General features: G+C 39.3%; 1 protein-coding gene across 3 annotated transcripts; it reads left to right on the forward strand.

Annotated features, from left to right (window-relative positions):
* Positions 1-8,027: 8,027 nt before the first annotated feature.
* zbtb18 (zinc finger and BTB domain containing 18) lies at positions 8,028-23,806 on the forward strand. 3 transcript variants are annotated; one of them, XM_057848825.1, is made up of 2 exons: positions 8,028-8,434; positions 21,222-23,806. In XM_057848825.1, exon 2 carries the CDS (start codon positions 21,239-21,241, stop codon positions 22,814-22,816), a length of 1,578 nt encoding a protein of 525 aa, XP_057704808.1. In that variant the 5' UTR covers positions 8,028-8,434; positions 21,222-21,238; the 3' UTR covers positions 22,817-23,806. The 3 variants fall into 3 exon arrangements, with proteins under 3 accessions (XP_057704808.1, XP_057704807.1, XP_057704806.1); XM_057848824.1 differs by lacking the exon at positions 8,028-8,434 and adding an exon at positions 16,886-17,125; XM_057848823.1 differs by lacking the exon at positions 8,028-8,434 and adding an exon at positions 19,512-19,671.
* Positions 23,807-61,279: the final 37,473 nt, after the last annotated feature.

A 61,279-nucleotide genomic window follows, 5' to 3' on the forward strand; every position in this document is an offset into this window, starting at 1 on the left:
CTTCACAGTGGGTATGGTGTTCTTTGGATGCAATTCAGTATTCTTTCCCCTCCAAACACAAGAACCTGTGTTTCTACCAAAAAGTTCTATTTGGTTTCATCTGACCATAACACATTCTCCCAGTCCTCTTCTGGATCATCCAAATGCTCTCTAGCGAACCGTGGACGGGCTTGGACGTGTACTGGCTTCAGCAGGGGGACACGTCTGGCAGTGCAGGATTTGAGTCCCTGGCGGCACATTGTGTTACTGATAGTAGCCTTTGTTACTGTGGTCCCAGCTCTCTGTAGGTCATTCACTAGGTCCCCCCGTGTGGTTCTAGGATTTTTGCTCACCGTTCTTGTTATCATTTTGACGCCACGGGATGAGCTCTTGCATGAAGCCCCTCGCCGAGAGAGATTATCAGTGGTCTTGTATGTCTTCCATTTTCTAATAATTGCTCCCACAGTTGATTTCTTTACACCAAGCGTTTTACCTATTGCAGATTCAGTATTTCCAGCCTGGTGCAGGTCTACAATTTTGTCTCTGGTGTCCTTCGACAGCTCTTTGGTCTTGGCCATAGTGGAGTTTGGAGTGTGACTGACTGATATTGTGGACAGGTTTCTTTTATACCAATAATGAGTTAAAACAGGTGCCATTAATACAGGTAACAAGTGGAGCCTCGTTAGACCTCGTTAGAAGAAGTTAGACCTCTTTGACAGCTAGAAATCTTGCTTGTTTGTAGGTGACCAAATACTTATTTTCCACTCTAATTTGGAAATAAATTCTTTAAAAATCAAACAATGTTATTTTCTGTTTTTTCCCCCACATTCTGTCTCTCGTGGTTGAGGTTTACCCATGTTGACAAATACAGGCCTCTCTAATCTTTTCAAGTAGGAGAACTTGCACAATTGGTGGCTGACTAAATGCTTATTTGCCCCACTGTATACGCAAATGCACTCATGTTCACAAACATGAACACACAGCTCTTAAGTTGGCAGAACCCTGTTTAAAAGCTCAACCTATAAACTTTGTGCAGCTTAATTTAAAAAAGATAACTTTTCAAGAAGGTCAATGAAAAACAAACTTAACTGGGGATGTGGCTGTGTTAAAAATGAATTACCAGTAAACATTAAAACATGTAATGTCGGCTGAAAAGTTTTGTGCTAATACTAACTGCTATTAGAAAGTGCTCATTACGTTAAAATAAAGCTGTTTTGGAACGCGTTGCAGCCACAAAATGTGACTCTTTTCTTAAAAAAAAAAAGAAAGTTTATCAGAGTTAATATTAAATTCTATGTTTCAATATAGATTGATCATTGCCCAGTCAAAATGGTTTGGACTTCTAGCGCCTTCATGGCATCAAATGAGTTAAATGAGTGCCCTATAACGGGTTAATTGATGACAATTTTTGTGAAGGGATTTTTACATTTTGTTTTTCTTTTACAGTATATCACAAAAACCTGAAATTTAAACAAGGGTGTGTAGACTTATAAATCCAATCTACATTCACGCATGTGCACACACACGCTCAACCATACACACAGAGTGGTGAAATGGCCAGATGCTGCACCTCTAGAGGCTCTGTGAGCATGAACATCTGTTCCCCAGCCAGTCAGATGGGCCGCCATTGATAGTTCATGAATATTTTATGCCCAGAAATAAAATGGCCGCCTTCCAGACCGCCTACAAATGCTGCGGTACGAGCACGTCCTCCCACTGTTTGCTAGAATAACAAGCACTTTTACAATTTTACTTTTCACCAAAAAATGGTTATTTGGAAGGCAGTTTGACAGATAATAAACAATCAACTACTTTTTTGTCATAGGGAACAATGGAAAATGTGTCTAATTATTGACACACAAATCAGTTTCTCCACTTTGTCAGTATGCAATAAGCATATTTGTTTTGGAATTGAAAATAAGGACATTTTCCAGCACTCGCTGTGACCTGACACACCGCCCCAACCAAGCTCCAGTATCCCTTATATTTTTGGAAGTACAAGATAAAGTATCTACTCATTAAAAGCTTACTAATTAGTTGGGTGATCATAATCTGATAGGCCTACCTTTCTTGATGTTAAATGTTGTGAACATCACTGTGCCCCATCCTGCTCCTCTTTCGGAAAGTAAATTTGTGGTCCCATTTTCAGGAATGCCTTCTCCCTCTTTACATCCATTCCTCCTGTGTTGTTTCAGGTTTGTTCCCGCTGTTGGCACTAACCTTGTGACAATTGCCACCCAGGCTACAGCAAGTGGCATTTCTTACGTGGCCAGTGACAGTTGTTACCTCTGCTCGTTTTGGGCAACGGTATCTTCAACTCGGTACCGTTGTGGGGAATGGACCGTCTTTCTTCATGGCTCGTTTGCTCGGTAGCGCTTAGTCAAATTCTCTCCCCAAGTTAATGGCGAAGTGCAGACTGACTCTTGATGTTGCCATTCCTAGGACACTTTTTTTGAAGGCTCCAAAGACAGGTGGATGAAGCCACCCAACAAATTATCTTTTTCTGAACATCAGGTAACCTGCCTTCCCTTTCTTTGCTCGCTCTCCCTTCTTCTTCTATGCTCATTATTTCTGGAACGCCGATCCTACTTTAAAATCAATAAGCAGTTAAGAGCAGAGGCATGTTTTTTTTTTTTTTTTTTTTTTTTAAATTACAGGAAAATAGTCATATAGGAGGATGGCGGGAAAGAGTCATAAAATACGGTAGTGTCCGGCCAAAACGGTGAGACTTGACAGCTATGAATAAGTAGTTCATAGCGGCATGATAGGATACAAGGAGGTAGAGCTGGATGTAATGCAGTCTTTTCATTGGTGTACACATAATGAGCACTTCCTGAATGAGGGAGAGAAAAATAAAAATTAATGTTTAAGTTGTTACAGTGGGGACAGATGGTCCGATTGCCATTTTTTCCTCTGCATTTTTGTTTTCCTTGTCTTCAGCCCACTTTCTTCTCTAAATCTTTTCATATACAGTGGTATGAAAAAGTATCTGAACCTTTTGGAATTACTCCCATTTCTGCATAAAATAACTATCAAATGTGATCTGATCTTTGTCAAAATCACACAGATGAAAACACAGTGTCTGCTTTAACTAAAACCACCCAAACATTTATAGGTTTTCATATTTTAATGAGGATACCATGCAAACAATGACATAGGGGGAAAACAAGTAAGTGAACTAAGGAGACTTAAAGAGCAATTGAAACCAATTTTTACCAAAAACTTTGAGTCAGCTGTGGGCCCAATCACTGATGAATGGTTTAAAGCTGCCCTGCCTACTATTAAAACAAACACCTGTTAGGAAATGTCTTGATGAAAAGCATTGTCTGATGTGCATCATGGCTCGGTCAGAAGAGCTGTCTGAAGACCTGCGATCAAGGATTGTTGATTTGCATCAAGCTGGGAAAGGATGCAAAACCATCTTTAAAAGTCTGGCTGGTCATTAATCGACAGTCAGAGAAATTGTCTACAAATGTAAAGAGTTTAGCACTGTTGCTTCTCTCACAAGGAGTGGCTGTATACCAAAGATGACGCTAAGAGTTCAGCCCAGAGTACTCAGAGAGGTAAAAAAGAACTCAAGAGTGTCTGCTAAGTTCTAAAGACTTACAGAAATCACTGGAACAGTCCAGTATCTCTGTGCACACATCAACTATATGTAAAACTATGGCCAAGAATGGTGTCCATGGGAGGACTCTACGGAGGAAGCCACAGCTGTCTAAAAAAAACATTGTTGCTTGTTTAATCTTCGCACTTGGACACTCCACAGAAGTTTTGGCAAAATATTTTGTGGAATGATGACACCAAAGTTGAATTGTTTGGGAATAACACACAAGCTCCTGTCTGGAGGAAAAATGGAGCAGCTCACCAACAGCAACACCTCATCCCCACCGTGAAGCATGCCGTAGGGAGCATCATGATTTGAGGCTGTTTTGCTACCTCAGGGCCTGGACAACTTGCAATCATTAATGGAAGAATGAATTCAAAAGTTTGTCAGGATGTTTTGCAGAAAAACCTGAGGCCGTCTGTCAGACAGTTCAAGCTAAAAAGAGGATGGATGCTGCATCAAGACAACGATCCAAAACACAGAGGTAAATCAACTTCAGAATGATTTCAGAAGAACATAATACACGTTTTTGGAGTGGCCAAGTCAAAGTCCAGATTTAAACCCCATTGAGATGCTGTGGCATGACCTAAAGACAGCGATTCATGCCAGACATCCCAGAAATCTGACTGAACTACAGCAGTTTTGTAGAGAAGGATGGGTCAAGATTAGTCCTGATCGATGTGTCAGACTGATTTGCAGCTACAGGAAGTGTCTGGTTGAAGTTATTGCTGCCAAAGGGGGGGGGGCACAAAATATTAAATGTGATGCTTCACTCACTTATTTTTTTCTCCTTCTGTCATTGTTTGGATACTATCCTCATTAAAATATGAAAACCTTTCAATGTTTCGGTGGTTTTAGTTAAAGTAGACACTGTTTTTTGATCTGTGTGATTTTGACAAAGATCAGATCTTATTTGATGGTGATTTTATGCAGAAATGTGGGAAATTCCAAAAGGTTCAGATACTTTTACATCCCACTGCATAGGCAGTCAACATCTAGCTGTGTGTGGTGACGATAGTATTATGTTAATCCATTATTGACATAATGAACTTACTGTAATCGAACACTACAGTTTGAAATGACAAATGTACAGATGCATTCAGTACGGAATTTCTTCAGGACAAAAGTAGTTCTAGTTGGGGGTGAAAAACATTGCTAAAATGACAAAGTTGTTCTACTAGTATCCTGAACTATCCTAATCGCAGGGACAAAAAACGTACCACTTCTTGCCCCTTAGGTTAGCTATCTTTAATATTGAATAGATAAGCTGTACGGAAATAAGTGAATGAATAATTGCTCCTTTGACTCAAACGGCCTATCATAAAGTATTTGACTGAGCTACATGGATTCTACAACGACCTCCAGAGGTAAAGAGGTGTACTGTCGGTCAAAGTAAACCCACATTCTGAATCTTGTGATGGAGTCAAGAGAAACAGCCTACTGCTTTATATGAAGATTGTCTTTCAAAGTCTAGGCTAAAATAGATACAAACAGAAAAATATGCAGCGTGAAATGCTTTGGGAAGTTCCCACTTGTTCCATGTGCATTCCCCTCCCTGCATGTGTGTGTGTGTATGCCTGAGTGCACATCCACACACACAAGGGCCTCATTGTCCCACCACGCTGCTAAAGTGGAGGCCCGGAAAATTGACAGGCAACAACAGGGTCGTCATTCATTTGCATTTTAACAAGTACCACGGCTATGACACCGCATCATGTCAATTCATTAGCCGCCTATTAGTGACGCCAATTAGTTTACTAGGACGCCTTTAGCCCACGCAGGACGTGGGACGTGTCCGTCTCCCCGCTGGACAGACGTTCCACCAAGGTGCCTGTCCCAGTGACCCATAAAACAGACCTCTTTTGAAGGGGAAAAAAATCTCTTTAATATTAATTGCTGTTTTTGCTAGTGTCTGCCTGATGCTCAAGGTCACCACCACGTTTTTAGCACCTGACAGGAAATCTGAACTTTTTTGGAAGTGAAATACTTGTGAAGTCTTGTATTGTTAACAAGCTTTCATGATTGTGTACCTTGTATCATACAAACAATCATACACAGGATAGCTACTGTGTTGCTCTTTTCAAGGAAAGGGGCAGTTTTTGGTACTTCACTTTCATGGCTGCAATGTATAACTGTGATTTCTTCTGGTTATTTTTGGCTAATTACTTAAAAAGTAGAGTGGGCTAACACCATTTGTGTCATCTGGCATGAGAGTGATTTAAATTTTCATGCATGGCTGCCACCAAGATAATATTCATTATTGCTGTAAAATTCTGTTGGAATGTGCAGGTGTACCATAAGATTTGAAGATATTTTAAGATTAAGATTAAGTTTATTATGACTGATCCCTTGAGGGAGATCAAATTCAAATTTGCTTTCATTGAAGCGGTCGACATTTTTTTTTTCCAGTTCATATTGTATTTATGTACTTTGGTTTAAATCTATTTTCATCACTATGGGTAGGCAGTCGCGCTCTTTCCATTTATTTTCCATTTTTTCAAGGAATTTTTTAAAAATATAATCATCATAATCAATTATATTTACGTAGTCATTACTAGCATTGCTAAATCTTTGTTTTGATCGGGTTATCTTATATGGCTTTAATAATTTGTTAAATAACAGAAAATACTTAAATATTAAAACAATCACAATTATTAATGAACTTGCTTTGTGAATTATTAATATAAATTAATAATTATCTGTTTTCAAGTGATTTTGGCCTGTGTTATTGATACAAAGAACATCTTTTGGTGTTTGTTGGTGTGTTTGGTGCTTTTAAGGTGGTGCACCTGCTCCACTGTCACTCCAGATAAGACTACACAAGCCATGAACTACCCATGATGCATTGGGTAGCTATACCACTTCCTGTACGCAGCCCCCTCGGAAAGTTAAATATTTGATTTATGTTTAAAACTAATTGATTACAAATAATATAGGAGTCACTACAATATCAAATCAGGGTATCTTCATGACAAGAATTATTATTACTCGTTCATGTTTTTTTAACTTCATTTAAAAAAAAAAAAACTATTTAACTCATTGGCCGCCATTGACGTTGCTGGATGTCCAATCTATTTGGACTGGGAGGGTTGACAGTGTTCATTCGCCAGATGTTACAGTCAGTCATACTAGTTTAAATGAATTGGATTTCAATTGATCTCTGTATACTGTCTGTAATACCATATATCCTACTACTACTGAAAGGAAAAAAAAAAATCATCATCACAATTACGTTTATACGGAATCCCCCTGGTGCAAGGTAGAAAAACATTTTTCATATCGGTAAACTGTGGTTACATATGGAGCCCCCCGGGTGCCAGGGTAGAAAAAAAATTGTAGCTAATCTGTACCCACAGTTTACTTTGCCTGACACGGCCAGACTGTTCTGTGTTTTTCAAACACTGAGAGAATAGTCTGGGACCCAGCCCATTAACGGCCTCTCGAGCAGGTACAAAATCAATCGACAAATCAGATTTGTTTATTTGCGTGACGTGTTCTTAACGAGCAACGTCACTCTTCCGCGTCGGAAGTCGTCTCCACAACAACACAGATGGCGAACAGGAGAGCCGAGAATATGTTCCAATCCACGGTAAAATCAGTTTTAAATGACCAAAAACACATAGACACAAGTCATTGACAACAGTCTGTCTCGCGCTAGCCATGTTGAATAAACTCCACTCTCCTCGTATGTTTACTTCTGCGCGCAAGTCCCTCGTCCCGCCTGTCGCTGATTGGTCCACTCCGCTGTCTGTTTGCTGTGGCTTGCTCCGCCCTGGAAATTTTATCCGCTTAATGGTGGCCAGACTCAATAGCTGGAACAGCTGTGAGTCTGGAGTACCAGGCTACAGTTTACTAATATGTGGGTACAATTTAGTAATCTGTACCCACAGTTTACAAATCTGTGCCCACAGTTTACAAATCTGTGGGTACAGATTACTAAACTGTGGGTACAGTTTAGTAAACTGGGGGTACACATTAGTAAACTGTACCCAGAGATTACTAAACTGTGGGTACACGTTAGCTATGATTTTTTTTCCCACCCTGGCACCCCCGTAGTTACAGATTATGAAAATGTGGGTACAGATTATTAATCCGCCCCCCCCACACACACACACACTTTAGGGATCTCTGCCTACAGTTTCGTAATCTGTGTGGATACAGTTTACTGATCTGTATCTACAGGTTAGTAATCTGTGATTACACTTTATTATACTGTGGGTACTGTTTAGCAATGTGTACCCAGAAAACTGTTGCTAGAGATTATGATTTTTTTTTCCACTTGGCACCACGGGGATATACAGTACACGTGTAACCAATCATGTATCATGAATATGTGGTGTTTATTATTTTGCCCATGGTGCGGTGTAAAGGCAGTGCACCTGCTCGCTCGAACCGGACTACACTACCCATGATGCACTGTGCGGGCACCCCAACTCTCTCTCCCTCTCTCCAGTCTGCACTAGCTGTCCTCCTCTCACACAGTCGCCCAACCAGTCGGTTCAGCCGAGCCGCTTGGCTTTCCCTGCCCCTCTCGATATGTGCTCCTTGCTGCCTGGCCGTTGTCAACGTCCGCCGACCGACGAAGAACGAAGGCGAAGAAGACATATTACCACGCTCTACTCGGGCTTCTTGTCGACCCTCCACCATTGGCTCCCAGCCTTGCCAGTCAAGTCCCAGCCCGAGTTGTGAGCTGTTGTGTGGGGAGAAAACAGCAGGCAGGGAGGCAGCAACAGCTCGGAAACATCTGGCCGCCGCAGAGTCCTGTAATGGAAAGGAACACAAAGTCGGCATAAGGGGGAAGAGGGCAAAAGACGAGGAGGATTCCGCGGGGGACGTCGGAGCGTGCTGCCTGTAAGTGGTGCTTCTCATACGGCGAGTGTAGAGGGCTTGGGGGAGCGAGTAAAAAGTAGCTTCCTTATCCTTAGCATGACTGTGTTGTGTTAGCTCGCCTTTTTAGCAGCTGTTGTCATAGCAGCGAGGCCTAAAGGAAGGAAGGAAAGTCCTATGGAGGACATAGCTTCAGACACATGTTTTCTTTCGACGCTCGCCTGCACTTTTAGCCCCTCGTAGCTAGCTTTTCTGCTGACCCGACGTGCCTCCTTCGACCTGGCTGTCTTCTTTATATGTTCTCCACAGTCCTAAAAAACTATAAACGTAACCGAGAACTTGTTAAAAATGCATTGATCACCATTACACATGCGCTAGTTTTTACACTGCCAATTTATTCCTCTGACTTTAAAGCTGGCCACCTGCAGTGTTAATTAAAGTGAAACATTTGAATCTAAAAAGTTTATCAAGTGTATCAAACGGGGGTGATTTCATTTTCACACTTCATCAATCCATCCGTTTTCTTACATGATTGATTAGGGGTGTGACAAAATATCGAAATGGTGATATATTAGGAGTGGGAACCTCTTGGTACCTCACGGTACGATACGATTTGCGATACAAAGCTCACGATAACTATCTGACGATATGGCGATACAACGATTATTGATACATTTGTAGAATATCCTAGAATGATTTTCTGACCAACAACTAATAAACAGAAAAACAAGCTTCTGCTGTGAATTGGAATGAGTTTATCACTAGTAGACGTCCAATCCATTTGAAATGGGAGGGTGGCAGGCTCCCATCCCTCCCACTTCAAACGGATTTCAACGTCTATGGCCGTCAGTGGCAGCCAATGCCAGGCAATGAGGTCATTTTGGGCCATTTAAGGTCATTTACCTGTTCATCTTCAGTTACTTCCTGTTGATTTTGGGGTATTTTATGGGTCACTTCCTGTTGATTTTGAGTTACAGAACAGGAAGTGACCTGGGAATCACCCAAGTGAATAGGCAGAGACTCAAACTCAACAGGAAATGACCTATAAATGCCCTAAAATGAACCGCAAGTGACCTGTAAATGCCCTGAAAACCCCCAGTCTAAAAGGATTGGGCGTCGTGCACCGTCAATGCAGCCTTAGAGTTAAATTAGACACTATTATGGTGGAAGATTTTGGTAGCAACTTGTTGGTTCCTTTTTATTTTTTTATTTATTTAGACATTGACACCTTTTTAAAACGATATCTCAATTTTTGGCAATTTTTATCACCATTTTGATATTTTGTCACACCCCTATGATATATCGTGATACTTTGTATCCCAAAAGGTTATTGATATGCTCCTGCTAAGAATCGAGATATCGTTTTGAAAAGGTGTCAATGTCTAAAATAAATAAAAAGGAACTAACAAGTTGCTACCAAACTCTTTAACCATAATAGTGTCTCAGTTAACTCTCAGGCTGCATTGACGGTGCTCGACGCCCAATCCATTTGGATTGGGAACGTTCGTTCTTTTGAAATTAGAGCATTCACAGTCATTCTGTCCATTTTCAGGGCATTTACAGGTCACTTGTTTTTCATTTTAGCGCATTTGCAGTTCATTTTCTGTTGAGTTTGAATCACTGCCTATTCATTTGGGTGAATCCCAGGTCGCTTCCTGTTCTGTAACTCAAAATAAACAGGAAGTGACCCATGAAATACCCCAAAAACAACAGGAAGTAAATGAAAATTAACAGGTAAATGACCTTAAATGGCCCAAAATTACCTCATTGCCTGGCATTAGCTGCCACTACCGCCCATAGACGTTCAATCCGTTTGAAGTGGGAGGGATGGCAGGGAATGAACGAATGTTCATTCGCTGCCACCCTCACAGTTCAAATGGATTAGACGTCTACTAGTGATAAAATCAATCCAATACACAGCAGACGCTTGTTTTTTCTGTTTATTAGTTGTTTGTAGAATATCCTAGAATGATTTTCCGATCAATGTATCGATAATTGTTGTATCGCCATATCTTCAGATTGTTATCGTGAGCTTTGTATCACAAATCGTATCGTATCGTGAGGTACCAAGAGGTTCCCATTCCTATTATTGATCACCCCCAGCACCTCATTATCATTGTTATCTTCCAATGATGGCGAGAGATGTCAAATTCATTTAAACTGGGAAGACTGGCTATGAAAGCTCATGTTTCAGTGCCATTGACGGCGCTAGAAGTCCAATCCATTTTGACAGGGAGAGCTGCCAGCTTCTCTCAGTATAAAAAGATTGGACGTGTAGCACTGTCAATGGTTGATAATAATTCAATAAACTTTAAACATCTTTATCCATTGCTGGAAGCTAGAGATTCGGGGTGTGACAAAATATCGAAATGGTGATATATCGTGATAGTTTGTGTCCCAAAAGTTTATCGATATGCTTCCGTCAAGAATCAAGATAACGTTTTAAAAAGGTGTCAATGTCCAAAAATAAAAAAGAACCAACAAGTTGCTACCAAAATCTTCCATAATAGTGTCTCAGTTAACTCTTAGGCTGCATTGAAGGTGCACGACGCCCAATCCATTTAGACTGGGAACGTTCGTTCATTCGAAACCAGAGCATTCAGTCATTCTGTCCGATTTTCAGGGCATTTACAGGTCACTTGCGATTCATTTTAGGGCATTTACAGGTCATTTCTTATTGAGTTTGAGTTACTGCCTATTAATTTGGGTGATTCCCAGGTCACTTCCTGTTCTGTAACTCAAAATAAACAGGAAGTGACCCATGAAATACCCGAAAATCAACAGGAAGTAACTGAAAATTAACAGGTAAATGACCTTAAATGGCCCAAAATTACCTCATTGCCTGGCATTAGCTGCCACTACCGGCCATAGACGTTCAATCAGTTTGAAGCGGGAGGGATGGCAGCCACCCTCCCAGTTCAAATGGATTGGACGTCTACTAGTGATAAACTATCTAATTCAATGCAGAAGCTTGTTTTTCTGTTTATTAGTTGTTTGTAGAATATCCTAGAATTATTTCCTGACCAATGTATCGATAATTGTTGTATAGCCATATCGTCAGATCATCGTTATCGTGAGCTTTTTTTTATCGCATATCATATCGTGAGGTATCAAGAGGTTCCCACTCCTACTAGAGATGCTGCGCGCCAAGTGATTCACTGACAAGAGATGACAGATTTAAAGTCATACCAGAGCTTTTATAATTTATGGAGAAGTAATGGGTTTAGTGTGTTTGTTTTTTTCGCCATGCCAGGCCAATTTATAGGATTTGTGCCAAAAAAGGGCTAGAACTAATGTTTACAAAAGATAATTTTCTAGAAAACTCAAAGTTTTCTCCTGAGATGTCAACACCCTTAGGTCATAACACACATTCCCAGCTTCTATGCCACACCTTCATGTACAGTGCTCCTAGAAAGATCCACAAGACCAACATCACACCTATTTTGATGTCGTCCATGCCTTTAAACAGGGTTCCCTTAGCAACCGACCCTGAGTTTAGGAACTAGGAATACTGTATATATGTGATTCCAGGAACTTTTTTTGACAAAGTTTTTATGTGTGAACTTGAAAGTAAAATTGCTGACATATTTATTTTTAGATAACTTGTTTACCTACTGGTACCCAGGGTTTCCCCGAGGAAACTTTCAAAGCCTGGTAGTGGCGGCAAATCATGTTAAAATACATAAACAAAATGGTTTTGACTTATCAATACAACAATATATTTCTGGTCAATAGAGAGGCCTCTGATACAATCACGTGATCGGAAATCAGGCCTGATCACGTCAATATCAGATCAGGTTTTTAATATGTGTTAATTTATTTTTAATTTTGAAGGGCTAGACTGCAACATAATGACGAAGCTATACACAGATATTGTCAAAACAAACCAAAAGATGTATGTTTTGTCCTACGCAACATTGAAACACAGCCGGAAATGGTGGTGGTTGTTGTAGGACATCATGCAAGAGTGATAATGTATACAATATGGAAGTGTTTTACATTTGGATGTCATTTTTTTCTCTCTAATACTTTGCCCAGATATTAGATTTGTACTCTGTATCGATATATCCTCAAAATCAGGTGATTCGGACTCAAATTCAGGTGCAAAAATACCGGCTTGGGAAAATTTTAAAGGTAAAGTGCAAACATGGCTAAGGAGTATGCATGTACAGTAATTCAGGAGGAAAGAGAAACAGTAAATTTGAAGGCAAAAAAGCAGGTTCATGTGAAGGAAAAATGATTAACACCAGGTCTAATAGTTCATACTTAACCATGTTCCTAAAACGCTGTGATTTCATTTTGAAATTATCATTCCTAATTACTCTTAAAATTCCAGTTACCATACTACTTGAGTCAAAAATTATGGTATTCACTCTATAGTCACAGTAGTATGGATTTGTGTGTGTAGGTGTGTTTTCTGCGAATAGTTTTAATAAGGTTCTGCAGGAGAATCTGAGTAGGTGCAGACTGCAGAATCATTTCAAGAATAAATGGTGTTCACTGTGTTCCCTACTTTTCTCAATCGTATCTAATCGCGGGTCAAATTTTCCCTTTTTAAGGTGCTACTAAATGCTACATTGACTTATGAGGGCACCAACCTGCTAGCTTTCAGAGTGTTTTTGTGTAGCGAGGCTAAATTTGAGATATCGCTTCAGACACGAGCATTTGCACATAATCCAGTAGGAGTGGGAACCTCTTGGTTCCTCACGATACGATACGTGTTACAAAGCTCACGATAACGATGATCTGACGATATGGCGATACAATGATTATCGAGACATTGGTCAGGAAATCATTCTCAAATATTCTACAAAAAACTAATAAACAGAAAAACAAGCTTCAGCTGTGAATTGGAGTGAGTTTATCACAAGTAGACGTCCAATCCATTTAAAGTGGGAGGGTGGCAGCGAATGAACATTCGTTCATTCGCTGCCATCCCTCCCACTTCAAACGGATTGAACGTCTATGGCTGTCAGTGGCAGCCAATTCCAGGCCATGAGGTAATTTTGGGCTATTGAAGGTCATTTACCTGTTGATTTTCAATTACTTCCTGTTGATTTTAGGGTATTTTACAGGTCACTTCCTGTTAATTTTGAGTTACAGAACAGGAAGTGACCTGCTAATCACCCAAGTGAATAGGCAGTGACTCAAACTCAACAGGAAATGACCTGTAAATGCCCTGAAAATCAGACAGAATGACTGTGAATGCTGTGGTTTCGAATGAACGAACGTTCCCAGTCTAAATGGATTCGGCGTCGTGCACCCGGAATCGTTCGAATTTTTAAATTTCGATTCTATGTTTCGATGCCTTGACCGCGAGTGTTAAAAGTTTACAGTTCAAAGACTGATATTTACATGCAAGTTAAAATTAGCCCTGTGAGAAGTTCATATAATTAAAAAAATCGAGACGTTAAAACTTTAATATAAACCACACATTTTTTTACCCTGCCTCTTTTTTTGACCCTGCCTCTTAAAAGAATCGGAATCGAGAATCGTTTGGAACTGTAATCGAAACGTGGAATCGGAACCGGAATGGTTAATTTCAAACGATGCCCAGCCCTACTGCCAATGCAGCCTTAGAGTTAAGTGAGACACTATTATGGTGGAAGATTTTGGTAGCAACTTGTTGGTTCCTTTTTATTTTTTTTTGTTTAGACATCGACACTTTTTAAATATGATATCTCGATTCTTGGCAGGAACATATCGATAACCTTTTGTGATAAAAGTATCACGATATATCCCCATTTTGATATTTTGTCACACCCCTGTAATCATTACCTATTTGATAAGCACCAATTGAGTTTATTAACAGAACAAATTGAAATCCTGAGTCTAGGTATCACTGTAAGTATGATGTTTGTTAAGAAACTTTCTGTACTTAGTAATAAAAATGGTTCATTTTGCGTATTTGAAATGAAATAGTTAGTATTGAAGTGAATATTGACAGGGTTTTACGTCTGCTTCTGAAACTTTTGGATGGTAAACATTAGGTTAATGTCATTGCTATAAAGGGAGAAAAACAAAATGTAAGAGTTAGGTTTATATTCCTGACAATTCACATGCACTCTTTCATTAAGGCAGTGTTGATAATCCCAAAAAATTCTCCTCATTAGACTTCTTAAAGAGTGTTTGTTTTCTTTTGTTCCCTCGTATCGTAGATTGTCAGAGGGCGGGCGGGTGGGAGAGATGGACGAATGAATGAATGAGTGAACACAAGACCAGAGGCAGCTTCGCCGAAGCGTGAAAAAGTGGAAAACAATATCAGTTGCGTGCGTCTGTCAGTTGCAAATGTGCCTTTTGTGTAGGGTGAGGGGCAGCAAAAACAAATTGTTTTTGATTATTTGGTCACTTTTTGATACTCATTTAACTCATTGGCTACCGTTGACAAAGCAAGACGTCCGATCTATTTGTGCTGGGAGATCGCCCCATCCCAGCCAAAACAGATTGGACGTCTAGTGCCGTCAATGGCATTAAAAGATTAACTTTTGCCACCAGTCCCTCAAGTTTAAAAGAATTGAACTTCAATTGCCGTCCAAGTCAGGCAATGCATTAATTACTGTACTGGCCCGAATATAAGACGGTGTTTTTTGCATTGAATTCTGACTGAAAAAGTGGGGGTTGTCTTATATTCGCGGTCTAGACATTATACCCATTTACGACACTAGATGGCGCCAGATATCATTGAAGCGATGTTCTGTCATGACAGATCTCAGCTACTCTCAAGTTTAAGCAGTTTGCATTATTTTATTGCAATGTTTTTTCCTTATTCAGATTTCTTTCAAGACTACAGTTAGTTAGACTTCACTTTGATGGTTAATGCAGTTATTGCAATTTTGTTGTTTTATCACAATAGATTGTTCTATTTGCATTTCAAAAACCAGAAGCAATTCATTTACAAATGTGATTGCACTTTAGTTTACATATTTAAATGTTTAGATAATAAGATTTGAATGAGGCAAAATAACATGCTTTTTCTATCAAATATACTGTTATAATCATTTTTCAGATGTAATGTAATTATTTTCTGTATAAAAATTATTTGGTGTTCAAAAACTCTTGAAAAAGAGGGGGGTCGTCTTATAATCAGGGCCGTCTTATATTCCAGCCAATATGGTACTATAAGGTTTGAAATAGGGCTGCAGCTATCGATTATTTTAGTAGTCGATTAATTGATGAACTAGTTAGTCCGAATAATCGAGTAATCGGGTAAGGAACATAAAAAATTAAAATACCTGACCTGAGCCTCAAACGGTATTTAAAAAAAAAAAAAAAAAGTTGGCTAACTTAAATGACAAATGTCCGCTAGCTTAAATGCTGTAAAATGCCAACGCTTTTTTTTTTTTTTTTACAATATAATATTATAAGAAATAGTTCAAACACATATTCCCACAAAAACAGCCAAATATACCTTTAAACAAAATTACGAATGCATTAAAAAAAAACAATATTAGCTCAAACAAAAACTTAGCTTATGTTGGTCTTAACAGGGAGCAGCTGCATTAAGCCATGTGAAATGAGGCAGAGTAGTGGGCAGTGTATCCACCCAAATTAATAAAACTAAATGCAAACTCTTTCAAAACAAACCATTACAACACCTCTTTTAATTAAACGAATACTCGAAGCAGCAAAATTTAATTCGAATATTTTTCTTCTAATCGAATACTCGAGTTAATCGATTAATCGTTGCAGCAGTAGTTTGAAAAAAAAATAAAAATAAAAAAATTTTTGGGTCATGAACGCATCTGGTGATACCTTTGAGAGCATATTGGGGACATCTCATGGTTGATATGTAAACAAAATTGTCCCAACTCTCTGCCATTGCACTGAATTGCATTCTATTTTTATTTGTTTGTGAAAACTATTTCAAGACTGTTCCTTTTTGTAAGACTCTTTGATTAAGTTAGTTGGCTTTTAATTAACCATAATTGTCATAACCTCAAAATTCCTGTCAGCTTAACATTTTGATTTATCGAATTTTCCCAAAACATGGGGCGCCGCCGATGCGATTCTCTGCCACTAGGGTTTGCAAGTTTTCTGGGCTTCAATTGTTAATATTGTGGCCGACATGACCAAAAATGATATTTCCACATACTGTACGTGAATACCAGGTCTTTATGGGTTTAGTTTTTTTGTTTTGTTTTCTCACTATAAAATGAACTGCTGCTGCTGTTACTCGCTGGCTGTTTCTCCCACCCAGCCAGTGAAAGAAAGAGAGGGGAGACAAGGGGGATATGGGGGGGCGACAAAGTTGTTGGTTGAAATGAAAGAGGAGTCTGGTGGCAGGAGTGTAGAGGAGGCAGCATATGGCTGTAGAAAGAGCACAGCTGGAGGTAGCATCTCCATCTGAGGATGATGTCAGAGCAGCTGACAGGCTGCCATCCACCCACCACCCCTCCCCCGCTGCCTCCCCCCTCCCTGGCCCTTTATTGTGAGGCAGCCTGGGAGAGTTAGTACTCTGTGTGTGTGCGTGGCGGTTAGTAGCGGGCAAGAGGAGGAGGCGGGAGGTGGTATCTGGTCCCCCCTCCAACATCTCCGCCACTTTGCATCTGTCCCTCGCAGTTTGAACAGCCAGCTTTTTTATTTTTTCCTCCTCGCGCGTCTTGGCTGGCGAGCCGCTCACAAGCGAGGCGAGGCGAGGCGAGAGGACGAGCAGGAGCCAGAGCGCGAGCTCCTCAGCCACAGTGGACTTAATCGAGTTGATGCGGACCGCTGCAGGTATCGTCTCCTATGACACGCGGGCATGTGTGACAGAGAGAGAGCTGGCCAGCGGGAATTTTCAAGTCTTTAAGTTCCCTAGTTACTTTAAAGTTGAGATGGATAGTGGTTTGAATGTAGTCGAGAAGTAGGAACGTTTTGAATTCAGTTTAGATGAACACATTTGAAGTAGTGTTCGTGTTGGTGAAGTGTACACGAGAAGAGCCGATTGCATTTTCTGATGCTAAACTGTCAGAGCGACTTTATAATTTGTAAATTTTGTTAGTGTAATTGTTGGTCTAGTGTTAATGAGAAATTAAGACAGCTTTGTAAATGACTGCTGTTACTTTCACACTCTTAGCCGCTGCCAGTGAGGAGTAGAAGATGGATTATTTCATCTCAATAGTTACATTTGGATTTTAAATGCTCGCGTTGTTGCTGTTGCAGCTCCAGTGTCGATCAGAGACTGGATTATTTCATTTCACCTAAAGAGTTAGAACTGAATGAGCGCGTCAGAAATGTTCGGCTGCTGCTCGACTAGAAATTCATTGTCGTTATCTGACAGTTCTGACAAGTTTTAAATCTTACAGAGCTCGTTTTTATTTGTTAAGTTTGGGTTCTTTAGTAAATTGCTTTACCACTGTTCAAATCATTTGATTCATTAATTTGAATTGTAATGAACAAAATGGAATAAATCATTTTCTTTTTATCCTGAGCACAGATTAGAAAGAAGCATGTGTAATACAATTCCTTCTCCTTTAACTCTTTCGGTGCCATTTCACTTGGCGCTTCAATTTAGTTTGTCAATATTAGACGTCCAATCCATTTGAATTGGAAGGGCTGGCAGCGAATAAACATTTGTTCAAATGGATCAGACTTCTATAGTCGTCCCTGGCAGCCAATGAGTTCAACTGATACTGCATTGTATTATTTTAGGGTTAAAACATTTGAATGAGCCGTGAGCGAGGTTATTTCAACCCAAGCATGTGACTTTAAAATGACTGGAAAGCGCCCTTGTGTGTGCGCGTCGCAGAGGAGACTAATTTAGAAGTTGCAGATTTGCGCTGCCTGAATTGGCTAGACAGCTGTAATCGCACTCGCTCCTAGTCTTAATCTCTTTATCTGGCTAGCAGCTGCCATATGGCCCCCGTCAGCTGGATCAGATGTGGCTAAGCCCTCCCCGCCTTCCTCGTCCCTCCCTCCCCGGCCGCCCGTCTCGGACCCCCCTCCCCGGTTCGGGCCCGGCCCGGTCCGTGCCTCGCTCTCTCCGGCGTCTTTATTTTTAGGCATCTTAAGGATTAGGATTGATGCTGTGACGAGGAGGGCACTTACAGTGATTGTATTGTAAATCTTCTTCTTGCGGGCAGAGGAGGAGGAGGCTGTGCAAAGGTTTTTCTCGTAAGACCGCGTCAGGGTTGCCAGATAGGAAAGACGGTCTCCAACCTAATCACACCGTAAAACCCGCCCAGTTCAATCAAAAAAAGCTCAAATTTACAACTTCCCGTTCAAAATATAAGGTTTTCCTCATAAAACTCCATGTATATTTTTGTATTATAACAAGAACAAAATAAGTCAATAGTGCGGGGGGACATCAATGGGGTGGAATCGTTGCGGTTTTGCCGATAAGCATCATGGGAGATGTAGTTTTTTTTTAAAAGGATAATCTAACTAAACTAACTCCCTAAAACTTTTGTTTCCAGAAACGCAATTATTAATAATGTATGTTTATTCATGATCGAACATACACGTTTGTCAATAAAAACCACTGTCGAAGTACAACTTTGCGAGAATGATTCTAAAACGCATTCTGGTAAAAGTTTTTCTATTGCGATTGGAGTCAAAAGTAGAAGCAAATCCACCTGACACAAGGAAACTATTCGAAATGCAGCAGAATATGGAACGAAACCCAAAAATTTTAGCGCATGGTATTTTAATGTTATCATTTTTCGATTTAATTTTGTTGAATTTGACTTTGTACCTGCAAATCAGAAATTATATGTAGTTCACAGCTCGCGCGTTGTGAGGCGCCAAAATCCCAATTCAGTAGTCTCAGTACGTTATAATTTAAGCAAAGAAGATGCTGCTGCAAGCAAACCCCGTAGCCGAACTTCAAGGTGTAAACATACAAGTTTAACTGTTAAAACGAATCAAAACAATTCCTTCGAAACTACTGAAATTTCGTCAAAAAGTAGCCCAAATTTGATCAATCCGCGTTTCTTTCCTACCCCGGAGTCTTTGAGAGTGGCCCAAATTGGGCAGGAACCCGCCTAATCTGGCAACACTGAGAGGAGGATGCGCGGAGGTTTTTCTCGTAAGACCGCGTCTAAGAGCGTGTGTAGAGGAGGGGCTAGTTCACCCTTGTCCCTGTAAGCCCCCCCCCCCCCCCCCCCATTACACACACCCTCCCCTGCCCCTCATTAAAAGTGGCACACACACCACACACACTCATCCATTCTCGCGGAGGCTTCATTCAAATGAGGCCATTTAACTGTTTGGGCTAACGAGCAGAGGCAGAAAAGCGAGCGGCATGTATTTTCTCAGGCGGGACAAAGCGACGTGGTTAACAGGTGGGTCTTTGTATAAGTAGAGGGGGGGGTGGCACGTTTTTTTCTCCAGCCGCGTGCGGAGGTGGCGGTTAGGTAGGTGTGTTTGTTGGAAAGCCGGTTACCTAAAAGGGCCGTGACGGGCCAGGCCAAAGTGGCTTCATAAAAATAACCAGCGTAGGAGCAGCGACGGTCCAGAGTGCAGGCAGAGGAGGCAGCAAAGAAAGATGCAGCACTACTGCGCTCGCTCACTTTACAACACTGCATGCGCCGCTTTTGGAGATCAGCTCGGAGAGTTTCAAGGAATGCATCTGTTCACTTTGCTGTATGAAAAATGGCACAAAATTGGAATGGTGAAACTACCTTTTTGTAGGTTAAAGATCATTTTGATTGCTTTCATGTAATATTCAAATTTTGCTCACTGATTGTTGACTTGATATAATTATGCATATCAGAGAGTATGCGTGTGGAACTGGATGACAGAAGCACAGGTCCGTTTTGCCAATGAAAGCAATTTTGTGTGATGTTGTTATATATTGTTCATGGTGTTCTGTGGTGTGTTCTAGGTACGCTTAACAAAAAGATTCGGGGAAAAAGATAATTTTTTTCTGCAATATTTTAATTTATGGAGACGTACTCGCATGGGACTAACAATTTGAGTTTTTGAACTGAAACAGAAATATTACATGACACCATATTTTAATTTCGTGAGAAGTCAATCTCCAGTGTTGCTAATAGAGTGCCGAATAATTTTTTCCCACTTTTTGAATTTAAATTTCTCATATTGTCATTTAACGACAAGAATTAAGGCACGTTGGATTTTTGGTGAATTTGAAATAAAATACAGCAAAATTGAACTCACTTTCCTTAATAACCAACTAAAATCTTTTTAGTTCTTGGCAACTTCTTGCAGTACATGCATGCTTTGTGACTGCTTCCTATGTTTAATGCCCTTTTTAACCCCTTTTAGGTAAAATTACTATTTTTGGTTATTTAAAAAACACTTAACACCATAAAGACCGTGCGTCCACATGCGTGGACATCTCATTTTAGGTGATGTAAGAACCACAATATTAAAATTTGGTGTACATTTATTATTTTATAATTATTATTTTTAATCATTATTTTTACATAACATTTTAACGAATAAATAAAACTATGAATTAATAAAATTGTACTCGAAACAAAGTTATTGAAATTAAATGGATTAAAAACATATACACTTTTGTTATGGCCCCTAATAACAGATTTCTAAATTTTTTTATTTAATTTCATAGTATTTAACTCACTGCCTGCAATTGACGATACAATATGACGATATACACCCAATTTATTTGAACTTGAACTTGCTGTGAACGCACATTTTGAGTGCTTTTAATGGTGCTAGACGTCCAGTCCATTTTGACTGGGAGGGGCGAATGTATGGACGTTCAGTCACCCCTCCTATTCAAAATGATTTTGAAGTCTAGCAGCGTCAATGACAAGCAATGAGTGATCTACAAAGGGTCAGTTATGATGTCATTGCCATCTAAGTCCAGTCACAAAACTCTGTTTTCTCCCTGTTTTTCATCAAGGTTATGAGGACAGCAGGATGGAGTTCCCCGACCACAGCCGACATTTGCTCCAGTGTCTGAGCGAGCAGCGGCACCAGGGCTTCCTGTGCGACTCCACAGTGCTGGTAGGAGAGGCGCAGTTCCGTGCGCACCGCGCCGTCCTGGCATCGTGCAGCATGTACTTCCACCTCTTCTACAAGGACCAGCTGGACAAGCGCGACGTGGTGCACCTGAACAGCGACATCGTAACGGCGCCGGCTTTCTCGCTGCTGCTGGAGTTCATGTACGAGGGCAAGCTGCGTTTCCAGGACCTGCCAGTGGAGGACGTGCTGGCCGCAGCCTCCTACCTGCACATGTACGACATCGTCAAGGTGTGCAAGAAGCGGCTCAAGCGCAAAGCCACGGCCACCGAGGCGGACAGCACGCGGAGGGAGGACGACGGCGCCACCTCCGGCTGCTCCGACAAGGCCGACAGCCTCTCGGACGGCTCGGCCGGCCGCCCCGCCGCTGCCGACACTAGTGACGAGGAGGACGAGACGGAGGTAGGGGCGCCGTGGCTGAGAACTTCATCCGCCGAGCGGCCGGGGACGCCCGCGGCGCCCACGCTCGCCAGCCCGTGCCGCGGGGAAGCAGAAGTCAAAGCCGCGTCCCCCGCCGGGAGCCCGTCCAGCTCCACCGGGTCCCTCTCCCTCAAGTCGCAGCGAGGGCAACACGGTCGGGTGGCAGGCGACGTTGTGGACTGCGTGCTGGACTTGTCCGTCAAACCCTCGCCCGGCGTCAACCACCACTCAAACTACTTCGGCAGCGACTCCCCACCAGACGGTCTCCGGAGCCCCCTGCCCGTGAGGGTGAAAGTGGAGAGGGGCGCGGCATCGGACGAGGACGACGATGCGGGCGGCGCGGACTATGAGATGGAGCACAGCGGCAAGGTGACGGGGCAGCGAGGTGTGGGCGGCCCCCTGTCGGCGCAGCGGCGCCTGGGCCTGGAGGCGCACCTGTCGGCCCTGCGCGAGGCCTCGCTGGCTTCCGAGCTGGAGCGCGAGGACAAGCGGCCCGGCGAGGACGTTCCGGCCGAGGCGGCGGCGGGCGGCGCGGACGGCGCCCTTCTTCCCTACGTGTCTAACATGCTGGCAACGCCGCACACTCAGATCTTCATGTGCCCGCTGTGCAACAAAGTGTTCCCGTCCCCGCACATCCTCCAGCTGCACCTGAGCTCGCACTTCCGCGAGCAGGAGGGCGTGCGTGCCAAGCCGGCCGGCGGCGACGTCAACGTGCCCACGTGCACCATCTGCAGCAAGACCTTCTCCTGCATGTACACGCTCAAGCGCCACGAACGCACGCATTCGGGCGAGAAGCCCTACACGTGTGCCACCTGCGGCAAGAGCTTCCAGTACTCGCACAACCTGAGCCGCCACGCCGTGGTGCACACGCGCGAGAAGCCGCACGCCTGCAAGTGGTGCGAGCGACGCTTCACGCAGTCGGGAGACCTCTACCGCCATATCCGCAAGTTCCACTGCGAGCTGGTCAACTCGCTGTCGGTCAAAAGCGAGCCGCTGGCGCTGCCTAATGTCAGGGACTGGGCCATAGAGGACAGCTCGCAGGAACTCTGGAAGTAGATTCCCGTGTCGGCTCCTTAAAGCGCTGCTTCCCAACTGCCTTTGAGCTTTTCATTCTGGAGAAATTGCTCATAATGGCATAAAAGTAAACTCCCGTTAGGGACCCATACCTGCCTGGCGTAGATTTGAACAACCTTTCTAAAAATCCTCAAACTGTATGCCATGGCTGGGCGATTTTAAGATTGAAGATCGAAAAAACAAAAGAAATGGCTCAATCTAGGTGATCATATTTAAAGTTGCTGGTTTTCAAACAGTTTATTACACTCCACGTGAGTTCAACTGTAAAAGTAAACATATTGTGCACTAAATACTTTGTTCTTCGAATGCCTGCTAGCTTCTGTTAATATACAATTGAAGATGCGATTGTATAAAAAGTACTCGTTGCAAAACCCAAGTTTAAAAAAAAAATCGTCAGAGCAATTGAGATCTGATGTGAACAAAAAAAATTGTGATCTTGTTTGACCAGATCGCCCAGACCTACTGTACATCCAGAAAAGTGAACCCCTTGCTGAAAGTCTGCAATAAACACACAATTTATACAAATAAGCCTTAAAATGCGCCTCCTACATGCTCCCAAAACATTGAAAACACCTTTTAAACATACTGTAAAACTGTACTCCAAGGGTTGCCCGGCATCCACTTTACATGAGAAAATTCTCAAATTATCCTAAAACGTACAAGCACTTAGGGCTGGGCCAAAAAGTTTTTAACCCCCAATTCTTTAAGAATGAAGAGAGAGCGCAAAAGTTTTAGAAAAATGTTAAATGTTGAACAACAGTAATGTACCTAAAGTGCAAAAAGTTCTGTCTTAAATTGTCTTTTTCTCTCCCCCTATCTGTGCTGTCAGCCCCCAAATACAAAGTAATAACTTCAAATAGAAACCAATTCTTCCTCAAGGAATAATTTTAATGAATAACTGTTTGCTAAATTTCAATTTTGGCAAAAAAAAACAAAAACAAAAAAGCATCAATTTTTTTTTGGGGGGGGGGGGGGGGGTAAAATTAGCTGTGAAAAATACAGATTCATTCGTTTTATTGCCCAGGCCTACGACCACTGAATGTCTTTATTAACATCATTCGCTGCCAGCCTTTTCTAGTTCACATGGTTTGAACGTCTATCGACGTTAATTGGAACCAATGATTTATACTAAATAAATTAGCTTTGGCACACAAAAAGTTACCTCTCATTCTGTTATGTCAATGGTAAACAAGTGGATGCATTGGACTTTCTTTCTTCTATCATAAAATTTTTAAGTGATTTTTGGAAGCTATAAATCCCCCCAATTGTTGGGAACGGACGTTTTAAGGGCGCACGGGTATCAAAGTGAGTCTTGCACTTTAATAGCACATGAACATGTTACTACTGACTTTTATGGTTGTAAAAGGTTGCGCCTTTTTCAACTTTTTTTTTTTTTTTTTGGTCTCATCTCATGACTCGACATACACTAAACGGGTTTCAACATACACGTACGTGCGTGTGTGGTGTGTTTAGGGAGCGACTGACAAAATGAAATGATGGCACTCATGCAATGCACAGCCTCCTTTTATTATTATTATTTTTTCCAATCAATTTGAAGTTTTTTAATAATGACGAATTATTCACAAATAGTTTTTGTTTAATCTAGCTGGCAGTTATTTTTGTTTAAAAGAAAAAAGTATTTAAGGTTGTATATTGTTTAAATTCATTTATTATTATTATTATTATTGAGTAATTTTATTTGATTTTTTTTAACCAGCTGTTGTTGCATGATGTCCACAATGTATATTTGAAGATTTTTTTTTTTTTTTTTAAAAAGACAATAATGTGAATTTGCCGTGTTACTGTACGCATTATTTTTGATCAAATTTGACATTTTTTTGTGAATATACTACTACGACTACTATGGTTATTACTCAAGGGTGAAACCAAGCTGACTATGATGGGTGGGAAGGGAGCAACGCATGGAGTTCTGTCTTAAAAAGTTGCAAAATGGCAGGCAGGTTGTGACTGCTGTGTGTGAAAGATGTGAAAATGTTGCTCGGAAAATGACTCCTCACTTTTTTTATTTTGAGATTTTTTAAAATGTCACGGAAATTGATTGTGTTTTCATCAGAGCTGTTTTTTTAAAAAATAATTTTTGATTTTTTTTTTTTTTTTTTTGTAAAAAATGTTTTTTGTATTTGGGGATGGTTTGGAATTTTAAATCGTCAAGCGTTTATACAATCCCTAGGAAGAAAAAAAAAAGTTGCTGAACGCACCATAGCCCTCAAGTGTGTGTGCATGCGTGTGTGCCCCCAATCCACCCATCCATCCCACCTGCTGCGGTTTGCGTCATCACTGCTAGTTTTTTGTTTGTTGGTTTTTCTGGTTGTACTTGACCGCCTTAAACTGCTGTAGTCCAGGCTGATTGTTATTACAATTTTCTTAATTATTATGATTTTAATTTAATTGTATTTGTAATAATTTATTGACGAGTGTAAGGCTGTGAACTAACCACACTCCAAGCTTTTTTGCTGTGTTTACTTGAAAACAAGAAAGGGTGAAGGTGGGGTTATTTTTATGTTTTAGTTTATGTGTTGGGGGGGGGACTTCAAATGACTGAAAAAAGGACAATCACTATTGGGAGGGGGTTAAAGACTTTTTTTTTTTTCTTAATCAAATCTATTTGCTCCCAGGTTGAGATTAAATGTTTATTTTAGATTTTTTTTTTCTTTTTAATTTGATTTTAAATTGAGATTTAGTCATTTTTAGCTTTGACAATCATAGTTTTTTTTCAAGGGGAGGAAATTCCAATTGTGTTTAGTTTTGTCATTTCCAGTGTGCTGTTGACATTTTTCCAATTGTGTGCAAACTGCAATAAATTATAAGATTCTTCACTTTGGATCTATTTGTCAGTGTCAAGATCTTTCGGTGGGTTAAAGTCATTAATTGATGGAAAGGGGGGAAACAAGCTATTAATTACAAAATAGGTTAATAATTCTTACAAAAAAATAAATATGATGAGAATCATCACATTTATTTTTAGAAATAAAATTTCCGTTAAATCATTTATTTAAAAAAAAAAAATGCTAGCAAAGTAAGTAAAAATTAAAAATAAAACAAGTATCATCAAATAGATTACTGTAACTTCAAATAATACTTTTCTTAAATGATGTTTTTTATCTTGATGGTATCCATTACTTTGATTATTGAATTTAATTATAGAATAGAATGAATGAAAGCAATACAGCTGCTCATGAAAATTAATGTTAAATACAGTATATGTTTTAAAAACACCTTGGATTCAAAGATTTGTTCTTTTATCGATTATGTGGACATTGAAAATGAATGAAAATAAGATGCAAAACAATTGCTATTTTTCTGTTTGACAAATTACAAATGTAAATTAATAAAATGTTAATAAAAAACAAAATTCAATCATCTTCCGTACCGCCTATCCTCACAAAGGTGGTAGGAGTGCTGTAGCCTACACTTGTTGCCAGCCAATTGCAGCTTAATAAAACTGAATGAAAAAAAAATACACTCTGGTTATGGCCTTCAATAGCACTGTAAAGTTAATTATTTTGTAATTTCATCGTATTTAAGCAATTTTCTGCCAATGACAACGACAGGTGACCCAATTATTTTGAATTGGGAGGACTGCTGTGCTCACCTTTCATTGTCACTGATGTCGAATGACAGCTGCCATCCTTCCCTGTCAAAATGGATTAGGCGTCTACCACTGTCAATGGCAGCCAATGAGTGCCCTATAAAGGGACCCAGAAGAAAAATTGTGCGGCAGCTTGTTGCAAACCCCCTCCTCCAACACGCACGCACACACTCATCTTGTAAAGCTCCTCAAGTAGTTTTCTAGCAAAGAAATGAGCTTTACTGCTCTTACAGATGCATTGAGAGAGCTCGTACGGGCCGGCTGGGCGCTGGGCAGCGTTCATTAGGCCACAGATGGTCTCCTCAGTAAGCCCACCTCACCCCAACCCCCTAAAAACCCCTAAGACACACACTCACGCCATAAGCTCTCCGCTAATCTCGATGTCTGATGAGCGCCTAATTTTGCTGCGAAGAACCTGAAAAGAAGCACAAAGTTAAACAGTCAGATAAGCAGAAGGGTGGGAGGTCTTTCTGCTTCTCAAGTGGCATCAGCCTTCACATACAATAGACATTTGCTATGCAGGCAGTCAAATGGTCACTAGCATAGGCTGAGTTTGACTTTTGGGGCAGGGGTGCACAACATGTTGATGACCTCGAAACGCAGTGTCAGCCATAAAATTAACTTAAAAGAATATTTAGAATAATAAGTTGACAATGAGAGTTTTTTTGTTTCCCATCCTTCTTGAGGGGAATTCTAAATCAGGCTGCTTAGGACAGCTATACTTTTCGCCATGATCGTCATCCATTGAATATGGTACGCCTGCCGGTGTTGTTCCAATGTAGTTACCCCAGTCAAAAATTTTATCCTCTGGGCGGAGCAATATGGAGGTAGATTTGCATCTTTATTATTCAATCAAAAAAAAAGACTCAATAAAAAGAAAAGTTGCTTCAATCAAAATATATTTTTTCAATCAAAAAAGCCGCTTCATTAAATAAAAAAAAAAAAAAGTGTTTAAATGCAAAAAAAATTTGAAACTAAAAAAAATGCATGTGAAAGCCATTTTTCTTTGATTGATTTTTTTTTTTTTTGATATGGGTCAAGTTTTTTTTTGATTGAAGTAATGTTGATTTGTGTTTGGGCCACATCTTGGCTAGGACGATTTTGTCTTTATTCAATCAAAAAATAGGTTGCTTCATACAAAAAAAAAATTTTTTTTTTAAAGAAAAATCACTTCAATCAAAAAAAGAAAAAATTCAATCACAGAAAACGTGTTTGAATAAGATAAAATATTTGAGATTTAAAGATTTGCATTTGAACACTTAATTTTTCATTGAAAAAGTTTTCTTTGATTGAAGCAATCATTTTTGTGTTGGGGCTATATTATGGGTAGGACATTTGTGTCTAAATCATTCAATCCCCCAAAAAGTTGCTTCAATCAAAAAAATATATATTTTCAATCAAAGAAAAAAAATCATGTGAAAAATAAAATTGCCCTCCCCCCCCTTTTTTTTTTTGAAAATTATATGCAAAGCAAATCACCGTCTAAAGTCACATGATCTGTTCGAAAAATAATTTTGACCCATTATAAAAATATATTTTTTGTTCATTTCATTCATTTTTGTTGCAGTTTTATTGCTTTACAACTTTTATACATATAGGAAAGTCAATTTCATGCAATGACACCTTTCAGCCACCGGGGGGGCCTGGCCCCCCTTAAAATCCACTTATGGTCACCAGCCATAAAACAAGAAAATTCCCCGTTTTGAACATAGCTATACATGCGTGTAATCTTTTGCCGCTTCGGAGTAAAATGATAACAGCGCACGTTTAAACGTCGTGGAAAGAAAATAAAAAATATATAAACATTTTATTACATGCCGCAAAGCTAGATAATCCACCATTCAAGTTCTATTTAAAAAAAAAGGCCACAAATTGATTTTTAATCATTCTATGATTTTTAATGATTTATCTCTTTAATCATACGACTCCACTCATAAAATTAATTACAGAGACGTTCTCACAAAAAAAGCACCCGCAACCCGACCCTGAATTAAGCGGTAGATGATAGATGGATATCAAGTCCAGGACATATTCAGTATTTGAACGTACTTGTGGATGTGTCAATAAGTCTCAACTTGTATGTGCTTTTCTCCTCTCCTTTACATGAGAGAACTTTTTTTATGTCTCATATCTCCAGTAGCCTTGCAAGCAAGACTGGACATCCTGATTCATTGATTCATCATGCATTACCATTTTGCGAACCTCAACTGTCCAACCACTTCCCCAAGCCAATCAGGAGAAAGAGGTGGGAATTGTAGACGTGACCAGGAAGCGACTACCTGCTTGAATAGCGTACCGCACGTAACACGTCACCTTTGCTCATTAATATTCATGACGTTAGCAACTGTTGCTAGGGGGGTCAAAGTCGCATTTGTCCCTCATGCTAGATCAGTGGTTCTTAACCTTGCTAAAGGTACCGAACCCCAAGAGTTTCACAGGTGCATTTCCCAAACCCTTCGGAATTTCATAATAAAGCCATTTTTTAATGAATTCAAAACCTAGAAAGCCAACAGCCAAATGAATTCCTGTTCAAATGTCTACCAGATTTAACATTTACTCCCAAATAATTTGGCCTTTTGATTTTCACGTTGGTAAAAAAAATAATAATTTCATTTCACACTGTTCCTATTTTTGTTCTCATCTCTACATTCTCATTTTATTGTCACATCCTTGCACATACTATTTTGATGGTGTTAAATGATGCAATTCTTTTTTTGATTTTAAATTATCTACGCAGTTCATGCTGTGTGTAGGTCTGTTATACTTGCTCATAACAAGTGCCAGTCAACCTTCCACTGAGCAAACAAATTCCTCCTCTCATTAGATAGAGGGCTAGCATTTGAAAGATATCGAATAAATCCTGTAAAGTGAGGGCAAACCAGTCCAAAACCTGGTCTGAAACGCCACTTTGCCTACATTTAGTCGAAATAGGGCTCTGCGTTTCTTAACCTTCACCAAACCGCTGAGGCTTACTCACCGAACCACTGAAGCCCCAGTTAAGAACCACTGTGCTAGATGCATGTAAATAGTGTACGAACGAGATGTTTACTGAGCTAAACCTACCAGTTCTGTCCGAAAATGATGTCCCTGGTGCCAAATATAAAACTGCCATAAAACCTTCATAATTATAACATGACACTATCATGAGCATTAATGAATGCTTATGACAGATGTCATTAAGTGTCATCCGGCAAATTATGTTCACCAATTCCATTTATGTCCCGCTCAGATCTTTTCAAAGATCTCTTCCAAAGTGAGATAATTTGCTGGATTACACTAAATTACGTCTTTTGTGAGCATTAATTAATGCTCATGACAGTGTCATGTCATAATTATGATTTTCTAATGACAGTCTTATGGCGCCACTGTCAAATAAAGTGTTAACAAATACCATATCTAGCAATTAATGAAACAACTGGAACAGTAACTGAAGAAATAATTAGCACAGAACATGAATTTTGATTGTTATTAACATCTGTAGCGCTGCAATGCATGCTAGGAGGCATGTTGGACGACAACAGTGCTGTCAGCAGAGGTTGACTGTCTCCCCCAAGGGAGCAGTCATGGCCAGCTTCTTGAAGCAATGAAGCTTTGCAGCCAATTGGTTCGAAGCTTCATGGTGGTTCACTTGGTCTTATGACAGTCGTATGATGCCACTGTCACATAAAGATCTGTCGGACCATGGCCCCCAACAAAATTTTTACTGCATATGAAGGTGAATGGCGTTAAACTGGTCTTTTGGACGTCCGGGCAAGTTGATCCACTGTTCACTTTTTTTCCCCTCTGAATTATTGGCTTCGGGAAACGTATGAAGAAAACATCCCTCATATGTGGGGGCGGTCTTAATGTCTAGTGTCTAGAGTTGTTTCTACAAGCTCCATAGCAGCATTGTTTACTCTGCATGTTCTTTTTTGAAAGATTACCAGCAGAGAACAAGCAGTATTAGCATTGGTTGTATGCGGGCGCGTTTCTATGTTGACCCCCTTCCGGTTTTCGATGGTGACGTCATGCAGCTTTGCGGTCTAAAAATAGCATTCATGCGGTACGCTATTCTATGGCAGAATGCAAAGTGGTTTTTGTAGATGGGTCCAATTCCCAAGTTCTGTGTGAAATACACTTCCTCATTAAAAGAGGATCAAAGAACATCACTTAAAAGTTTTTTTTGATGGGAAACAATGTTTTCACAAGTGTGACGAGAACAGCCATCGTACAATCAGTAGCCATATATTAAGTCTTAATTGTATTTTGATATATGGAACCATCAATCTGGCGTGCTAGGTTATATCTCCAGTGTTGTGCTGTTGTTTTATGAGGCGGGCAAGGAAAAGAGAGATAGGAAACAGTCACATGAAGTTGGAAGGAGGGGAGCAGGCCAACAGAAAAACATGGCTCAAAATGCAATTTGGAAGAAAGTTAAAACCAATCAATGAAAAGTGTTATGTCAGTGGGCCGTTTTTGTCAGGATGAAGTGGTCGTGCTTCCTGGAGGAGAAAACAAGAGCTCCCTTTTGGTGCACCTCCATTAATTGCAGCGTTGGAAGCGAACATCTGCTTGGAGGCCACCGCTCACTCGCTCTCAGGCCTCGCGAGGTTGGCGGTGAATGTAGGTCATTAATTTGTTGCTGTCCTTTGTTTACTTAAGGAAAAGGGGGGTGGCTGGGTATTGGGGAGAGGCGAGAATGGGGGGGTAGTGAGGGGGACAAAGGGGCAGCTGCAGAAGCATTTGGTTGTGCCCAAGGCGGCGGCCCGGCTCGACATGTTGGGAGGCTTGACACTGAACTGAGGCTCCTCCGTATGGGGGGCCCAGGCCCCCTCACGTGAGGGAGAAGGAGCCGCCTCTGCCAAGCTGCCAGTATCGTACCAAGGGGCGGGGAGATGGGGCCACATTAATGACCACTCTGCCTCCTCCTGATGTTTCATTCTGAATAGCATGTCAACCAGGAACCAGATCTGGTTATATTATGTTAAGTAAATTGTAGCCCACTATATAGTCAGTGATCAGGTCAATGCATATCCCAATGTGAAGATGTGTGCGCCTGCTTATCCAGAATATTATTGCAGAATTGTTCAAAATGTAGGGTTACTTCTTTGCTATTACTATTTCAGGTGTTTAGCAAATAAATTACATGCAATCAAGTGAGAATGTACATTTTAAAAATCCTGCCAATAAAAATGCATTTTTAGTGTACTGTATTTGAAATAATCGTGACTACTATTCAAAATTTTCAAAATGTGATTAACCCCTTGGCGGCTCTATTTGCAAAGAAAAAAATTAAGAATCTTTTACTCCTTTTTTGCTTCCAAGTAGATGCTAAATCACAAAAAAAAAAAAAAAACGTACATAAACAATTTTTGGTATTCACGACAATTGATTGATTAAATGTGTCACTGAAATCAACCTTAAATTTTTCAAAGAGTTCTCACCTATCTCAATTATATACAGTGACTGCCCAAGCCTATTAAAATGGTAGTTTTCTTTGTTGCATTCTAGAAATTTTGTCAATGACTTATTTGTTTTCTTTAAACAAACTAAACAACAAAATCGAATAAAGAGGAGGCACACTGGAATTCATCAGTTTTCTTTATCAAACAGTTGTTCATAAACACAATCCAAATCCAATTTCAAGACCACTCTCATGACAATTTACAGCCGAATGGAAGTTTGTGTTAAAAGACTAAGAATTTTATGAATGGGCTTATGTTTGTGATTTATTCATAAAAAGAATTGAGACAACTTTACTATCCAATAATAACTCAAGTGTTAATATGCTTCTCCAAAACCCAATACAAACGAACACTTAAGAGGCCAATTAGCGTAATCGCTAATTAGCTTAGCGCTCTGTGCTAAGTGGTAACGTCTCATCAACAAAGAATACAAAAAATACAATTGGTTTCATTTACTCACCTCTGAGGGAAGCACACTGGATCTAACAACACAAAAGACAATCTAACTCTCGACATTTTGTAATATTATGGATTCAGCAACCCAGCCAGAGTGTAGCAGTGAACTCGCTCCCTCTCTTGCTCTAATCACTGGCGTGCATGCACAGCCTCACATCCCACACAAACAAAAACCCAAACAGGACTGCTCACGGCTGCCGGCAAAAATTGATAATCAAATTTACTCTCAACAATCCACTGACATTCCTAACAATTTAAAGGTATAAGAAAAAAAAAAATGCAGCATGCAGCGCATTGGCTGCTAAACGTGTAGTTGCGCCACTGGCTCCACCTCTTTTTGACTCACCTTCCCTCTTTCTCCTCTGTTATCAGGCCGCCCACTATGGAGGACCAGGAGTGCAAAGATTAAATAAATAAATACACAATTAAATAAAGATTTTAAAGTGTCATCTATTTCAACATTTATTTATTCCAATTTTTATTTATTTATTTCAATTGATATTTATTTCAATTGTATTTATATTTTTTACTTTTTGTTTATTTATTTTAATTTATATTATTTAAATTTTACTTATATTTTTCACTTTTTATTTATTTATTCCAATTTATATTTATTTATTTCAATTTATATTTAGTTCACGCCCGCCCACCGAGTTTGATGAGCCAATGACGGATAAAATTATTTCATGCGGCCCACACGGGGAGCAAGAGTGTAAGAGGGAAATAAATAAAAGTTGAAATAAATGAATAATGAAATAAATAACTAAAAAATTAAATAAATAAATATAAATTGGACTACATAAATAGTGAAAAATATAAATAAAAATTGAAATAAATAAATATTGAAATAAATAAATATTGAAATAAATATTGCAATAAATAAATAAATAAATGTTGAAATACAAGCATTTTAATGAAACATTTCATTATTTATTTAATTTTTGCACTCCTGGTCCTCCATAGCCCTCATGGTGTCCACGGGTAAATATTTAGCCAACGATAGTGTCAGGGAAATTCAATTTTGAACTCCAAGACAAGTGTTACCTCAATAGCTCGATTAGAGAAATGAATACAACCCCAACCATGGATTGCTTTGCTTCGAAGGCTTTATGGACAAGAGCTCTCGGGTACAAAATGATGTGATTCAGCCAGGAGCTGTGATCACCCAGAGTACAAAGAAGTACGATAGAGGCTGGACATTTATACTGTTGAAAGGGCGGCGCCGAAGCCCACCGTGAAACGAAACTTACTAAGAAACGAAACTCATCATCTCACAAACCTGGGTATTTTTACATACAAAAACATCTTTGAGCTGAGACCTTGAGCGCTGGTCCTGGCTGGTAGAGAGTGAGTCAGATCTGATAAGGGGGTCCACAGACACCCATTGTATACATTCAGGGCATATTGGAAAACAGGAACATAACAGTCCAAATTCGGGCATATAGTGATACAGTCTACAATCGTCAAGGCCATGGGAAGGCACAGTCAAGCAGATTAATATAACAATGACGCTCTATGCTACAATGTTCTCATGCAAGCATAACAAAAGCATACAAAATATAATGTATAATGGTTGTGTTTTAAGCATAAATAAAATTCTCTCACAGATAGCACCACTATGTTCATTGGTAGAATAGGTGTGTAATAATGTATTTCTTGTTGTTGTTTGTTCTTCTCCCCTTCTGTCTGCTTGATTCCTTTCTGTCCCCCCATAACCACTTCCTGTTCACCGCTTTCTCCTAATAAACATAATGAACAACCACAATGGCTGTAAATCAAACTCCCATGTGATACATTAAAACTGTTCACACCATAAGGACAGTCAGATTCCTATTCTCCGTGTCTAAGCTGCTGAACAGGAAAGGACGTTCAATAAATAAAAACAATTTGGGGCACTGCCTCACCTCCCTGCAATGCAATATGAAGAAATCATTCATGATCAGATTTGGAAAAAGAAAAAAAAAAAAACACTACTGATCGGTTGTCCCTGAAAAAGAAACGTACAAATTAAATAAAAATCAAACTGCAATGTGGATTATGTCACATGTTTGGCTAAGTGTACAGTAAGGCTAGCGCAAAAAGAAGAAAAGGAGCTTTTAGCTCAACACTCCTGGTAAGAAGTGAAAAAAGCCCTGTGGATGCTTTTCATGCGCGAGACTTGTTGATTGTCTGGGAGAAAAGACGGGACACGCTCCTGTCGGGCCTGTGCGAGCGAGAGACTAAAAAATGAGTGCGCGACCAGGGCCAGCAGTGTGGATGTGTGTGTATGAGATCCCAGCTTGTCTGCATATTTAAAAGGAGCCCTTTTGTCAAAGCACTCAGCACAGCAGGACAGAAGGCAAGCAACAAGCGGCCCTCTGCATGCACACAATACAGTGGTACTACACTGGCAAGGGGCGGGAGGTTGGTGGGGTGAGGATGTGTGGGAAGAAGGTGGTGACATTGGGGGATATTTTGAGGGGGTGGTTGTACAGTGTCCCAGCCAGCCAGCCGCCCTACTTCACCCGCCTCCCTTTTGGAGGGGGGTAAACAAAAGCCGACGCAACTTGAATTTTTGTGTGTCTGCATGTGTAAATAGAGAACGAGTACCTTCCCTTTCATTCCCCTTTTGCTTGCACTCACACAAACACACAAAAAACACATTTCACATGTGCTGTACGATGAATACAATTCGTTATAGTACTGTACCTTGAAAATATTAATGCTGATTTTGAACCTGAAAAAGCAGCCTGTTGATGCTGTGATATGCTTTTGTGCAGCCGCTGCTTAGTCTCTGCAATGTAGAAGTCATTGGACTCGTCACCTCACTTGCTTTGATTCTCAGGTTTTTGTTGATGGAGTGAAAATTCTTTCACAATTCAAAATTCTTTAGAAAAAACACATTCTGCTCTCCCTTGACTACTGAGATGTTTCGTGACTTGTTCGGCTTTGTTTTAATTCGGGCCTACTGAATGTTCTCCTGTAGTTTTCTGAACCTTCATCAGTAGTAGTCAAGAGAGGTCATATCACCCATGTAAGTGCGGATAGTTGGAAAGCGGATTCCGTTCTTGCTTCTTGGCCTGTAACCACCCATGTCAAAGCTTTGATAAAGACTTCCATAACAACTGTGAAGGCCAGGGGTGAAATAGTAAACCATGTCTTTATGCCTACTTCTACGTACTGCCATGATGCTGTAAAGCTGTTTGTTGTACAGCACAACTGCAGGTCTTCGAAGTAGGCTTTCATCAGAAAAGTGATGGATGATGGGGCTTTGAAGATATTGAAGAATTCTCAAAGGAGGTTCTGGGAAACGGACGCTAAAACATTGACAAGCTCAAGGTAGAGTAAATGAAATGGAGGGCTCTTTAATCATTCTTGGCCAACGGTATTTGGTGCCAGATATTATTGGTGTACTCCTTGTCTGGAGAATCCAGGACTCCCTGCAGTCTGTATAGATTTTTCAATGTTCATGTTCTTCTCATGGTGGACATGCTTTAAAAAAAGATGTTCCCTTCAGGATTAAGTATGGAGGCTGAAGGGAATTGTCTTTTGCATCTTTCACCTTGGGATTCAGAACACCTCCAAACATTTGCCATGTCTTAGGTATTATCCCTTACTGCCACCTTATCCTCAAGATCTTCAAAAGATCCCTTTCGGACTCCTGGTGTATTCTTCTGGAGCTTATACGGTACTCCATTTGGCCCGGTGGCTGCTGCTGACCATGCATGCCATACTGCATTTTACACTTCCTTCCCATTTGAAGGTTCAGTCTCTAGACTGAATTCAGGAGTTCGAATAGGTGTAATCACGTGTGAGATAGTAAGACCTTCATGCTGTTTGGTGAACTGGTGAGACTTCTCCTGATGTTCTCCCATTGGAGTTTTCATTATTTCACTTTTTGCTTAGTGAAGAGGTGTTTAACAAATTTAAATATTTTTTTTCTTTTTAATTTTTCTTTTTGTGTTATTGTGTGTTTCTTCCTCTGGCAAAGTTTCCTCGTGGTCTCTGCTCTTCGCAAGGCTGCCAATCGGCATTTAATGTCCCCTTGGAGTAGCATTACACCTTCTCCCTCCACATTAGAGGCCCTCTTCCATCGCTTTCTCAGTGAGTGATAGGAGTCAGATAGACGGTACTGGTCTGTGTGAGTAGTCTTTCCGTCAAACCCAGTCGTGGGGCTCATGTCAAACTTCAAATAGTTTGCATAATTTGTTCCTGCTTTTGTGACTCTTAGCATTAGAGATTAAAGGCGTGCGAAATTTCCGATTCTTAGATTATTCCATATTCCGCCGGGGAAGATTCGAGAACAATTCACAAACATCCAAATTCCGATTATTTAATTATACCAGGTAAAGCGGAACTAAAACACAGAGCGGTCTTCAGGACGCAATGAGGAAGGGACCAAAAGTAAATATCATGTTCAACTCATGCCGCTCGATAAAAAACAATAATACCTGACTGCGGCCGACAGCCGCTACAAACAACGGCCAGTTGCTAGTTGCTACAAATATACGGCCACATAATGCTACAGTAGATATCACATATATATGGCTGAAAACACTCAGGTGACAAAGTTCCGCTCTGAGACACCCAATTTGGCCAAATTTCAAAATTGTCCGATATGCACCTGTTATACATCATTGGAAAGCTTAAAATCTCAATTTTCTGGGGGAAGAAAAATTTTAAACAGGAAGGCATTAAAAAAAAAAAAAAAAAATTAAACAGCAAAACCCTAACTGGAGGTGAGAGCACGCGAGAGCATAATTAAAGACGCCATGATTTTAACTAGTGTTGCACCGATACCATTTTTTGGCCCCGATACCGTTACCGATACCTGGCTGTGCAGTATCAGCTGATACCGATACTATACCGATACCACCCCGTTATATTTATATATTTAAAAAAAAAAAAATTCCCCAAAGAGCTACATAATTGGATGTGAAATCATTGCTATCAAGGCTTTGTCAGGCTGTTGCTTACCTTTGCAAAATAGGAAAAAGACAAGTACAAAGTATAATACTAGCCCAACAGTAAGAAAGTAAAAATAAATTCATGATAATAAACTCTGAATGAACTGAGTAAACGTTTTTAAACCTCTCAAAGGCCAAACAGTGCAACCTTCATGAAATTATTGTCACATTCTGCTGCTGGTTAGATTGTGTTTTGTTGTTGGGCTGTTAGTGGGGGCGTTCCTGACGTCGCACCTGAATCCAATGCAGGCTCATCAACGCAGCATTTAAGCACGGGTGATCTCAGAGAAGGCTGCCGAGATATTTGCCTTGCTGATCGCCATTTGACATCTCGCACTATAGTCTCGCTACATTTGCTTGTTACGCCCCTGCATTGGGTTTTTTCTGTTAGTGTGCTGCACTCGTTTGTAAGCTCTACCCTGTGCTGTGTTTTTATTTTGGCTTTTTAGCTCGCTGCCTATCGTCTTAGTTAACCTTCGAGTTTGTAGTATTGAGCTCCGTCGACCTGCTGTCACGGACTCAAATGTTATAATAATAATGTTATGATAATGAACGGTAAATGGTATCGGCGCCGTCTTTGTTGGTACTTGCCGATACCGATACCACCATTTCGGGCCGGATCGGCGCCCCATGCCGATACTAGTATCGGCGCATCTTTAATTTTAACGAGATATTATCATAAACTTACCTCTTTTCGATCCAAAAACTCCATGTAGCATGTATCACCGAGTGTCAAGACACAGCTGTGAATGGCCACAGCTGGATTTTTGGGGGGATTTTATGGGTGAAACAAGGTCATGTAACAAGGGTCGCGGTACAGAAATCGCAGACCTCAAGGAGTGGTCGAGATTTTCATTTTTGTATATTTACCCTTTTAAACTTTTTTTTTTCAATCTTTATTTGTTTGGATCGATTATTTATCATCTAAAATATTGGGGAAAATGTGACATTAACACAAAAAAAAAAAATACAATTAAGCGATAGTTATGAGGTAGATATCTGTGACTTTTTTACAGACGCCAATTTATCATTGTGAGGTAATTTGTTTAAAAATTTAAAATATGCGAGCGAATAATTTTTTTAAGTGTTTTTTTTTTTTTTAACTAAATATTAGACATTAATTAATGATTCTAAGCTAAAAACGACAGACATTTTGAATAATAAATACGATTACTTACCTTCTTTTTATGGCTAGGTTGAAACAAAAGTGGTTGCGCGGCATCTGTTAACAGGGGTTTCCAGAGTAAAACGGACAAATTAAAAATAGTTCAGGGGCTTATTGCGCCATAAATCTGCTATGGCAGCATATAGACATATTGTTCTATCAAACACGACAGTTCTTTTGGCTTAAAATACAGCGGTTTATTTTAAAGAGAGGTGCAAGAGCAGAAACTGCTTTTTCAGCCTTGCCTGTGTTTTCCGCCATATAGAACTAAAAACAAACCTCTGAATCGTAATGGAATCGTTAGGTGCCCCAAGATTCCCACCTCTGTTAGAGATATTCCGAAAAACATTTTGGTCAAGCTGGAGAAGCTTTTTAACTGTCAGACTGACGGAGTTGCACCATTTTGTTATACTCCCGCCTCTCTATTTCTTTTTCCGTTCAGTCTGACATCAGTCAAAAGGCTGCTACACAATAGCTATAGTTCATTAGTTCAGTACTTCCTTGCTTTATTTTGAATTGTGGCTTATTTATTTATTTTTACCTTTCCTCGAGACTTGGTAAATTTGAGTACTTAAACTTAAGTACAAAGTAGAAGCACTTTTGGCACCCTTGTCATCAACAATGCTTAGCGCGGAAGCAGTGAGAGAAAACACTTCCACGGCATCATAAAAATGACAAATGATGCACACTTTTTATTCCTCATCATCATCAACACAAGCTTGCCCCTCTGCCACCTTCTGCCAGCTGTGTGTGCCAGATAAGAGGTGCCAGCAGGGCGTGTTCAGGGTGTTGGTGGTCAAATGCTTGGCATCTGGGGCGGGGAGGACACATGTGCACCACTTAGAGCTTTATCATTGACAGGCTGACACCCGAGATGGATGACAACGTTCTCGTGTTGTGTGTTTTTCGGACGCCAAAAATGTGTTGAGGTCAAGTTTGTGGTTTTCATATAGGCTGCTTTAACATGAAAGCAAGTGTAGTTTTTGCAGAGGATAACATATGGGAAATTACTTTTTCAGCACAGTGACCCATTTGCACATTTGCACACTGACGGACAAATAAGTATTCCAACTCAGAGACGATTTCAAGTCTGGTTAACCCTTTACAGGCACTCATTTAACTCGGGGGCTGCCAGTGACAATGCTAAATGTCTAATCCATTTAGACTGTGGGGTCAATGCCTTGGCAAGATGAGCATTCACAAGGCAATGAGTTCAATACTATGAAATAATAATAATAAGAACAACAATAATTTAGGGTGTAATTGGGGCACATACCAGGCTGTGTTTATGTTTTTATTCATTTTAATTGTAATAATGTTTGTTTTTATTAAAATTCTATTCATTTATAATTCTATTTCTTAATTGGCATCTGTTCATGTAGGCCACCATATACTAAATGTTAATATTGTGGCCTATAAAATGTGATGTCCACATCATGTATGTGGACACCAGTTTTAAGTTAAGGTTTTTCTTTTTTTAATGATCAAAAATAGTCACTTGCCCTATAAAGAGTTAATCTTACAAACATGCTTTGGGAATTTAGGAAGAAGCTGCAATATCCAGGAGCTGATATTTGAATCAGAACCTCTCAGCTATGAGGCAAACATCTTAACCATTACTTCAACATGCCATTCTAACCCAGATATTGGAGTCATCAAAAGGCAACACTGTAAAGACAACATATTGACAACATATGTCCACTGCAGTGCCATCTATTTGTCTATTTATGACCAGCCGGACTCAATGGATAGCACGCCGCGTGCCGAGATGTGTGTTTATGTGCCAGCCTCTCTACTCCCTCCCAGCTCTGTCCAGGCATGACCCATCTGTCACATTCCTGCTTTCATCTCCGCGACCATACGCTCACCTGCACTTTTTCTTGGGTCTGCACTTAATAAAACGTGGTCACCACATCTTGTGTGATAAAAAGTATTTTTCATAATCGTAAAACTAAGAACAAGATAAAACTAATAGGTGGTTGCCCCCCTGCAGGCTCTATGTGGAGCCCTCAGGCCCGGCCAATTCAATCTGGGCTACGAAGGGACAGGGGTCCTGCCTAGGGAACTGGCAGTGTAATATGTGCGTGTGAGGCATCAGGGGTTTAGCCCGCGGTGCACTGGCATAGCCGTACGTTGGATTATTGAAGGCAGCTTGGGACCATCTGTACAGTGTTACAGAAGATGTAAGAATAATGGATGGGAATGGGACACACACAGGAAGATATACGGCATATACTGTCGATGTGATTTGGGGACATTATTCTGTCAGCAAACATTCCCTGACCGCTCTGATTTTTTTTTTTTAAACACAGAAGCCTGTCAAATATACAGCAACTCAAACTTTTAATATTTAAATTATGTATGTTATTTTGAGTTATAAAATCTGTATCATTATATTTTTCATTTCATGGTAAGCAATTTTAAATTACATTATCATTTGAATATGTATTAAATGTGCTATTTTGGCTCAATAATAAAATTGTATTTGTTTGCAACTGTGCAACTAACTTTTCATATTTTTTTAAAGATATTTTTTTATTTTAACTGATTAGGATTAATTTTTCTCAACATAATTTTAAATGTTATTGCAATATTCAATATTGTAATATAACATTTTTATTTATGTATTTTATGTATTTAATGTATGTATTTAATGTAAAAATTGTATTTATATAATATTTAACTTTTCCATTTCATTTACAAGTCAATGATAACATTTTAAATTGTAAATATTGTACATTTCTAGCAATTTACTTTTTTTTATTCCTAATTTTAATCATTTTCATTTAATCAATTTTGCAGAACCTGTTGCCCCTTGAAAATCAGTAAAATTCCATAGGAGAATAATATACAGTATTGAGTAAAGCCGATTTTTTTTTCTACTTTCATACTTACTCATACATAAGTTTTGCCATTCAATTGAATAAAATGTTTGATATGAAAATATTAAGTGTCGGAAGCAAGAATATGACATATATTTTTAAATATTTTTTCTAAGTGTTTAATTAAAGCGAGTCACGTAAAACTGACTAAAATGATGAAATAAAGTTATTTAAACGTTTTCTATAAGTAACACAATTCAGTAATTGCACTTAGTAAAACAGCATATTTGTTTTTAATAAATAAATATTATTTTGAGGACTTTTAAGACAAACTACAGATTGTTAATACAAACGACAATTACAATTGTAACGAAGAAGGCAGACAGGCTGCCAAGCAGCTGTGTTAGTAGCAGCAGCAGCACACACACACATGCACACGCACGCTAAAGACAAGCTGTTGTTGCTTAACGACTGGGCTGCACCGACGCACATCTGCACTCTGCATCATCATTAGCTCTCTCCGTCTCCGTCTCGCTCTCTCCAGTCGTCAGTATGGCTGACAAAGTGAACAATACAGAAAATCACCCCCATCAGCTGCGGCCATATGGACGCCATCTATGGCTCTTTACGGCCAGCCTGTGTGGCTGCTGGGCGAATGGGACAGGGGGGCGAGCCAGCGCGGATGTGGGATGAGACATTGTCACAACAAATGTGGAGGCCACAGAGAGACATTACGGTATATGACTATTACCAACTGCCATATTTACTCATAATGTAGCGGGAGGCGTTTTATTTTTAACTGCAAAGCAACCAGAGGTCAGCAATAACGTATATAAACTGATACAATCATACCTTTACTTCGATTTTACAATTTACAATTCTTTTTAGAACGAGTCGGATTTTTTGGGTGTGAAAATGGAACAATGTAGGTACTGTAATGCTACCGAATCTGTACGCAGGGAGATCCACTGTTACAGATATACTTTTAGCTGTTTATTGAACGTTGTCAGTTATACACAAAAAGTGCAAAATGAGAACATTTGCTGCTGTAGGCTACAACTCATACCTAAACATTCACAAGCAAACCACACCTCAGCTACGCATCCTTCCAACATGCAGATGCTACAGTACAAACGGTAATAACAGCAAGGTTTTCTTATTAAAAACATAAACCAAATAAAATGTTCATATTGGCTGGAACAGAATGATGGCATTTCAGTCACCTTAATTTCAGTGAGATAAAAAATGGACTGATGGATTTGAGCAACAGAGAAAATTTTGGTCGAGGATCATTTCAACTAGAAACTCAAGGCACCAATTGCATAAGTTGACAGTATATGTTGACAGTATATGTTGATGTAAGTACAGTGGTACCTCTACATACGAATTTAATTCGTTCCAGGACCTTGTTTGTAAGTCGAAATGGTCGTATGTCGAGCAGGATTTTCCCATAGGAATACATTATAATTCCATTAATTCGTTCAAAAGCCTAAAAACATATACTAAATTCTTAATAAATACTGCTGGCACTGTTACAAATGGCAATTAAACATAGAAAAACAAATAAGTTATAAATAAATAATTCAGAATAATATAATAATAAGAAGAATAATTAATAATTATTCCTGTAAATAACGTAACGAATCGGATTCTAATATGGCGGACACTTTTTACTGTCCCTGAACGCAGTGAGATAGGTCGGTGCGGTAGAGATAATACTTTCGTTTTCTTGAGAGCAGTCAACTGCTTAAGACAATGGGCGTTTTGTGTTGGATAAGTTCATAAATGATAAAAACGTGACGAAGCTGGCGATTTCCTTGGCAATGTTACCACAATGATAATTGTCACCTTAACTTATAAATAGTGGCGAACGATGGTCGGAAGAGGACCACGGAGCTGTATTGTTGAGCCAGTTCAGGGACGCGCACCCCAAGCTCATATTTTTCTATAACTTGCATCTTCATTTCAAAGGTAAGCATAACTTTTTTCCTTGTTTCTCCAACTGTATCAACTTTTTTTGAAAACTGTTGATTTCTCACACAAGAAAATCCACCGTGCGTTCGTTTGCAGTGCTGTCATGTCGTCGTATTTCGAGCAACTCGTCGGATGTAGAAACAAATGGGGGCTCAAATTTTACGTCGGATGTCGAAAAGATCGTGTGTCGAAGTGATCGTATGTAGAGGTACCACTGTAAATATCAAATTAATAGTCACTACTTAAACAATATTTTTTAAAATTCCAAATGACGAAAAATTCATAAAGCCACTGAAATGTAACTTCTATAACAAGTGGAAATGAAAAGTAACTGCAAAATAAAAGTTTCATTAATGCTCTACTGCCCAATTTGAGCCTACAGACAACACTAAGTCTGTAATTAATCAGCCCACAGACAATTAAAATTTGCGCTATGAGGAATGATGCATATGCAGTACTATAGGATGTCTACAAAAATTAACTCTAACCCAAACAAATAAGGGAGGAGTAGCAATTTTAGTGTCTTCTTGTCAAGTAACGTGGGCAGGCAGGTGGACCCAAATGCAGGGAAAGGGAGGCGAGGCAGATGAATGGTGCAAAAATGATTTAATTAAAGCCAACAAAAAGCAAAGTGCAAAACAAAGGCTGTGGTGATCCAAAGAAAGCACAGACGCAGACAAAAGTGTCACTAACAAAAGTCTGGTTTTCTAAAAAACTTACTTGGAACACAAGGGCTTGGATAGACGAGATTAATGCTGACCAGAACGTGAACATGAACATTGACAATGACGCAACAAGGAGTGAAAAGTAACTGGGAGCTTATATACACACAGACAAGGAGTAACGAGACAACGAGGAGCCGGTGGGTGACACAGGAGGATGCAGGTTGGAGAATACACTAGGAGCAGGCACAACAGGTGAAATCAATGGGCAATCACAGGGACACACTAGGAGGTTACCAACACAAAACCTAAAACTTCTCCAAGAAGAAAACGAACAAAACGAGTGGGATCTTAAACCCTTCCTCTGGGCAGTCTAAAAACCCTGCAGATTTTAAGGTAGTCTTTTACCGTGGCTAAATTAAAGAATGCGTGTGCAATAATCGTGCTGTCTAATCGGTATAATATGTCACACTTGTCAGGTGAAAGCATTATTTTGGCAAAATGCTTTCTATCATAAAAAATTGAGTACAGAATATTTGGAATGAAAAGACCTGTTGTGCATACAGAAAAAGTATTAGACCTATGAGTTCTACTCATGAAATATGGGCACAAAAATTGGCTGCCTGTGACGGCAAGAGACAAACCTGAGTTGCTCTAAAAAACTGCTGTGTTTTTTTATTTACAACTGCAACACTCCTTTAACGAAACAGATCAACAACCTTCCTGCTGTTTTAACGGCTTTAACATTGTTTATCAATTAAATCATTGGCTCCCACTGATGGCAATAGCGATTGGGCGAGACTGACAGCAATCATCATTGAGTTAAAATTCATTAAAAGATGAAACTTCAATATAAAAGTTGATCCACCCATCCGAGCTCCGACAGCAAAAAATTATTTAGCCCTCCCTAGTGTCGCTCCAACCTTGACAGTTTAAAATATTTCCAGGTACGCTTCCTTGCGATTGCCACCATCCTTCCGAACAGACTGCATTGTATGTGTTTGTGTGTTTCTGAGGCCAGATGGTAGGACAAGGTGTGCACCAGCACTCTACTTCTTCTTCTGCTCAACCCACCCCCCTACCCCACTCCCCAAATAACTTGGCATTCCTGTTCTTGCGTGCCTCTCTCTATCTCAACTGCTTTCCCTCCCGGACTTTGAACCCAGCTGGTTGGCAGAGGTGTTTTTTTCCTGGGATCAGTGTCGGAATCCTTCACTGCTGTTCTAATTATCTTTCCACTCCTACCCTTCTTATGTACCAACGTCGGGTGTTTCCTCACTTTGCGTCGACACGCCTATGTGGCTCTCTCCTTGCGACAGATCACAGGCGGAAAGCTCCCAGGAGATTTGCGGAAAGGGGGAAAAACACGACATGCTTTGTAGCATGCCAGTGTCACCTTGAGATGAGCGTGTTTTGATAACATAACGTTTGCTTTTGCTGTATTCAAACATTAAGTACAGATGTAGCTGTTCTGCTTTCGCTTTCTTTCTCAGCTTTTTGATCCACCACTTACAGTGGAACCTGGGAAGTTCTACAATTTACAATTTGACCACTAGAATATGACAAGTAGGAGTGTGACAAAATATCGAAATGGTGATATATATCGTGATACTTTGTATCTTAAAAGGTTATCAATATGCTCCTGTCAAGAATCGAGATATCATTTTAAAAAGGTGTCAATGTTTTAAAAAAAAAAGGAACCATCAAGTTGCTACCAAAATCTTTCACCATAATAGTGTCTCAGCTAACTCTAAGGCTGCCATTGACGGTGCTCGACGCCCAATCCATTTAGACTGGGAACGTTCGTTAATTCAAAACCAGACCATTCACGGTCATTCGGTCCGATTTTCGGGGCATTTACAGGTCATTTCCTGTTGAGTTTGAGTCACTGCCTATTCACTTGGGTGATTTCCAGGTCACGTCCTGTTCTGTAACTCAAAATAAACAGGAAGTGACCCATAAAATACCCCAAAATCAACAGGAAGTAACTGAAAATCAACAGGTAAATGACCTGAAACCGCCCAAAATTACCTCATTGCCTGGCATTGGCTGCCACTGACGGCCATAGACGTTCAAATGTATTGGACGTCTACTCAGGGGTCGCGTTAACCGAATATTTTCCGTCGTTGACCGGTTTTTTAAAACGGTGACGGAAAAAACTGAAGTCCGTCTGTCATTTTGACAGGTTGCAATTCACACCCCAGACCACAGGGTGGCGAGTGAGCATATTAATTAGCTATTGTCTCTCTTAATGCATGACGTCGTTGGCAATTCTGTCAGAATATTGTAGCGTCACCGGGGTCTGGCGGCGGCACCGTGATTGACACATCAACACGAGGTTCTTATTGGTGCACCCGGTGTGCCAGCGCGTCATGCAATTGGTGGACTAGATTGCCGCCTGTGTATAGACCCCAATCACATGACGTCACAACTCCGCCCCCCTGACTGGAGCCGCCATATTGTGTGTCAGCTCGTCGTTTTTACACATTACCGCTACGTACATGCCTCCTATTACGGCGTGTTCTTCTGCTCGTTAACATTAATAATCAAAATGGTGAAGGCGTGTGTGGCGGTTGGTTGCAGTAACAGAGAAGATAGACGGAGAGACTTGAAGTTCTACCGTATTCTGAGAGACCCGAAGAGGAGAGCGAGATGGACTGCTGTAATTCGACAAGAAATCTGGGCACCAAACGATCACCACAGACTATGTAGTAGTCATTTTATATCTGGTAAGATGCATTTAATATATATTTAGAAGATTTTGGGCTGACAACCACAATTAAGATCATTGTGACGTTGGTGATTGGGGTCTATATAGTTGCCTCTTTTTCTTTGGGGGCGCAGTTGTTGTTTTGTTGGTGTTGTTGGCGGTAAGCAGAGTAAAAAGAGGGAGAAAAATACGACTTCCGTGTCAAATTTTTTGCCGCCAAGCAAGCGTTGCAATATTAATTAAAAATGAATGAAAACTAAATACTATTGAATATGTCATCATTATCATTTTAAAAATTTAAGTGACGGGTAAAAATAGATTATGACTGGATTTTTATGACCCTGTCAGTCAAAATGACAGACAACGAAAATGTCTAGCGCAACCTCTGCGTCTACTAGTGATAAACTCATTCCAATTCGCAGCAGAAGCTTGTTTTTCTGGTTATTAGTTTTTTGAAGTATATCCTAGAATGATTTCCTGACCAATGTATCGATAATCGTTGTATCGCCATATTGTCAGATCATCGTTATCGTGAGCTTTGTATCGCTAATCGTATTGTATCGTGAAGTACCAAGAAGTTCCCACTCCTAGATAGCACCACTATGTTCATTGGTATTATAAATTTTATTAAATATTTAGCCAACGATAGCACTAGGAGTGTGACAAAATATCGAAATGATGATATATCGTGATGCTTTGTATCCCAAAAGGTTATCGATATGCTCCCGTCAAGAATCGAGATATCGTTTTAAAAAAAGTGTCAATTTAAAAAAAAAAAAAAAAAAAAAAAAAGGCTGCCACTGACAGTGCTCGATGCCCAATCCATTTAGACTGGGAACGTTCGTTCATTCAACACCAAAGCATTCACAGACATCCGGTCCGATATTCGGGGCATTTACAGGTCACTTGCTGTTCATTTTAGGGCATTTACAGGTCATTTCCTGTTGAACTTGAGTCACTTGAGTCATTTGGGTGATTCCCAGCTCTGTAACACAAAATGAACAGGAAGTGACCCATAAAATACCCCCAGGAAGTAACTGAAAATAAACAGGTAAATGACCTTAAATAGCCCAAAATTACCTCATTTCCTGGCATTGGCTGCCACTGACGGCCATAGACGTTCAATCCGTTTGAAGTGGGAGAAATGGCAGCAAATGAAGGAATGTTCATACGCTACCACCGTCCCAGTTCAAATGGATTGGACATCTACTTGTGATAAACTCATTCAAATTCGCTGCAGAAGCTTGTTTTTCTGTTTATTAATTGTTTGTAGAAAATCCTCAAATGATTTCCTGACCAATGTATCGATAATCGTTGTATCGCCAGATCGTCAGATCATCGTTATCGTGAGCTTTGTATCGCAAATCGTATCGTATCGTGAGATACCAAGAGGTTCCCACTCCTAATGACAAGGCATGAAATGCTGCTTGCCTCCAGGTAAGAATCACAAGATATGATTGAGGGCCATTTACCAATAATGTATTGGAAGAAAAAAAATTGTATATTGTTTGGGTTATTCATGTCAAGGCTAAAAACTTCTGAGAGAAAACTTTTTAAAGACTGTTGTAACATACTCAATGTGGAAGTGGTCGAGAACAGTAGCCTGATATTTTTGACCGAAAAAAATAAAACAATTGGCTCTTTAAGTACCACCATGAAAAAATGATAATACAGTTGTATGATGAAGTCCAAGTGTTCACGCCTGGATGTCCACAAATACTTCTAAAAAGGGATCATGATCACTTATCCTTAAATCTACACTATAAAAAAAAAAAACACTTAAGATTATAAGTAGACACAACTCAAATGTTCAAGTTTTCTTCAGTAACTTGATATTTTGAGTATTCAGAATTAATTTGATCAAGTTAACACTGTTAACTAAATGATCGGATCACCATTACATATGTACTTAAAACAATATACTTAAAATTAAAGATGTCCCGATCGATCATCCCGATCGGTCGGGTCCGATCACGTCATTTTCAAAGTATCGGAATCGGCAAAAAAATATCGGACATGCCTTTTTTTAATATATAAACAGTAGATTTTTTAATTAAATCGTTCTCTAATTGTATTTAATGTTACAGACAAAATGTCTTACACTCATCCAGAGTCTTTAGATTTGGCTTAAAGTAGGGCTATCAAATTTATTGCGGTAACGGCGGTAATAACATTATAATATTTAACGCAATTAATGCATGCGCTGCACAACCCACTCACGCATTGTCGCGTTCAATCTATAATGGCACCGTTTTATGTATATATAGAGGTAAAAGGCAACGTAAAATGAGTCGAGAGAATTTTGGCAGCTTTTTTTAATTGGCTAAAGCCTTACAATCCCTCTCTCAACAATTGGAAATATTGTGGGATGCAATGTGGGGAAGAAAGGTAGTGGTTGATCTTTTTCTTAACACCCTATGTTATTTCTCAACGCAGAAAAGATACATCAATTGGTACCACTACGCACAGTCATGGTTGCACTTCCCATCATGCATTTGGGCATGGCTACAGTATCATTTACTGAAAGCTCAACAAATACTCTAGATGGCAATATTTAGTCACAATATACAAAGATACAAGTCTTTCTATCCGTGGATCCCTTGTACAGAAAGAATGTTAATAATGTAAATGCCATCTTGAGGATTTATTGTCATAATAAACAAATACAGTACTTATGTACTGTATGTTGAATGTATATATTCTAGGGCTGTCAAAATTATCACGTTAACGAGCGGTAATTAATTTTTTTAATTAGTCCCGTTAAAATATTTGACGCAATTAACGCACGAATGCCCCGCTCAAACAATAAAATGACAGCAGAGTGAAAGGTGTACTTGTTGTGTTTTTCTGAGTTTTGCCGCCCTCTGCTGGCGCTTGGGTACGACTGATTTTATAGGCTTCAGCACCCATAAGCATTGTGTAAGTAATTATTGACATCAACAATGGTGGGCTACTAGTTCATTTTTTGATTGAAAATTTTACAAATTTTATTAAAACGAAAACATGAAGAGGGGTTTTAATATATCTTTTAAGAACTACAAGTCTTTCTACCCATGGATCGCTTTAACAGAATGTTAATAATGGTAAAGCCATCTTGTTGATTTATTGTTATAATAAAGAAATACAGTACTTATGTAACATATGTTGAATGTATATATCCATCTTGTGTCTTATCTTTTCATTCCAACAATAATTTACAGAAAAATATGGCATATTTTATAGACCGTTTGAATTGCGATTAATTACGATTAAATAATTTTTAAGCTGTAATTAACTCGATAAAAAAATTTTATCGTTTGACACCCCTAATATATTCGTCCGAGTTTTATTAATTTTTTTCTTAATGCATTGCCATTGCAATGTATATGATTGGGAAAATTTATTGGGAATGATTGGAATTGAATCGGGAGCAAAAAAAAGCAATCGGATCGGGAAATATTGGGATCGGCAGATACTCGAACTAAAACGATCGGGAGCAAAAAAACATGATCGGACCAACCCTACTTAAAATGTTGAGTTCTATTTACTTAAAAGAAGTCCAGCTTACTTAAAATACGTATTTAATTCAGACTACTTAATGGAAGTTCAGTTTACCTAAAAGTTTGAGTTCATTTCTAAGTTCTGCTCACTTAAAATGTTGAGTTCTATTTACTGAACATTGGTCTAGTTTACTAAAAAATTTAAGATTTAGGCAATAAATTGACTTTAAAAGTTTGCTGTCAACCAGTTCAGAGTGTACCCCGCCCCCTGCCACTTAGTTACTGTAGGTGGGATACGCTTCAGCAACCCCGCGACTCTCGTAAGGAGATAAGAAGCACGGAAGATGAATGAATGAAATGTTTTTATCAAAATTTGAAATTCACCACTTTCTCTTATCCCCTGAAAGGACGCCACAGCAAAACAGCCAAATTGCTCGTTAGATTAGGCACACAACTTCCATCAAAACAACAGTGAAATAGGTTGACTTGAAATATCAAGTTCTGCAAAGGTTTTTTTTTTTTTTTTTTTACAGTGTACTAAAGTTCTGTATTTTCAGGGCTGTATTTTTACACTTAAAATTATTTTATTCTTCCCACAAACTGACACTGCACTTTATAATTCAGTGCCTTGTGTACCAATCCTGGTTGTGCTTGAAAACCTCAAACCTATTTTGTCAGAGCTTAACTGTATTATACTGCTCCAATAAAGTGATAAAGACACATATTCATCATTCAACAAACTAATAATAAAACAATAAAAAAGTAATAAATAAATATATTTACAATTTTAAAAGATAAAGAATGCAGTACATTGACGCATGAATGCGCCTCATCAGATGAGCCTTATATATGAAACTAATGTACTTCACATCTAATCCATTGTAACCAGAATGTTGATATTGTTCATAGTTAATTGTATGTATCTGTCTGCTGTCCACATTTATAAAAATATCTGGCCAATATCTAATATTTGTGGAAAACTAGGCCCCCTATTAAAAACTTTAGCTTCCTTGGAGAGTCCTTTTTGCGAATGTAATTGCATAAACATATACTGTATGTTTGTATATGCCATGTGTTATATACTTCAAATGATGCATGAATAAACTAAACTAAACTTGACTAAAATAAACCAAACTAAACTAGTTCATTGATGGCACACCTTATAATCCGGTGCACTTTATTGTTAAAAAAATACCATACTGCCTAAAAGGATCTACCGTAATTTTCGGACTATAAGCCGCTACTTTTTCCCTCATTTTGAATCATGTGCCTTGTAGTCCACTTCAGCTTATTTGTTGATTTATTTGGGTTGATAGGTAACAATTTATTTGACAGTGGTGTCATAATAATGAATTGACACTATCATGGGCATTACTGAATGATTATGACAGATATCAATACTGTAAGTGTCATCCGGCAAATTATGTCACTAACTCCATTTATGTCCAGCTCAGATGTTTTACAGTCTTTCAAAAGTGAGATCATTTACTGGAAGACACTAAATGACATCTGTTATAAGAAGTCATTAATGCTCATGACATTGTCATGTCATAAATATGATTGTCTTATGACAGTCTTATGGCGCCACTGTCAAATCTCTCTCTCTCTCTCTCTCGGCTCGGTTTCGTGAACGAAGATTTCATGAAGGGGTTTTCCCACGTCAACTACAGGCACGCTTGTGACTAACAAGGCCAATGCGAGATAGGTGCGGCCGCAGTGGCTGCAGTCAAAGGTCACGTCAGGTACGACCGCTGAGGCTTCATGAGTTTCGCTCCTGTGGTGTTTATCCCTCAGGTTGTTTTTTCGGGAATCCTCGAAGGAGGGGGCAGCCTGGTGGATGATGTGACGCCAGGAGTTGCGGTCAGCAGCCAGATTATACCACTGGCTATGGTAAATATGGCAGGTACCCACAGACTTCTTCAGGGAATCTTTGTGAAGCTTCTTTGGTGCCCTTCTGTCACGGTGATACAGGACTGTCTTGGGCAGGCGATGATTGTCCATTCTGGAGACATGTCCTTCCCAGCAGCATGGCCTCAATGCTGGTGATCTCCGCCTGTTCAAGGACCTCAACAATTGTGACGTAGTCCCTCCAGTGAATGTTGAGGATAATGCGGAGACAGCGCTGATGGAAACGCTACAGGGGTCACAGGTGGTGACGGTACGTAACCCACGACTCAAGAGCCGTACAGTAGAGTGGTGAGTACGACGGTGCCGTACACGCTCATCTTGGTGCCCAGATGTTTGTTTTTCCGGACTCTGTTGTACAGTCTGCCGAAAGTGCTGTTTGCTTTGGCTTGCCTGTTGTCTACTTCCCTGAGGGTTACCAAATACCACAACTAGCAATTAATGAAACAACTGGAAGAGTAACTGAAGAAATTTATAATTAGCACAGAGCATGAATTTTGATTATTTACATCTGTAGCGCTGCAATATATGCTAGGAGGCATGTTGGACGATAACAGTGTTGACAGCAGGTGGCAGCAGAGGTTGACTGTCTCCCTCAAGGGAGCAGTGATGGCCAAATTAAGTTTCTTGAAACAATGAAGCTTTGTAGCCAATTGGTTAAAAGCGTCGTGGTTGTTTATTTGGTCTTATGACGGTCTTTATGATGCCGCTGTCAAATAACATGTTACCGGTTAATATCCTTTGGTGTAACTATTCTACAATACAATGAGGACAGCTGCGGCTTATTGTCCAGCGCGGCTTATCTATGAACAAATGTTGTTTTTCGTGTCAAATTTGGTGGGTGGCGACTTATAGTCTTGTGCGCCTAATAGTTTTTGATTGATTGATTGAACATTTTTATTTCTAATATTCACTACATATGTACCAATAATGAGTGACAATAATAATATAAAAGAACAAAATTTGAGTATTTGAAAACGAGAAGAAGTAAAACTTATTTACTCCCACTCCTTGTGACTTCTGACATATCAGTTCCAGGCCTTACATTTAAACATATAGTCTTATTTAACACATAAACAATTCCACCACTTAACCCTACATTTTACCTATACACAAGTGTCGCAAAAGCCCAGTTCATAAATCAAGCCCAGAAAACATAAATAAATAACCCGAATTTCCCATATCACAATATGTGTCAAAATTATCACAACACTCTAGTTGTTATCCATATCTCCCTCATCCTCATATTTTTTGAAAATCATATCTTTACACAGTTTCTTAACATGTCCCATATTTGTACATTCTTTTAAATCCACACTAAATTTCTTTAGTCTCACCCCACATTCTGATCCGCAAAAACCTTTCTTTGTCGTCCAAATCTGGGTACTTTGAACTCTCAATATCCCTGTAAATTGTAACATTTTTCATAGTTTGTAAACAACTGCTGAATATTCTGAGGTAATACATTTTGTCTAGCTTTGAACATTATTTGTGCTGTTTGGTATTGTATGATATCAGGAAACTTGAGCAATTTTGACCAAAAAAATAATAGTTTGTATGGTCCTAGTAACCAGCTTTGTGAATGATCCGTAATGCCCTTTTTCTGCAGTACATTTACTGAATATAGCGAGGTTTTGTAATTATTGCCCCAAACCTTGGCACTGTATTGCAAGTAAGGAGTGACTAGTGAACCGTATAGAGCGTGAAGTGATTTGAAATCTATTACCCTCTTTGCTTTATTATTGCAACATTTCGTGAGATTTTGCCCTGTACTATATATTTAATACGTTTTTTCCAGTTAAGCTTTTCATCAATAATTACCCCCCAAAACTTGATTTCATGAACTCTCTCAATTTCTATCCCATCTACTATTATCTTCAACTGTGCATCCGATAATTACGGTAAATACACTCAAAATCACTTAAACACTCCATAAAAATGTGATCTGAAATAGTGCCCAAAAGTAATCCACATCTTTTAAATCTACTGAAAAACTCCTAAAAGGTGACAATGCCCTAAATCGGTCAAGTGGGAATAAAGCCTTAAAATGTACAAATATCTAATTAACTCACACAGAGCAATAGACCGCAATAGACATTACAGTTAATTTATTTGAAGAGTTAATTTATGAAATAACATTTAAGCTGTTTGAACAGTAGGAAGGTTTTTGATCTGTTTCCTTGGTTTCAGTCTTGTTAGTGCTACCTTGACAAAGTTACTATGTAGTCAATGTAAAAACAACTCATTTTTAATGCAACTCTGGTTCGTCCGTCTCCATTAATGGCAGGCAATGAGTTAATAGTTTGCTACTTAGGTTTTGTCAAAGGTGCCTCGCGACTAATTCTTAAATTCCTCCAAAACCCAAATGACTCCCAACCTCTGGCCATACAGGTGTGCATTTAGACCAGTAGAATGTAAATAGCCACACACACTAAGATGTGTGTGAGCGTGCATGTGCTGGGTCTCAAAAGCGTGACCTCGACGCTTCTCCCAAACAGAACAAGCGCCTCCTGGGCAAATATTTAAAGTCAAAACAGGCCGGGCCCATAAAAAGCTGAGAGGTGGCAATAGTGGTGGTGTGGATACCTCTGTCAAGGAAACGCTGACGGAGGGGGTGATGGCAGCTGCCGAAACGAGTCTGGACGTCTCTGACGCCAACACCTGTCTATGCTAGCAAATGTACAACCCCCTCTAACCCCATGTCGTCCCGTGCAGAGATTCTTAAACGGGGGTCCCTGGTGGTCCCTCAGCCTGGGGGTCCGAAAAATCATTTGCGGTAAATTATTACATCGTACCATTTCATCAGAATGTACTGAGATGTGCCAGTAGAAGATAAACCTATTCAGGGTTTACCCCAGAAAACTTGCAAAGCCTGGAAATGGAGAAGATCACTGGTAGCCCACTATGTTTGGAAAAAAAAAAAAGAAAAACTAACTGGCTACGTAAATAAAAATGTTAACAGGACTTTTGAAATTATGACTATTATGTGCTATTATAAGCGATTTAAAAATACTTAGTGTTATAAACTGTGGGACTGAATTTTAAATGGTTTGAATCAGTTGAGAAATGTGTAAGGACATACAGTATGTAAAATACCGTATTGGCCCGAATATAAGACTGCCCTGATTATAAGACGACCCCCTCTTTTTCAAGACTTAAGTTTGACAAAAAGACTTTTTGAACACAAAATTAATTTTTATACAGAAAATAATTACAGTACATCCGAAACAAATGATCATAACAATATGTATGAGAGAAAAAGCATGTTATTTTGCCTCATTCAAATCCTAATATCTGAACATTTAAATATGTAAACTAAAGTGCAATCACATTCGTAAATGAATGGCATCTGGTTTTTGAAATGTAAATAAACCAATCTATTGTGATAAAACAACAAAATTGCAATAACTGCATTAACCATCAAAGTGAAGTGTAACTGTAACCGTAGTCTTGAAACAAATCTGAATAAGGGAAAACATTGCAATAAAATAATGCAAACTGGTTACACTAAAAAGAGTAGCTGAGATCTGTCATGACAGAACATCGCTTCAATGATATCTGGCACCATCTAGCGTCGTGAATGGGTATAATGTCTAGACCACGAATACAAGACAACCCCCTCTTCTTCAGTGTTATTTCAATGCAAAAAAACAATGTCTTATATTGGAGCCAATACGGTATGTCAAATCTTTTATTAAATTCAACTCCATAATGTGAAAAGTATGTAATTTGAGATTTTCACGTAGCTTTGCATAAGTCCTAAATGAACAGAAATTGCAATGGTTTAAATTGGTCGTAAAAATTCTTAATTGGGGTATTTTCTTATAAAAATGGGAAAAAAAACTTTAAACTATGTAATTGGTTATAATCTATAATAATTTAGTTTGAAGATGAATTTGTTTGAATCAATGTAAAATGTGGAAAAGTTGGTAAATGGTTAAGGAAGGTTGTGATGGAAAATGTGGAAAAATCCAAAATATTCAAATCCGTGGACTGTGAAAAATGCTTTCCAAAATATCCTGAATTTTGTTAATAAGTCCATTCATTTGTTCATTCATTCCTTCATCTTCTGAAGTGCTTATTATCACAGGCGTCAAGGGTGTCCATTCATATCAATACAATTTTTAAGGAAAAGATGGAATTGTATGGATAAAATCAAACATTTCGTACTCATGCTATTTAGTCATGTCGCATTGTACAGGTGAGGCAAAGCGATCTTGGCAAAATCTTTACAGCTGGGAAGCACATACCTCAGGGTCTCTAGATTCTGAGAATAGTGGCCTAATGTTCAAAGTGATAAACTCTTGCATCACTCTCCATCGGGCTGCTCATTACATGGATTGCAATCACAATTTAGCAATCTATCGCAACGCTAGTGTAGGTAGATTGCGGCAAAATAAAAGAAAATTGGCAAAAAATGTATAATTATGTTGTGTGTGTAACACATATAAACATAAGTTTTAAGAATTCACATCATTTGGACTTGGTCATTTCATTAGTAACTCGCAACATACATTGCTGCTGAGCTTTCTAGGTGCCCCACCCGCTGTCAAGGTAGAGGGAGGCTGTCTTCTTGAAAGGTAGATTTTTGGAGCAGAAAATAGTGAGCACCTCTCTTCTACATGTTGTCACTTGTCTTCTTTTTACACTGGCACGCCAAATATCTATGCAAAATGTTTGCGATCCCCTCATATGGTGCTACAAAGATATCGTTGGAGACACCTAAGCCTGCCTTTTTGTTGCCCGCCACACCCTCTCCGCTGGCTCACCCCCATCTGTTGCGTCCCAGGGGAGTTTATGTGTGCTTGCATCTGTGTGTGTGTATGATGGGGGGGCGTGGTGGGTCAGGCGTTGGCTCCGGCTGCCCATTGATCAACAGCTGCCGAGCTTCTCATGCTGAGCTGGACGGCTGCGAAGGCGACAGCAGCTGGGCCCTGAGGGGCGAAGGTAGGGTGGGGGCGAGGAGGTCCGAGCACAGGTTCTGAGGTCGGAGCTTGCAGGGTGGGACCGAGAGGGTGTTTATAACGAGGAGGGGGGGCTCGAAAAGGCTCAAAGCCTGACGGAGCTGGCCGCTAAGCGTATTGGACTTCGGCCAGATGCAGATGACTGCCAGGAGGCAAAAAGGTTACATCAAGTAGTCGGGATGAAGAAGCAAGAAGTGTTTAGGAACAGGAAAGATGCACTGGGATAGTCACAGCAGTACATTGTTTGCTGCTTGTTTGTAAGAATAACAAATTCAGAATAGATGTGGTTTCAATGAAATGTTATGTAGTCAATAAAAGTTAAAGGGAAAGACAAGGTTTAGTATTAATGACCTTCAGGTGAAAAATGGATGTTGAAAGCATCTAAATATGCAGATGAAGAATTTCTTGGAACTATGTTAATGGAGAAAATTGTGTTTATACACAGAAAATGACACAGCTCATAGGTACTGCCATTTTGGGACAAATGTGACATCAGTTATACGCACGCTCATTGTGCATGAGGTAACTTATGGACTGCCAGCCGGGATGTGTCAGAACGCCAAAGGGGCTGCGGCCTTATCGGTTTTGGGAAATGAAGCAAAACAAAACAGCGGATGAAGTTCCTAACTCAAACAGGTCGTACGATGAATTTTTCTCATGTTGTGTTGGAAAGCCAGAGCCAGCTGAAGGCTAACAGTTTCAGCTAAGCCAAAGCTACCATTAAATTTAACATCTTCATTGGGAGAATATCAACGTGTCAATCAGAACAAAGCAAAAAAGAATATTACACGCCGTTACATATCAATCACAAACATTCTGTTGTTTGTGCACCCATTGCAATAGGCATTAACGTAAGCAGGAAGTGTCAACACATAGCACGGACATATAAAATAAGCGCACACTCTTACCTTGCTATCTTACTATACCTCTTCTGGATTCACTTTCTCTTTATTCCTCTTGGACATATTTGAAGGCTGTTTCACATTTTGGCTTCAGTGAAATGGAACCGTGTCATCCTAAAACATGGTGTCTTTTTCACCAAAGTCACCTTTTTGCTGGTCTGGTGGTGACCGCAGCGTTGAACTCTGTGTGTTTAACTCTTACCACTGTGCCTGTTGGAACGGCCTTCTCATTACGTTGTTTTTCTTTCTTTTTTTTTTTTTTTTTCACCCCCGAGTAAAATGCACTTGAGAAATCAGTGTATGAAATATTTTCGACTATACACTAGATGACTGGGAGTACACCAGAGCAGCAGAACAGCAGAGTGGGAGCTGTAGATACACCACATCCAAATCAAACTACAGTGAGCCCTCGCTACTTCGCGCTTCAAACTTTGCGCCCTCTGTCCATCGCAGATTTCTTTTTTTTCCAATTAAAAAATAAATGAATAAATAAGGATGAGCTGTCCAGGTCCGATCATGTAGTCTCACTCTCCCTTCTGCTGCTTTTCTTAGTCAATGCACTGGAGTTGCTTATTAAAGTTAACGATGATTGACAAACATTAAGGTTTGATCTTGCCAGTGATGCCTGGAAGCCGCATGCGTCAATTATCGTCTAGCTAGTTAAACAGTTGCTGTGGCAACTCCTTGTGTGTAAGTGAGCAGCTTGAGCGGATTTGAGTGGACTCACTCAATGAAGTATTTATGAAATATTATGAAATATGTTTCTACTTTATTCTTGTTTAAATTAATTTGGTGGGACAGTAACATGTTTAAAATTTATTATAATTATTACATTTGAAGTGCTTAAAAACCATTTATTAAAATATATTTTTCACTTATCGCGGCGGGTTCTGGTCCCCATTAACTGCGAAAAACAAAGGATCAGTGTACAGCAACATAGACCAACGTACAGCAAGAGGAGTTGGACAAAATACTTAACATTTTCCTTTTGTTTTTTTCGAACAAAGTCCATGTATATACGACTATTTAATTGACGACTCGCATGTCAATTAAATAATGAAACAATGTCCCCATCGCAGTAGCCTAATAAATTGAGGTCATAACTAGCATTACGAGCAATGGCAACTACCTGAAATATTTAAACAAATATGGCAAAATAGTTTTGGCAGTGAAACATTTTGCTCACAGCAATGTTGTCTACTTTGTGGCTTTGAGTAATGTTTTTTACTATTACGCGTCTTGAAAAATAAAATTCTCTCTCTTTTTTTTTACATTTTAGTTTCAAATTGTTAAACATGATTCTTTCTGCTGGGATGCACTTAATCAACCTTGTCCTTCCCTTTGAATAGTCACAGTCATCTAGTTAGCAGTCAAGTTGAACAAGTAAGTTAAAGGGGCAAACAACATCTATCTATCTAATATAAATGAGCATTTGAAAGAGGGTTGCTCAAGATATTTTAGTATCCTAATGTGTAATTTCTTCAACCTCTGATAATGGAGAAAATAATGTTTAAAAACAAAAAATGACTAAGACAAAGGAAGTAGTTGTCGCCATTGGAACTTTCTGCACATACAGATTTATTTCAGTCCCATGAACCACCATTTGAGAAGAAGGCGAAGAGTGATTCTGACAGTCTACTATTGCCTTGTACAATAACAATGACTCCAGACTAGTAATTTAATGAACAATTAATTCAATTAACTTCCAGTGAAACGTTGATTAAAAGATCAACTTTGAAAGTGGGTTCGACTTTTGCAATCCAACACAATATTGTGTGATTTATTTGTACTGCTTTGTAAAATAAAACAATAAAACCAAGAAGAATTCCTCACCTTTTTATTCCAGCGAAACTGTGAGAAGATGATATTTATGGGTGAGGTCAAGAAGGGAAGAGGAGCTGACAGCTGTTGAGGGTGTCGGTGCTCACACATCTGTTATGTTTGCCTTTTGTGGAACGCAAAGCTGACGAGATGAACAGGGAGGGGGGTCTGTTAAGAGCAGAAGAATGGAGGCAGGTGAAGGAGGCAAAGACAGAGTGGAGGGTTAAAAAAATAAAAAATACATTTACGGCCGTGCATTCCACACAAGAGACAGTTGATAAGTCAGGGGGTCAGCTGGAGAACACCACAACTGGACTTGGAGAAAAGAAAGTACTCATGACAATCCATATGTATAATCAATAACTTATTAATAAAACTTAGTATGAATAAAAACATCTTCAAATGAAAGATTTTTTAAAATTATTAAAATAAACTAACACTGCGTCTTACTCGTTAATTTTATTTATTTAGTATTTCGGGGGGAATTTAAGTACAGTTTTAATCTTGTTTTGCAGATTATTGGATAAAATTACATATTATGTATATACTGTATATATGTATATATAGATATGACTGTTGAAAAAGCAGTTTCTGCTTTAGCCCCCCTCTTTAAAATAAACGGCTGAGCCAAAAGAACTGTTGTGTTTGATAGAACAATATGTCTATATGCTGCCATAGCAGTTTCATGGCACATTAAGCCCCCAAACAATTTTTAATTTGCCCGTTTTACCCTGGAGACCCCTGTTTACAGACACCGCGCAACCGCTTTTGTTTCAACCCAGCTATAGAAAGAATTATATATATTATTCGAAATGTCTATCATTTTTAGCTTAGAATCATTAATTGATGTCTAATATTAAGTCTAAAAAAACGACCTTATAAAATTATTCACTTGCATATTTTAAACTTTTAAACAAATTACGTCACAATGAAAAAAATAGTGTCTGTAAATAGGACATGGATATCTACCTCATAACTATCGCTTATTTGTATTTTTGTTGTTGTTTACAGTCGCATTTTCCCTGATATTTTAGATGATAAATAATCGATCCAAACAAAGAAAAATTGAAAAAAGAAAAATTGAAAAAAAAAAAATGTTCAAAAGTATAAATATTTGAAAAAGAAAATCTCAACCACTCCTTGATGTCTGCGATTTCTGCATTGAGACCCTTGTTATATGGCCGTGTTTCACCTATAAAATCCCCAAAATGTCCGGCTGTGGCTGTTCACAACTGTGTCTTGACACTCGGTGAGACATACTACACAGAGTTTTTGGATCAAAAAAAGGTAAGTATGCGATAATATCTTGTTAAAATCATGGTGTCTTTAATTATGCTCTTTCATGCTCTCACCTCAAGTTAGGGTTAAGGATATTAAAAAAATAAAAAAATAAAAAAATGCCCTCTTGTTCAAAATTGTTCTTCCCCCAGAAAATTGAGATTTTAAGCTTTCCAATGATGTATCACACTTGCATATAGGACAATTTTGAAATCTGGCCAAATTGGGGGTCTCAGAGCGGAACTACAAGTCACCTGAGTGTTTTCCGCCATATACATCTTTTTATTACGGTGTATACGGCTATTTG

This window comes from Corythoichthys intestinalis, chromosome 10, assembly GCF_030265065.1.
Source record: "Corythoichthys intestinalis isolate RoL2023-P3 chromosome 10, ASM3026506v1, whole genome shotgun sequence".
NCBI classification, from domain to species: domain Eukaryota; kingdom Metazoa; phylum Chordata; class Actinopteri; order Syngnathiformes; family Syngnathidae; genus Corythoichthys; species Corythoichthys intestinalis.

Coding starts and splice junctions, on each gene's coding strand:
- zbtb18 (XM_057848823.1), top strand. CDS start 19,632: ATGTATTTTCTCAGGCGGGACAAAGCGACGTGGTTAACAG. Junction 19,672..21,221: donor CAAAGCGACGTGGTTAACAG/GTGGGTCTTTGT, acceptor TTTTTCATCAAG/GTTATGAGGACAGCAGGATG.